We start from the raw sequence: 72,089 nt of genomic DNA on the forward strand, positions 1-72,089 counted from the left end.
TATATGAAGAAGTTTTCACACAACCCTTTGTGTTCCTCAAGAGTTATGAAAGGAGCAAGCTTGACCCCTCTCACTCTCCCTGCTGCTGTCCCAGATACAATCACACATTTGCTCTTCAAAATGTTCTCATCATTTCTGCTCACACAATAATATGAAGCAACAAAGAGGTAACCCTTCATGTAGTCTTAGAGCTCTGCCCTTTGGACTTGAGATCCTCCCAAAATGTGAGCTCAATACAACTTTTTAGCTTCAAGAGCATCTTTGGCCAGGTATTTCCCTATAGTGACCCTGGGCAGATTAACAAAATCATCCCCAGAAACGGAACCCAGGGAGGAATGTCAATAATTCAGTGAGAATCACAAAGTATGATCATTCAAAACAAACAGAACCCACATATACAGGAAAACAAACAACAAAAACGCAGCAGCAATTACTGGAGCAAGAATTAGAGGCAAAGGAGACAGTAAAAACAGATTCACCCAGATATTTTTGTTTCCTAGAAAATACCTCTAAATTGTGGTGGCTATGACTATAATGAAAGGAAGAGGGGATGGGGGAGGGGAACATGAGGGATCAAGATAGCCGAGTTGGGGGAGGGGCGGAGAGGGAGAGCAATGAAATAGATATCTTGATAGAGGGAACCATTATGGAGGAAAAGAGAAACGTACGTAAATTCCCAGGAATCCACAAGGATGACCCCAGCTAATACTCCTAGCAACAGTGGAGAATGAGCCTGAACTGCTCTTCCCCTGTAATCAGATTGGTGACTACCCTAATTGTCATTATAGAACCTATACCCAGTAACTAATGGAAGCAGATGACGCAGTGATCCACAGCCAAGCACTGGGCTGAGTTCCTGGAGATCAGTTGAAGAGAGGGAGGAGAGATCTTATGAGCAAGGGAGGTCAAGATCATGGTGGGGAAAACCACAGAGACAGCTGACTGGAGCTAGTGGGAGCTCACGGACTCAAGTTGACAGCTGGGGAACCTACATGGGACCAAACAAATGGGGGTGACAGTTGTGTGGCCTGATCTGTTTGCAGAGTCCCTGGCAGTGGGACCAGGACTTATCTCAGGTGCATGAACTAGCTGTTTGGAGCCCATTCACTATGGTGGAATACCTTGCCCAGCCTTGATGCAGGGGGGAGGAGCTAGGCCCTGCCTCAATTTGGTATGCCAGACTTTGTTGACTACCCAAGGGAGGCCTTACCCCCTCTGAGGAGTAGATGGGGAGAGAAGATGGGGGGGAGCTGGAGAAGGGGAAGGAGGGGGAGCTTGGGTTGGTATGTAAAATGAATAAAAGAAAAAAGAAAAGAATGAGGAGCAAAAGTTTCACAATGGAGGCCCCTGCAAGCATACCTCCTTGTGTATTTACTTGGCTGTGGAGTTTCCACTTGCCAGTCCCTACATACTCAAAGTCTAGCCCCTTGTTCCTGAAGATAGAACCTTCATGATGAAATTTAATAGTGTTCAAGTCTTTAGTATTAGAGAATAGAGTGTTCTAGAAATTCCAGTTTAGAACAGAATTGAAGGTTCTCATTTGTCTGTATTCTCTTTGGTTATATATGTGAATACTATCTAGAAGAAAATAGATTCCAGTATCTGCTGTGATCAGGACAATGACAGACAGGTACAAATACAGATAAAGATGGTATAAGATCAAATTGCCCTTCACAGAAAGTTCTGCACTCAAATATTACAGAATTCAATAATATATATTCAAAGAGGCACTAAAACATGGCCAGAGAAATCAGGAAGAGAGCATAAAGATTTTATAAAGTAGAATAAATCATTTTTATCAATTGAGAAGCTGATGCCCAAGACTTGAGCCTGTTGAGTTTATTAAAGGCAGGACAGGGAAAAAAAAGACCTTTGAATTATTAGAAATGTTGAAATCCCCATCTCTAGCAAGAGTTGGCCAGGATCCAATCAGAAAGGATCTTTCTGTGCCTCAGTTACACTTTTATGTCCTTAGGGAACTATAACAGTGAGTGCATCATATAATCATCATATAATTTAAGTAGATGTATAGACATTTCAGTTGTGCTTGCTACTTAATTGTGGAAAGTACTAGATATAATGTTGCTATTGTAATTTTGAGAAAATTCAAAAGTAAGGATTTACCAGGTTGTGAGATAGAAAACAAGTTCAAGGAAGAATGGTCTCACTATGATTGAAATGCTTGTAAGAAAGCAGTCATTTCCTCCCGCCCCCAACACACACACCATCAGAAAAGTCAGACTTACTTGGAAAAGTTAGATTCCCACATCTCTCTTCTTTCACGTAACACATAGCTACTTAAAAATAGCCATTCTGTTGTTATTGATGGGAATGTGGGAGTGTTAATGCATTCTCCGCATGTACTGGAGAACAATAAAGAGTAAAGGAAATTCACACATTGGGAAAATAGTAAGCACAGAGGGTGGTCCTGGCATTGTATGCTGTCATTGGCATAAAGGAAAATTACACTCCCAGGGAGACACAAATTTCATGTGAGAGTTGCAATTATCTAATCAGTGAAAGAATATGTTTCAGTTTTACAATTTATCCCAAGCCAGCACAGAGATGGCTATAAAGCAAATAAGCCCCTACCACCACACAAGAAATAATGTTAGCTGCTTCCCTTGACTCATCATCCCCTTCATTTGAATTTCATGCACTTATGAAGATTAAGTAGATATTTCTAATTTTGCTGAGGTAGTTGATGATTATGTCAGACTTGATGACCAAGTGCTTAACTGGATGTGAGAATTTTTGTTCACTTCAAGCTTCTAAGGTGCACCTATTAGCACATTAGGGATATTTGGGGAGATTTCCTGTGGTTCTTGTCACACTGATTACTACACAAATTGTACAACACGGAACTTCCTAGATTGCTAGACTCTCTGCATGCTTGTGTGACACAGAATCTGTATATACTAGCAATGGATGTAGCATGGGTTGACATGGGTTGCTTGAATGATTCATCAAATGAACCTGAGTATTTGAAGTAGGGATGTCCTTCGTTTACAAAGATTTTCTCTGATTTAGTTACTAATCAGCTCATCATTAACCTACACATTTGTTCTTCCGGGATGGCAGTGACAATTGCCTCTATTACATGGCTTTACAATTTTGACACTACTGGATATTTTAAGTAGATATTACTGCTGTGTGAGTTGTGCATGATAGGATGTCCTTGAATAGCCATAATCTCTGTCTCTACTTACTAGACTCAAGAGCACTCACTCTTTATAACACTTCAAACTATCTTCTGGAATAATCCAGTCAAGTCTCCTAGGATCCAGTATTGATCCTTATCCCCTGCTGAGAACCACTTCTCTAGGCTAAAGAATCTCACACATACGTATTTTAGTAACCAGGCCAAAAGCAGCTGCCTCTGAAGGGAAATTGGAGGAGAATCTAGCAATGACAGTGAGTGCCATTAACAGTGCATTTCAAGTGTGTGCAGAAGGGCAACATAAAGTACACATGTCTAGATATAGACTAGGACTGATGTAAGATGGATTGGACTCGTTCCAAGTATAGAAGTGGACTATGCTCATATGTTCTTCTCAGTGAAGTTAGAACCCAAGACCTTTGAGAAACTCGGGGCAGACTTTGAGATGGGAACCACCGGGGAATTTGATTCAGGAAGCTAGTGGTGTTAGAACAAGACAGTTCTCCACCGGGCTCCACATTTATCTCCCCACTAGCATTCTTGGCTTTGTGTGACTCTGTTTGCTTCATGCTCAGGGAGCAGTTAATGCTCACCAGCAGTCTGTGAAAATATGAGCTGAGTTCATCGGATTTCCTCTGTACAGAGAACAAAGCAGAAGAGCAAACTGATTTTGACAAACTGAAAACGAACAATGTGGAGCAGACAAACAGTTGAATCATCGTAATGGCAAAGCTCTGTGTTTGGAGTTTGTGTAGGTCCTGAGCTTTGTGGTTTCCTGAAACCAAACTGCCCAGCTCTCTTTGCTATTGTGTGGTTGATTCCTTATGATGTTCTCTTATTTGCTGTGAAATAAATGTGTGGAGGACCTTGCTTTCAGCACTAGATTTTTATCACTTAGGGAAATTCTGTCTAGTTTATTGGTACACAAATCTCACAATATTTTCTTTTCTATTTTTTACTAATGTTAGTAGGAGTGTGAAAGTGTTCTTCACTGTTTTGTTGCCTTCATCATTTTGAAACTGCCGGTGTTGATGTTTCTAAATAGCTAGACACATTTGTCAAAGGATTTACTTAGTGATGACTATAAAATATATGTATAGCATTAATTTTTGTATGTGTTTTTCCTAAGGAAATTTAGTTTAAAATAAATCCTACATTATGGGAGTATACTGAAGTTAAATGTTACTGCAAAGACATGTTTTTGTTTCACCTGATATAGATGTCTATTGTGACCTAATAAATAATACTAATCATGACTGTGTGAAATAGAAATTTCATTGTGCTAGACTTTTAATGCCTAAAGCTGGTGGCTAAGGGATATGTGTGTCTAGTTTATTTGTTATACCACATACCACATTGTGTTTTCTACACTGGTTCCTCTCAACTGCTCCATTAGATGCAACTTAAAAATATCTATTTTGTGAGTGTGTAAATGGGAGCATAGTCCTCCAGTGAAGCTCAAATTAGAAATGTTCTCAAAGGCCTGGGAAAGGGTGGTTTTAAGGAGGGTTTCTGCTTGTGCCAAATGGGCTCTGTTTCCCTTTCAAAGGGAAAAACGTGCTGCAGTTGCAGACTGATTTATCTGAAGTGCTGAGGTATTCAAAGTTGACTCATCAGTGGGGACAACACAACCCATCTACATATAATACATGCAGTCATCCCCCACATGTGAGAAACAACCACAGCATACAACATGAAAAAAAATCATAATCATAACACCAAAAATTAAATTAAAAAAGTAAGGTGAAGTATCTACAGGGTACCTCACTTGATAATAGGTTAAAAAGTTGCTGTCTGGCTTACTCCTCTCCTTTAAAAATATTAATAAATTAAGATAACTAGGCATAGTTATTAAATTAATCTCTTTTATTGCTGTGATAAAATATTTCAACAAGAACAACTTAGGGACAGTTCCAATGGAATAGAGCCCATCATGGCAAGGAAAACATGGTAACAACAGGAAGTCAGTTCCGCATATTGCATCCATACTCAGGAAACAGGAAGTGCAAAGGATGGGACCAGGTTGTAAAAACTTAAAAGCTGTCCCAGTGATATGCTCCCTTCAGAAAGGTTACACTTTCTCTAGGGTAAGGTAGTAAGAAAAGGCCGGCCCCCAGAAAGGTTATACTTTCTAAAGGGTGATTTTTAGAAATAATCTTCCTAAACAGCACTATTAGATGGGGACCAAACGTTTAAACTCATGAGCCTATGGGGAACATTTTACATTCAATTCACCGTAATTACTTACCTTGGAAATGGGTATTCATGTGGCATTCATCTTGAGATAGAGTTAATCAATGCTTTTGTAAAGACATCTGACGCAAATTGTAATTCTAATTAAGAATTATTAGAAGATGTATCATTGTGGATTTCTGGGGACCTCTCCAGCACTCTGCCTATTCCTGTTCTCATGTGGTCATCATTTATCATGGTCTGTTATTCCCTGTTCTCCCTTTCTGTTCTTGATACAGCTGGGATCTGAACTGTTTGGGAGGCATCCAAGCTGTGGGACCGGGACCTGTCCTTAGTGCATGAGCTGGTTGTTTGGAACCTTGGGCTTACACAGGGACACTTGCTTAGCCTGGAAAGAGGGGACTGGACCTGCCTGTACTGAATCCATCAGGTTTAAATGAATCCCCAGGGGAGTTGTGGCCCTGGAGGAGATGGGAATGGAGGGGAGGGGGGAGGACAGGGGAACCCATGGCTGATGTGTAAAATTAAAACACAAATATAATAAAAAAAAGAATTATTAGAAAACAGTTGAGCCAAGGTTCTCTTATAATTTTATTAAAACATATCTAGTTAGGTTAAAAAAATAAATGTGATTAAGAGAGATTCAATATGACATTTATAACATACATTGACTTATATTTTAGCGGTACAGGTATATTAAGCTCTGATTGGTACAAAGATGAGCAATATTAAAGAAATTGTACCAACCATGTGTAAACTCCTTCCTTAGTATTTCTGTGTATTATTACCATTAGAGAGAAGAAATCACTTTTTTTTTTTTTTTTTTTTTTTGGTTTTTCGAGACAGGGTTTCTTTGTGTAGCTGTAGCCCAGGCTGGCCTGGAACTCACAAAGATCCATCTGTCTCTGCCTTCTGAGTGCTGGGAATAAAGGAGTGCGCCACCACTACCCCAAGAAAATACTTTTAAGCACTAATTCTGTGCAGGACAAGAACCCCATGAGTATGTATGGGTGGTGCATATCCCAGGGACCATGTTGTTGACTAAATATTTTGAGGAATTAAGCATTAGAAGTCCATTTGCATTCACTATAGTATGTTCTTAATTTATTGGGTGGTTTGTTTGTTTGTTTGTTTGTTTATTCCATTACACAGCAGTATCTCCTTATCCTTGGGTTCACATCAGTGGTTTTAGTAAACCATGTTGTAGAAAATAGTAAACATATTTTTTCTGAAATAATGTCATTTTTCAACTCTGTCTTTTGCACAGCATAATGGCATCTGACATTGCTCTGCTCTGATTCCGGGTAGGTAATGAGTCACTGTTTTATCCACCTCACTCATGCCTTATATACCACTTACCTTTTAGTCACTTAGAGCCTCTAGGGTATGACCTAGCCTGTGATAGTATCATAGTGTACATGTTGAAGTGACCTTTATTTTATATAGTAATGACTCCAAAGAGCAAATGATTTCCAAGAGGCAGGAAATACTGAAGGACAAATTAACTCTGGAAGAATGAAGCAATACTGTAGGGTACGTTACTCATCACAGTATTCAAGGAGTTCTTGACAAGCCATGGTCTTGCACCCACTGGAGCTGCTGCTGCTTCTACTTCTACTTCTTCTTCTTCTTCTTCTTCTTCTTCTTCTTCTTCTTCTTCTTCTTCTTCTTCTTCTTCTTTGGTTTTTTTTTTTTTTTTTTTTTAGTTAAGAAAGTTTTTTCATGAATTTTACACACCAATCAAAGAAACCCTTCTTCCCTCCTCCCAACCCATCCCCCACTTCCTCCCACAAGAAGGCAGCACCTCTCATGTGGGGCACATTCAGTAGAGGCAAGTCCAGCCAGTCCCCCTGCCTCCAGGCTGCACGAGGTGTCCCATCATAGGAAGTGGGCTCCACAGAGCCCGCTCATGCACCAGAGATGGATTCTGATCCTACTGCCAGGGGGCCTTCCAAGCAGATCAAGCTACCCAACTGTCTAACCATGCAAAGGGCCTATTGGAGCTTCTAAGAAGACAAAACATATACCTTCTAGTTTCATTTAGATGCACTAATAAGACATTCTGAATAAAACCAACTTGGGAGCATAGGGGGAATTTGGCTTACACTTTCACCTCCCAAGCCATCACTGAGGTTAAGACAGGGCAAGACCTTGGAGGCAAGAACCATGGACAAGTATTACTTTCTGGCTCACTTCCTATCTCATTCACATTCTCTTATTTAACTAGGTTTCTTTCCAACTCAGGGCTACCTGCCTTGGGATAGTACTGCTGAAATTGGCTAGGCTCTCCTACATCACTTCGTAACACAATCTCCCACAGATACACTGATTAGCCAATCTGATTGAGGCAATTCCTCCATTGTGGCTCTGTAACCTTGAAAATTGACAATTAAAGCTAACTAAGAGAGTGAAAATAATTCAGGCTTATTTTTTTTTACTTTTGCTTCTGTTTAACTTCCTAACATTTTAATCTAGGGAAATTCAACAAGACTGAAGAAGAATTGTGTCATTGAAAAGATGTTCTGAATCCCTTAAACATGTGGATTACACCTCTTGTTAACCCTTAACCAGCTGAGACAATGGAAGTGAGTTGTTTCAGGCTCTCTCACAGAGCTTGCTGTTCAGATGACATCATGCCACCCTCCTAATGACATCTGATTAGATTCTTAGAATTCTGTTGTAAAAGCTATTTCACTCATATTTTTGTCAACATTCAAATGGTAGAAACTAAATGAGATTTTCATTTTCTTTTTTTTTTCCACATGTAAAAGCAACCAGCCTTTATTTCAAGCTCCAGAGCTTGGTCCCTCTGTCTGTCCGGCACAGCAGTGAGAGCAGAGGGCCCTGAGCTCAGGTGGGGCAGAGTTTTTATCATAGCAGAGGTTGCCCTGAGGGTTTTCCAGGGTCCAGGACCCTGATTGGCTGAAAATTGTCTAGGGGTACCCGTAAAACAAACAAACAAACAAAATAGGTATGTGCTAGACTCAAGGACATCTGGCCACCTTATCTAATGGTCAGAATGTTTGGGATGTCAAGTATTTCCTCACCCCTGGGTAGATCCCTGGTTGGTATCAGCTCAAGGCTTTTCCTGGATCTGGGTGTTGCCTGCTAGTAAGCCTGTCACAGAAGCTGTGTCTAGGCACCTAAGCTTTTTATTTTATTTTATTTTATTTTATTTTATTTTATTTTATTTTATTGAGAAAGAATGGTGGAATAAAGGAAAAACTGAAATTTTACTCAGAATATTTTTGAAATATATCTACTTTAGTATATTTAAATGCATAGGTATGTGAAGTTCTTTGATTTTAAGAGAGCACTCAGCAACAAGTCCCTATGTTTTTATTGACCCCCACAAGCTAGTTGTTGACAATCTAGTTAATACTTTTGTCATTGAATTGGTGAGGATTTAGAAGGAATAACAACATATTCCATAGAAACTATAGTAGGAAATAAAAAAATCAGTAGGTATAAATTGCTAAACAATTTATTACAATAAACACAGAAATCTTAATTGAACTGAGAAACTAAATGCACTCACATGGTTATGGAATTAACAGTACTGAAATCAGCTCAACTCTCTCTGAAGAGCTCAAGTGAAATTTGTCTTTTATGTAATTGCTAATTGCATTTAAGTCTATACTTGAAAAGAGAACTGTGATTAGAAATGTGGGATGAAGATCTAGTATTCAAATAATTAAAGTAAAAGCTGTAAAATATTTATTTGCATTGCTCAGAGAAAGGAATTAGTCAGCATGGTTCTACATTTACATTGTGAATTTCAACAAACTCTTAATAGTAAACACAGGACCAGAGAAGGAAATGACTGAGAACGCGAATGAGAACATTACAGACAAGAGATAAACTGCATAAGAAAACAACATGGGTTGGAAAGACGAGGGAGAAACACAAGCTGAAATGAAGGCTGAAACTTACTAAGCAAGAGGCCACATTTCAGGGAGACTGTGGTCCAGGTCCATTTGATTGTCATACCAGCATCCAGGAAACTTAACCCCACCCCCACAATTGTCTATTCTATTGTTCCAGCTTGGCTTTACACGTCATATGATTAGCGTCCTAATGCAGAGCATACAACTGGCACAGCACATGCCTGCCTGCAGTCCAGGAGCAGGAAACACCTGGAAAAGAGTCCCAGGCACAGTTATTGACTGGAGAGTGAAGAGCTCTCTGGCTCATCGCTGCATCAAGGCATTGGACAAAAAGAGACAAAATCATTCTCCATTAAGAAGAATAATGGATATCCAGGTCAAAAAACAATAAATCCCACCTAAAAAGTGAATTTTCAGTATTAAAAATTACCCCAAAGTAGAAGGATCTGCCAAAATTGTTCCCAAAAAAGTAATTCAATCTTCCATCAAAGGCATGACTATCAGTCATGGTTTCTTGCAAGTGAAAGGTAAATGCAATCACTGAATGACTTTTAGAATCAGTTCTGAATTGAGCTTTTGTGATTTATAGTGGGTAGCAAGTAACATCTAATTTGCATATTAGTCAGAATCTTTTCTTGTTGTTTTGTTTTTTTGAGACAGCGTTTCCCTGTGTGGCTTTGCACCTTCCCTGGAACTCACTTGGTAGACCAGGCTGGCCTCGAACTCACAGAGATCAGCCTGGCTCTGCCTCCCAAGTGCTGGGATTAAAGGCATGCGCCACCACCGCCCGGCTCTTTTCTTGATAAAATTGGAAATTCATTCATCCTTTGTGGCTGAGCGTGTGTTTTTACAACAGAGCATTACAGAGGACACCAGAGATGTTGAATGAAGAATAAAGAATTCCAGTAACCATTCTGAGAGCACTTAAAGACTTTCTCTGTGCATTTATGAAGTTTTAAAGGTTGTCTAGTCATTTCATTGTGTCTAAAAGCTATATTTAAGGGAAAAAAGCAAGACGTGATCACTCCTCTTTGTGATATTGTTATTTGTACATACTGTCTTGTGTCTTTTTGCACAGTCAAATCAAGGAGATATTGGCATACCAAGTAAATTATATTATTTTTATATTGTTATTTTGTATTATTAATATTTTAATATTACTAAGTTAAATCAATTTTCTGTGGACATAATTTGCTTGCAAATATATTAGCATAGTTCCATCTCAAGAAAACGTAACATTGGTTGTTCCTAAATTCAAATAGAAAGGTATAGCTTATTGTTTGTTAAGATTTAATAAGCAACTAACTATTTTTGCTGTTTTTTTGTTTTTGTTTTTGTTTTTGTTTTTTGGTGGGGAAATTTAAGTCAATTATTTCAGTTTGGATAATGCATCACAAACATTTTCTAATTGATTCTAAAACAGGAGCCACAGGACACGTATAATGGAAATTCTTTAATACTACATACAGATGGTCAGACAGCCTGTGGGAACAAGTCTAGTAGGCATTTTGTGAGAGTCATTTCTGTAAAACTTAATCCAGTAGGACATTCTGCAGCATGGAGAGTTTGAGTGAAAACTTCCCCCATTTATGTCTGACTTTCACTTCTTTTACTGATAATTTTGCAGACTGAGAGGAGGATGTGTCTGTCTTGCTCAAGGGGAATTTATGCTCCAGGTTACCCTGCATCTACAATGAAGTTCAATTATGATGTAAAGGGTTCAGAGGTTCAATGATCACCTCACTGAATCTACCTAATTTATAGAGAAATATATATTTTTAAAACATTGGTACTAAATATATAAATATACCCTGCTTTATTAAATCTGTGTATATTTAACTCCTGAAGCTATTTGACAAATAGCATAAATTAGGTTAACTCAATGGAGTCAAGAAGTATAGCAGTGATACTCGTTTTTCTTAAATCTAGATGTTTCTTTTTAGATATGGCTAATATCATTCACTCTTTTTATCTCATAACAACCAACATCACAATATATGTTAAAATAATCAATGCTGAAGTGTAGTATAAATTCCAATTGGCCTAATAATAAAAACCCAGAGTCAGATATCAGGGTAAAAGCTAAAAGATCAGAGAAACAGACCAGCCAGACACTAGAAAAGACTTCTTACCTCTGGTAATCCTCAGCCTGAAAGAGGGCAGTATCCTGTCTCTATGAGTCCTCAAACTAAATGCAATAGATCCTGTCTCCTACTGCCTTATATTCCTCTCTGCCCAGCCATATTCCTTCCTGTCTCTACCTTCCTAGTAATAGGATAAAAGGCATGTGACTCCCAAGTACTGGGATTGAAGGTGTGAGCCATCACCACCTGGCTCTATTTCTCTTTTAAACTGGAATTGTCTCGTGTAGCCCAGGGTGGCCTTGAACTCATAGAGATCCCACTGCCTCTGCCTCCCAAGTGCTGGGGTTAAAGGTGTGTGTCACCACTGCCTGGCCTCTATGGGTAACTAGTGTCTAGCTTCCCACTGTGATATTCAGGCAAGCTTTATTTGTTGAAGCACAAACAAAATATCACCACACTCAAGAAATAGAGTTCTGTTTAACAAACTATGGATCAGTTCAATCTTGTTATATGTTTCAAGAGGACCCATGATTTAATGGCATAAATTCAAATAACATTTGAAATCACCTGGATCTACAATGGATGAAGCCTACTACAGGAGTGTCATGTGTGACTGTGTGACTCTGTGTGTGAGTGAGTGAGTGTGTGAGTGAGTGAGTGAGTGTGTGTGTGTGTGTGTGTGTGTGTGTGAGAGAGAGAGAGAGAGAGACAGAGAGAGACAGAGAGACAGAGAGACAGAGAGACAGAGAGAGAGAGAGACAGAGAGAGAGAGAGAGCACTAGAGCACAGGTGTGGGCATCCATGGCTTCCATATTGAGTCAGAGGAAATCTTTCAGGAGTAGATCCTTATTGTATACCTTGTTTGGTGCAATAACTCTTGTTTTCAGACATACCCTCCAGCTTAGCTGACCAGAAACTTTCTATTATATTCTCTGGTCTACCACCTACAACCCCATCTTACTATAGGAGAGCTGAGATTAAAGATGTTCATCACTATATCTGTCTTTTGTGGAGAGCTGAGAATCTGAACTTAAGTTACCAGATATACTCACCAAGTGATTTTACCAGCTAAGCCATTATCCTGACCCCAGAAACACTTCATAAAAACTCATGTGAGAATGTGATCAGTGTCTCATTCATCTCTCTATCTAGAGATGTTTTTATCTTGACTTGCACAAGCAACCCTTGCTCATAGATGTACTGGATCTTAGATCCAAGGACTGAAATTATACTCAATTAAAGACCTGAATTTCAACTTTAAAAAGAACCAGTTCAAAGGAGCTCAGAAAACTCGGTGGTATTTTCTTGCTGTCATTGTGTGATTATAAATGGAAAATAGTTTAAAAATAAGGATGACAGCCAGACTTAAAAGTACTAGTGATTCTGCCCAAATAAACAACCAGCAAGACCACACATGTTTTTCTTCGTGTTATAGGACTTGACTTTTGTGTCTAAACTCAACTGTGAATCAGGTGTGGTAAAATTTCCCTAAGCCAATGACTGTTTATTCTAAAATAGTAATTAGGAAGACATCTTATCTTTTAATCGAATTGAAACTCCAATAAAATATTAGATGATGTAAACTTGCTTAACCTGTAATACTTCTTTTTAGCTTTCTTGCTTTGACCGAGTATATTTTATAAAAACTGACAAAATATTTTATGACATATTTCCTGGGACCTGGTATTGTGATTATGGAAGCTATTACTAAGTTGTAAGTTAATATTAGAATGCCTGTTTTCTCCATTTGGCATGAAGAGGTTACTGGAATAAGTAAGCACATTAATACTATTTTTACTCTACCATGGGGTTTTCATGAGGCTCCTAAAAGATAACAACATAGGCATATGATTTTTATATAGAGAATTGCAGTCATTATATTTAATTATAGCATTTTATAGGATAAGTGTTTTCCCTGAATTAAAATCCAGAAAATTCTTTGAGATTTGTCTAATTCCTAGAACCACTGCCACATATAGCTTCAGGATACGAATGTACATTTGCCTAATTATTCTCCCCAGGAGCAATGTAGGAAAAGTTGTTAATCCTCACCTAACTTCTTTCAGCAATAAAACAATTATTGTACTTACAAGACAAGCATGCATGAAGAAGAAGCTAACTCTATAAAAGTAAATAAACGAAGATGGATATGGTGATGCGCACCTGTAATTCCAGAATTTGGAAGGCCAGACAAAAGGTATTTAGGCTATCTTGGTCTAACAGTGAGATCTTGTCTAAAACAAAATTATATTTTTGTTTTAAATCCAAATGTCTTAGTTACTTATCTATTTCTGTGATAAGGCATTATGACCAGGGCAACTTATGGAAGAAAGAGTTTATTGTAGGCTTATAGTTTCAGAGAAGTTGAATCCATGTCCATCATGAAATGAAGCCTGGCAGCAGGCAAGCAATGATGGAGCAGTAGCTGAAAGTTTACATCTTCATCCACAAGCACAAGGCAGAGAAAGCTAACCAGTAATGAATGATCTGGGCATTTGAAATCTCAAAGCAAATCACCAAGAACACACCTGCTCCAACAAGGCCATACCTCCCAATTCTTTCCAAACAGTTACAGCAACTGGGTACCAAATATTCAAATACGTGCACCTATGGGGGCAAATCTGATCAAACCAATGCACCAGGTAAATAAACAATTCTAATTTGAAGTTTTTCTAGCCTGGTTTAGAGAAAGTAAAGGGCAGGTACATGCCTCCACACAGCTGAGTAGGAAAATGACATATTTGCACTGATCTGAACATTAAAATGTCCTGGAAGTTTTTACAAATAAATCTTAGAAATATTGATTACAATGTTTCATATTATTTAAACATCATTAGAGACTCCTGATGACCAGCTGAGAAGGAGAGCAGAATGTTAGTCCTAGAAAGCCCATATGGGCACTGAAACATGAGTTATAGTTGCCAAGACTTTCATTCCTATTTCAACATAGTTTCAGCTCTAAAACATCACTTAATAGAAAACTGCTAATCTCTCCATTAGGATAGATGGACAAATGAACATTACTTGCTTCAAGAGCACACTAGTTGTTTTAACTGCTTTCAATTTTTGAAAATGTTTGAAGAATTAAGGAGGAGTAAACTTGTTATATCAAAGGCATTCAAAGTGAACCATTGTGCTAAACACAATGCAACTTATTTACTGTAAGAAGAATTCCTCATAAAATCTTAGTTAGAACAGGCTGAGTTGAGAAACAGTATTCTCTAACATGGTCATTGTTTAGGTGTATTGCTTCTTGGATGTCATGTAGAAGATTCAATGCTAGAATATGGACCCGTTTCCAGATCCTTGAGGTCTGAGATGGTTATTATCAATTAGATGGTGTGTGATGGGTAGGCATGCATGTGGGGATTATCTGATGGTGTTAACTGATGTGGAAAGACATATGACAATTTAATTGTGGGTAAGACTGTTTCCTGGGCCAGGGGAAAGAAGCCTGTCTAAACTGGAAGAAGGGAGGTGACTAGCAGCGTGCGTGTATTGATTGCTCTTTTCAGGGCAATCATTATGTGACTACATGGTTCAGGTTCCTGCTACCTTAATGGATTTCCTCATGACAATGGATTGAACCTTGAACTTTTAGCTAAAAAAAACCCTTTCTCCATTAAGTTGCTTTGGTCATGGTATTTTCAAAAAGATCTATTTATTTATTTATTTATATGATAGTTTTGTCTGCAGATACGTCTGCACACCAGAAGAGGGGGCCAGATCCCATTATAAATGGTTGCAAGCCTCCATGTGTATGCTGGGAATTGAAGTTGGGATCTCTGGAAGTATGCCTAGTGCTTTAGCCAGTGAGCCATCTTTCTAGCCTCCAGTCAGGGCATTTTTATCAAAGCAGCTGGAATCAAAATAAAATAAAGAGGTCCTCACTAAGTCATTGATTCTCATCCTGATGATGGATCACAGAACATGTTTGTGTTTTTCTTTCTTAACATTCATTGACCAAAAATTCTCAATAACAGCACTTTCAGGGGCCATGTCTATGAGTTGAAAATCCTTAATATTTGATGAGGAACTGGAGGCATAGAATGGAATCCTTGAAGCCAGGTATATGTCTAACATTAACTTAGATAAAAGCATATTCTACCAGGTAGCATAAAGGTCCAGGTGAACATTAGGTGCTGAGATTCATGAGGCCGTTTTTCAAGGGCTAAACTTAAGGGATTCCAAAACTAACTAACCAAAATAAAAAAAATTTAAGTCAATATTGTAATAATCAATAGTAATGTGAATGAAGCTTCACAAAAAGCATATTAACATTTTAAAGAAAATCAAGATCATAGCTACTGTTTTGTTTTTCTATTTCTTTTTTCATTCAGATTTCCCTTGGACTTGAGAAGCAATCTTACTAGCCATCTTTGTAATTGATGATGGTTTTGTTTTTGGTGCTCCCTTAAATGTTGTATGCAAACCAAGTGTCTTCTTCATCTTGCATCGGTGTTTGATCCAGGCCAGAGATAAACAAAAAGGCAAACAGTTCACTTCTGTGAGTACACACTGCTGAATATGTTTGTGAAACATTCCATGTATGCTAGGCTTAAAGATTCAGTGCTTGAAGTCATTTTCTTTCTAACTGGGGTGAACTGAGGTTATTTAACATATAGCATATGGCTTTAACTTTTAAAAAAATTCATCTTAAAAAAAAAAGACTCCATTAGAGTCATTTGCTTGGAAATAAATTATTACCTAACCATGGTGGGAGAGAAAGAAGTCCAAGATTGCTAAACAGTGTGAATTGAGCCAATATACTCAGAGCCAGTGAAGTAGCTATGGGGGTGGGAGGGTCACCCTTTGTTTAAAGCCTGAAAGTGAACACAATTACACAGAGAATACTTCCATGTCTCACCCTTTGCTGTTGGTCTGGCTTCATCTTGAAAAACAAAAGTTACAGTACTGTTTTCTACTCTGTACTTGTTAGATAGGAATGCAAATGTTCATGCGTGTTAGGGATTAGAGGACATAATTGCCACATTTATTTCCCTTAAAATCGATTATTTAAATCTTATTGAACCTAAGGACTTAGAAGCAGAATTTCCCAAGAACCTGAATTACCTAACACGCTGCCCTAGCAAGGCACACGAAGTACTGGAGGACAGAGGTGCATTCAGATAGGTGCTAGCAGACGTAGCAGGCTGTGTTTGGGTTTTTACCTGTGTTCTTCCATGTATATCATTTTATCAGTCATCACAACACTTTCCTCTCCTCTTACTTCTGGAAGACAGTTCCTCTGCACTTTATTGACCTCCTTGTTGTCTGCCTTTAGAAACCTCCATGGTGATTTTTTTCAATCATTAAATGTACATATAATATTTTTTTAAAAAAAGTGTGTGTGTGTGTGTGTGTGTGCAACTGGTTGTCTATATGTGTACCACACACATGCTCATGAACACTAGAAGATATTCTGGCACTGAAGTTACAGGCAGACAAGAGCCTCCCTATGTGGATATTGGGATTTATCCCGAGTCTTCAGCAAAACCAAAAAGTGCTCTTAACTGTTAGGGAATCTCTTCAGCCCATAAAGGAATTTTCAGATTGTTTTCACCCTGACAGAAGCTGACTGTCACTGACACAGTGCTGCTCTGGTTTCAATTTTATCCCTGTGACTTTTTCTATGGTAAATATCAAGGTTAAGCTGATTTTCAAAACTGAGAAGTCTGGTCTAGAGACTAGTGACTCAGCCAGTAAAGCATTTGCTACACATTTATAAACTGAGTTTGGGTTTCCAGAAGCCATGAAAATCCCAGATATGGTAGCGCAGGCTTCTAAGCAAACCACATTTTTGGCAAGATGTGTCACAGAGACAGGAGCAGCTCCAAAAGCTTGCATGCCAGATAGTCTAGTACATGCAGAGATAAACAAAAGACCTGATCTCCAACCACGTGAAAGGGAGGGATCAACACCAGAGGTTGTACAGTGGCTTCCATGCATGTGCCCCTGCAAACAAGCAGGCATGCTTTACATGTGTGTGCATGCACAGGCACACACACACACACACACACACACACACACACACACACGAGAGAGAGAGAGAGAGAGAGACAGAGACAGAGACAGAGACAGACAGACAGACAGACAGAGACAGAGAAGAGACAGACAGATACAGAGAAAGAGACAGACAAACAGAGATTAAAAACACAAAGGAGCAAAATCAAGAAATTACTCAGTGCAAATGTAGCAAGCATCTTATACATCCCCACATATTATATAGCATTAAGGATGATTAAGACAGCATTTTCCTCTCGTGCTAAGGAAGTACAAATCCTGAGCATTGAGGAAAATGGTATCTTAATCATCTTCCATTCTACACACCCTCATGGTACCTATCCTTGGGGAATGTCAATAGAAGCAATTTATTTTCTATGACTTAGCCCAAGAACTCCTGTAATGAATTTAGAAAAGCCCTGTTCTTATATTACCATGAGACAAATGAAAAGTGATTCAAAGTTCTCCATGTTTCAAACCTAACCCTGAGTCTAACTTGCCCTCTGACAGTAAATAAATAATTTCACTTTCATTCTCACTGTATATTTCATGTATCTGCTAAATAGTGGGAGTCATGAAAAATGGTTACTTTATCTTCGTCATTTTTCCCTGGTCTGGAGTACAAAGATTTTTATGTTATTCCACTTGAAATTTATTGATTTCATATGTTAGAAGAAAAAAATCACTGAAAGTTTTGAGAATAATTCATTAGCCATTGGTTTACAGTAGAAATTCAGATGTTTGTAGAATTATCATTTTGAAAGAGTCTAGTGTTTCCCGTGAGTATTTGTTTTGACCATGATGGAGACTGTAAAGTGATACCCTGAATTCCTCCCGACCTCAAGACTTTATGCTATGATGATCATTCCATTGGCCTTTGTATTTGTTTGTGTTGGATAGACACAATACTGATACCCAGTATAATTTTGCCTTGACATTTAAATATATTCCTATAAAGAGCTAGTTGAAAAGCTTAGAAAGAAGTTCACTTTATTTAACAACTATAGGCTTTGATCACGTTTTCTGCAACTTTTGTCTGATGGCCAGAAGACTTTGCCAAGCCTTCCTTTGATGATCAGTCAGACAGCATGTTTTTAAGAACACACTCATAAACTTTCCCAGTAGCCTTTGCTTTTTGAACTCCTTATACTTTTGAACCCTTTTCCATGAAGTCAGTGAGTAGGTCTTCAAGGTTATTTTTTATTTCAATAAAGTTCTTTTTTTTTTTTTTCAGATAATCAGGCTTCTATAATTTCCAATGTCTTCAAACTCAAGTTGCTAATTATTAGCATTAGAGTTTCCATACATAATGGATGTTTCAGTAAGATTGTATACATTAACACCCCTTATCTAGAATTTCTGTCTGGATTTCTCAGGAAAGTCGCCACCTTTGTCTTTATAGAGGATTTTGATATGTTATTTAGAAAAATAGTAAAATATCTTGAGGAAAGAAATTGAAACATTGTGAAATATGGACCCTTTGTTAACACAACTCTGAGACAACCTCCACTGGTTCTTCCCTTGAGATATTCATACTATGTGGGGCAACCTGTAATAGGATGCTGCAGGCCGCAGGAATATATCATAAGAACTCAGCTGGTTATGGAAAAGGCACTACCTCGAGGAATCAGGGAATTCCTCCAGGGGAAGGCAAATTCCAAGGAGTTTTTGGTGTTACTTGGCTTGTTACATATCAGCTGTATTCTGTTATGAGAATCATGTGTGCCTTCATAGTTTTCCCAATTGACTTTTCCCTAAGAAGGGCTATTAAGTGTGGACTGATCACTCTCTGGACATACACATTCCAGATATTTGGAGAACAGCCTCAGGAAAGGCTTTCTCTGGAATCAGATATCTTCCTTAGCCACTTTCAAGGACTACAGGAAACAACGCCCAGGTGGGCTCCCAACTTCCGAAGATAACAGTGATAACAGCCTGCATGCGAGTCTCCTGAATTAAAGTAAATACCACAAGGAGATACCGCCAGGTGGGTGCCCAACTTCTGAGGACTAACAATGATAACAGCCCACGTGCAAGTCTCCTGACTTAAATTCCACAAGGAGACACCACCCAGGTGGGCACCCAACTTTCAAGGACTAACAGTGATAGCAGCCCAAATACAAGTCTCCTGACTTAAGGTAAATTCCAAAAGGGGACACCGCCTAGGTCAGGTGGACATTAAGTAATAGCTTTACACAATTTAGCTTGGACCCTCCCTTTTTATACCGGGACTTCCAGGGCAGAGAACAGAGAAGAGAAAAGAGAATGGAAGAACTACATGAGTAAGGACTGGAGAGGAACAAACTAAGATGGGGAAGAACTAGATTGAAGGGCTAGAAGAGAGTACTAGAGGAACAAGATGGAAGATGAGGAAGAGCCAGATGAGAGAGAAGGAGATGGGAGAGGAGCTGATAAGGAACAGAACTAGATGAAGGAATTAAGATAGAACCTAGAGGGGATAGTAGATAAATATAGAGAGAAATCAGGCAAGAAAGGAGCTAGGCATGAGAGCAGAATAGAAGCTGTAAAGAGAGAAAACTATCACAGAATAATAGTGTATGAACAGAGGAGTTTTGTGCACATAGATTCATTTCTTTTCATCAAAGATTAATTATCAGCTGGTTGTAGATTCTTCCCAGACCCTGGGAGAGGACTATCAAGGGGCTGGATCCCCACCCCCCAACATAGTCCCTGATAATAGGATACTGCAGGAATGGTGGCACATGGGGTCACAGGTGTTAGGTTAGTTCAGGAAAGATGGTACAGTTTCTGCCTTGATATCACTGGGGGAAATCATTCTCACAACATGAGCACATTCAGGAATACCTATGTAAAACCCATGTGGTGAGTAACTATGCCCTAATATCAATCATAGGTTAGCCTACCTAATCCCCAGCCTTCAGATGCCTGAAGCTCTCTGGTCACCATCTTTTCTATGTCTTACTGAGGTAAGCTTTCAAGAATGATGCAGCTAAGACATTTCTGAATGTTTGTCCCATGTAAACTATGAGACAAAAATTACCTATTCTTGTCTTAAGCTCTTATATTTCAGGCTATTTTTCCATATAACTACATAAAACTAACATATCCCTATCAATAAAATACATATAAATGGAAATTAATGAAGGTTAACAAGGCAGTCAAAAACGCCAAATTCTTGATATCAGTCAGCATAGGTGCAGTGTTTTCAACGCCTGACTTCTAGCTGAAAAGCATTGATAGCTTATGGCTTCTGAGAGAGAGAAAGTCTTTTTTTTTTTAAGATGTGACTCCTGGTCCCTTGGTCATGCCTCAGCAAATGACTCTAGGTTCCTTTATTTGTACATGGTCAATAATGATTGTAATAATAATAATAATGATGATGATGATTAAGAAATCGTGAAGTCTGGAGAGAAATAGCTTGATAAGTTTTGGGAAGACATGGATAGAGTAATGAATAGATAAAGATATATCATAACCACATATGAAATTTACAAAGAATAAATTAAAATATCATTTTACACAACTAATTGGGTTTTGGTATTAAGCTACATGTGTATTGAATTATAAAGGGAAGAGGTATTTTAGATCTTGTGTAAAGTACTAAAATATGTGATCAAATATTAAATTGAAAATGTGCCATATAATTTATATTTGGTCATTTTTTCCTAGCATTTGGAGAATGGAAACTACATTAGTTAGGGCCCATTTCTTGGAAAGAATGGACTGTGAATCTTACAAGTTAGAGCAAAAAGCATTTTTATTGGAAAGTTCTAGGGATAACTTATAGAATTATAGGAATATTGGTGCAATTAGTTCTCAAAAGGAAAGGGAACAGAGATGTCTCTGGGATCTCATATGAAATTTATCCATGGCTCCTTTTGGGAAGTGTCCAAGAAAAGGACATCCAAGCATTTTTCTGAAGCAGATTCACCTTGGCGTATGAGTAAACTGCTATGCTGATTCAGTGATTTCGGGGTGAAGAGTCTCTAGGTGATAGCCATACACTGTCTCATGGAACTCACATTGAACAGCACTTGCCAAGAAAAAAAGTCCTCCTGTCATAAATTGATCAACAGCTTATTTTATTCTTCCAGGGCTCCTTTGTTGTCTTCTCCTGAAGGAAGCCTTCCTTTTCCGTGCCCACTCTCCAAGCTCTCATAACCCTCCGCACCTGACCTCATCTCTGTACTATTTTCTACATATGTGGCTGCTCTTTAATTTTTATTATACTATAATCTCCATAAAGGGAGAAACATGTCTAGCTTGCTCACTGTGGATTCCTCAGCACTGAGAATAGTTCAATAGATTTACTACCAACTATTTAACATCCCCCACTCCACACCTTGTTCCTTAGACATTTAAAGCATAGTTTTCATGCCTCGCTGCACATACAAATCATCTGGAGATCCTTTTTAAAATGCTCATGATGAGCCTTCACTCCCAAACAATTAAAGCAAAAATTTTAGCAAAGTGATCCAGGCATTAGTTTAAAAGATGCTTGGGTATTTTGAAAGATAGTATTTTACATACATTTGTATTATGCTATCCTGAATCCTAGTCTTTGTGGTCTTAATGTCTTAGAAATTCCCAAATGACTTAAGTATCTGTTCTTCCTTTTGAAATCATAATAAAGCCCTACTTTTCCTGTATCTGGGCTCCTGCTAATACATCGATTCTCAGCACTGTCCACATACCTTCACATTTAGAACTGGTTGCAAGACAAACCAACCATTTTATTAAAAGATTGAAGACTTTTCATCCTCTCCCTGACCCTGTAAAGGAAACAAAAGCAAGACCCTGAAATCATTCAGTGGCCAGTGATTTAATGACTCAGATTCAGGTAATACAACTTTGACAAAACTCTTGAACAAAAGCATATGAGACACTATTAGGTGGTAAAGATGTGCTTGGAGGTGTCATGGAAAGAGAGAAGGCATAGAAACGCTCACAGTTCTATATCATGTCCTATGTATTTCTTCCATGTATCAGTTTCTGTGTTGTAACCTGTAAAATAAAGTTATAATTGTGGGTATAGTGGTCTCATAAATTCCATGAGTCAATATCATGAATTATGAAACCAAAGAAGGTCCAACAAACCTACCAATTGATTGCTAACCAGAAATTCTTGGAGACACTATGTCTCTTTGATATCCGAGGTAGGAGCAAAGAAGCAGACCTTTTAATCCTTCAGATCTGTTCCTTCTAGGCAGTTGATATCTACATAAAATAGTATGGCAGATATGATAGATAGTACTGAAATTGTGGGAAAGAAACTTACAAGTGCTATACAAAGTTGTAATAAACTGACTGGGAAATTCTTAAGAACTTCATTTTTTTTTAAGCCAGCTCTTCATGTATGGTATTAGCATATGACATAGAAACATATACCAGAGGCCACAGTGCTTTTTGTCTATGAGTTAAGAAAGTACTTCAGGAAATACAGACTCTTTATTTTTTAAACTAAAGTGTAATTACATCATTTTCCCCTTTCACTTTCTTCTCTCCAGTTCTCCCTTCCCAGTACTCCTCCTTTTTAATTCAAATTCATGGCTTCTGCCCTATATCACTTTCTCAGTCCATATAATGTTACTTGTACATATATAATTTCAGGGCTGACCTCTTCATATTGGATAACGAATGGGAGTCTCTTACCTAGGAAAGGTTATTTGCTTCTGTTTGAGGTATTCCTTAGAAGTCTGTCATTCTTTGTGTAGGGTTGGATGACCCTGTGAGATTTTTCCTCTTCCATGTCAGTATGTTACTGGTGTGGGAATTTTCCTCTTCCACGTTAGCATGTTACTGGTGTGGGGATTTTCCCCTTCCATGTCAGCACGTTACTGGTGTGGGGATTTTCCCCTTCCATGTCAGCATGTTACTGGTGTGGGGATTTTCCCCTTCCATGTTAGCACGTTACTGATGTCACCCTGTCCTTGTCTCTTTAGGCAGTCATGTTGTTAGGACTTCATGGATGCAGCTTCCCTCTCATTTCCAGGAGACACAGTCTTGCAGAAAATACTTTGTTCTTAAAATCCTTCTGCATGCTTTTCCAGGAGGGTTCCTCAGACTTATGTAGAGGAGTTGTGTTGTAGGTGGATCAGATGGGTTAGGAACCACTAGTTCTCTGCATTTTGATCAGTTATAATTTTCTGTAATTGTCTCTGTTGCAAATAGAAATTTTTGCATTTACCTGGGGATAGAAAGATAAATATTTAGGATGCAATTAAGGGTTATGCTTGTTTAGTATTGTGGGTGTTATAGATTCTTAACAAACATTCATGATTAGTCCAGGCTTATTGGCTAGGCTTCAAGTACCAAGCATGACTTTCCATTTGCTGCTGGACCTTTAAAAATTTTGTCTTACCCCAGTCAGGATGACAAAGATCAACAAAACAACCCAACAACAAATTCTGGAGAGGGGTTTGGGAAAATGGAAAGTGGATTGAAAACTGGTCCAATCACTCTGGAAATCAGTGTGGAATCCTCAAAAACCTAAAAGCAAATCTGCTTTATGACCCAGGTATACTGCTACTTGACATATGCGTAAATGACCCCTACCCCACGGATACTTGCTAAACCATGTTCACTGCTACTCTGCTCCCAGTAACCAGGAAATTAAAACAGAATAAATGTCATTCCAGTAATAAATGGACGATGAAAATTATCCATACATATTATGGAATACTATTCAGATGAAAAGGAAAAATAAAATCATGAAACTTTTTGGTAAAGAGATGAAAGCAGAAAAGACTCTATTGAGTAAATAACCTCCAGAAGGACAAGCATTGCAACTTTCTTTCATTTGTCCTTCTTAACTCCAAATCTTCAGATGTGACTATATAATCGGGAATAACCATAGAATCCAAGAAAAATAAAAATAAAAAAGGAATCCTTGTGCTGCTTGGGGTGAGGGCAATAAAGAGGGGTATAGAAGACACAAATGATGTGAAGGAGTAAATGAGAAAAAACAAGGGTCTAACTCAGGAGAAGTTAGGGAGATGAATACAAAAGAAGGGAGGGGTAAGATAACAGTGAAAACACTGAAAATGTCATAAGGAGTCATGTTAATCTATTTACCAAAAATTACACATAATACATATAAGTCTACATGTTTACATATACATAAAAATATACATATATAATACATATAAGTCTGTGTTTACATATACATAAACATATGCATATATGATATGCATCATATATGCATAAAATTTAAAAGAGATTTCCCTGCCTGAGCTGGCAATGCTCCCTCCAAGGGCCATAGACAATCTAACAGAAACCCTAGTGCTAAGCATGAGAAGCCTCTTACAAACTGTTCATCAGAGGACTCTGAAATAGGTTCCAGAACATTACAGGCTAGCATTCCTTTTCTTGTTGCCTCACAGAAGTTGAAGGTAAGCCCGTATTTCAGAGTACAGAACCTAGTACGCACACAGGACCTTGAAAATCTGAGCTACCAGAAAGCACCATGCAAACTTCACCATGTAACCAACAATCCTACCCAGTTATAAGGCCTATGAACTACAGAAACATCCAGCATGGCACAATAACCTTAAGCGTGCGATAGTGGCACTCATATTTTGTCACTAACAAACAACTCTCTAGTTAGGCTTAAGGCCCACTCAACAAGAAGGAAATAAAGCCTGGTTCTAGAAACCTAGAATGAGTTTTCGGTTCTAGAAACCCAGAATGAGATTTCTGTTAAGCCACTTGCCCCTTGAGACACATATCGCTGTTACTACATTGATAGATATCCTGTAAGAGGCCAAGGGTCTCCAAAATAACTTTGAATATTAAATTAAAATAATCAAGTAAATGATTATTTTCAATAACTACTATCTTTATCATTGCCTTCCTTCTAGGAACTTTTAATAATAATAATCATCCTGCTCATTAATAATGAATTAAATACTTGGTGGATGTCATAAGAATTCCTTACTTACTAGAAATCAGTTAACTATTCAGCAAACTCTGATTTTTAAGAATTCAGTAATTCCTCAGTTTTTGAAAATAAACAAACACTGTTATTTAGTGTATCTCTAATGATGAGAAAATCATATAACAAGAGATTTAATTTAAATAAAGGGTTTGTGTTTTAAGGATTGAGTACAGTAAAGTACTGCTAGATTTACTTTTCAGTATCTTTGATACAACTAAAGAGATAGGACGTAACTATATGACATGGTCTAACAGTAGTGGTTAATTGAAAGGACAGGAGAATTATCGCTCTTTATGGCCACTGAAGTGTGCATGGATGATCTAATGAATAGAGTGGACTTCAGAGGTAGAGATGATAAGGATATTTTTAAAATAGGATGTAAAAGCTATTTTACTCACACATTTTTTCTTTCAAATATGTATTTATATCACATATATCCACGAGACACAGTGGATGTTTTTTCATGAGTTTCAGTGTTCACATACTTTGTCATCTCTGAGGTCTTGTCATCAAGATTGCTGTCACCAGTAACAATATTTAAGAGTCCTGGTTACTTTATGGATCCTTTGAGCAAAGAAATGATCTATTCTGGGTGGTTTGCTTTTGGTATATCCTACTTCCTTTATTTATTTTTTTAAATAAAATAACTTTTATCTAATTGACTCAGTTAAAAAGGTAACACTTTGTTTAAAGAACTCATCCTAACAGTTGTCCAGTGCACAACTCTGCATGTCAGTGAACGTCTATGAAATTAGAATGGCCATTCTGAAGCAATGGGGCTTCACTTTGGGGCTTTGTACCTTCACTAGCAATTACATTCTTATTCTTGTACTCACCACAAAGAATGAAAAAAAAAAATATATGACTGAGTTGAAACTGAAAGAAAGTATTATCACTAAATATTTTACATATGGCCACCAAAACATGCAAACAAAAGAATTGTGAAAATGTGTCAGAACATACCAAGTAGATGCCCTAGGTCTGACACTGTGTACTTGGGGAACACAAAAGATTTTGTAGGTCAAAGGACCAGTCATGTAAGACTGCTCCCACTCTAGATGCCCAGAGAAAATACAGGCTGTAATCCAAGCTTCTGAATGGCTATGGGTCTGTATGCCTGTGCCCACATCAGTGATTTGGTAGAGTGGCTCACTGAACCTATAGAACGCTTGTGTTTATTGATTTAATAATAAACATCACACTAAACAGTATAGGTGAAAAGGAAAGGGAAGAGAGAGGAGGGAGTTTAATACTCACTGAGTCCACACTCATGCCAACTTCTTCAGAAACTGGCACAGATTTAGCTGTAAGGAAGGTCATTCAGACCTTGTAAATTGGGGTTGTATAGAAGCTTCACTATGCAGGCATGATTATTTATAGCACTGGCCATTGCTGATCAACTCAATCTTCAGATCCCCTCTCCCCAGAGGTTCAAGAACTAGGTGTGAAAAGCTACTCAACACATTTGGTTTGTCCTGGCAACCAATTTCCATCACCTCATCCGAAAGCTCTCCAGGAGCCCACCAAGGGTTATTGAAATTCTGCGTCTTTAGAAGATGTATCAGGATGTAAGCTCCAATAGCAAATAGTAGGGTGAAACATTTTCCTTACACTGCTGTATTCAAATATACCAAGAGCTAACTCAATCTCTGATACAAGGAAAAAGACCAAATACTGAAAAAGAATCTTCTTCTAGCATGCCTACCATCAGGAAATTAGAAGAGCTTCAGGAAGTGTGTTCCAGAGACAATGGAAAAAAAAATAATGTGCACACGTTTTATTATTTCACTGTGTCCATAAGACTCTGCAGATGAATGTACAAAATATGTTTAGGACATTATGAATAGGTTGGCCTGAATTCGAGAGAAAAATCAGGTAGATGAAAAGTTGAGACTTTACTAATGACTAGAGACCAGTTCTAAGCAGAGAGTGTGAGTTTATCCTGATGTGATGGACTGAGAAGAATAGTGGAGTGATTTGATTAACGTGTTGAAAAAGAAATCTCAATCTTGTAAGTCAGGAAAATTTTCATCTAAGAGAAAAATGAAAAATCAACTTCTGGGAGGAGGGAATTTATAATATACATACATACATACATACATACATATACATATATATACACACATATATATATGTATGTATGTATATGAAATGAGAAGCCAATTCCTAACTGGTGGAATTCATTATCTGCTTCAGGAAATTAAGGTTGACAGAATCTGACTTTTGAGACAGGGCTGGGATCTCCTAGCTCCTTTGATGATGATTTACAGGTCTGAGTTTTATAGAAAACACCAGAAATGTGTTTATATTATGTAATATGTTATATTACTGTATAATTACATCTTACATTTTCATGACAAAGAATGTTCTTCTAGTCTTTGTACATGTGTTCTGGTTTTGACAAAAAAAAAAAAAAACCAAGAAAGAAAAAAGCTAAAGAATTGGATCTTCAATGAAGCTTTGATGTAGAATAGACATGTCACTGATTTTTAATTGATTGGTCAAATGAAAGTGTTTATTTTAGTTACATTAAGATAGGAAGTCAAGAGAAAAATGAGACTTAAGCCTGATTTCTCTAGATTATGCTAAAACTAAGGAGTTGTTCAGACACACATCAGGAGTGTTCTATATATCAATGACTTTTTTTCATAATATTCCTGGAAATTTCATTTGCAGTCTGAGACTGAGAAAAATGATAAATACCAGATTTGATATGATAAAAATCACCCTTTGCTTAAATAATGTTAAAATCTTAGGGCAAGAGCTATAATCTCAATGCATATATATATATATATATATGGAAAATGAGTCTTTTCCTCAGGGCAACATGATAGTTATTTTTGTCTGTGAGCAATCCCATTAGGGTAAAATGAAATTGAACATGAATTGAAATTGATCTGAATGAAGGAATGTGTCAAGTTGTCTTTCCTCCATATGTTCTGACTTCTTAGGACACATCCTTACATAGACCAGAAAAGAAGTTTAAATTCTAAAACATATAGGAAATATTATTATCACAGAAATATTATCATGAAAATTTTACATTGAAAGACAAATCAATTTTAAAAGATTCATATGCAGCAGCATATGGATATAGACACTCAGAGTAAGTTATAGACAGAAGTGGTGATAAGCTGGCATGGAAAAAGATTTCAACAATCCATCTTGCTACTGGTGAGATGGAAATATGATTTTTCTTAACTTTTGAAAGCAACAACTTTCATTTTTTCAGTTAAATATTACAACTGAACAATTGTGTATTTGCAAACAGAGCCTTAACATCGTTCTCACATAACTTTATGTAGTAATAATTTTAAAATTATTGTACAGACTGAGTAGGTAGCTCAATAAAACAATACTTGATGCACAAGCATGTAGAATTCAAATCGCCAGCACCCATGGACAAAGTCAGGTATGCCTCTGGCAAACCTGTAACCAAAGCAGGTAGAAAAAGGAGAGTTGCTGTAATTGCTGGCTGGCAGCAAAGCTCCAATTCATCAAGAGACACTCACTCAAGGCAATAAGGCAGAAAGTGATATATCAGAACACCAATTTCACACACACACACACACACACACACACACACACACACACGTATGCATGCACACACATATGCACACATGCACACAGCTGTCAATAATAATTAGGCACATATACTATGCGATGTTTCCAAAACCATTACATTAAGAGAGAAAAATGTATTATTTTCAACATTAATAACATACATGAAGAAACTGAAACTTGGGAAAATTTATTGTCTAAAGACAGTCACCTAGTAAGCTTTACAGATCCGCTCTAAAACTCATAAAATTCAGTTTTTATGTCATCTGTATCTTTTATGTGATGCCCATTCCATGAAGGATGGTATGTTAGTTTGTTTGTTTGTTTGTTTATTTATTTGTTTATTTATTTGTTGCTAGAACAGAATGTCTGACAAAAGAACTTTGGGGAAGAAAACATTTATTTCAGGTCACAGTTTGAGGATCCAGTCCATCAAGGTGGGGAATTTGTAACCGAGGTGCACAAGGTCCATTGCTTCTGGAGCCAGGAAGCAGAGAACACTGAATGCCAGTACTCAACCTGCTTTCCTTCTTATTCGGTCCATGCTGACATACAGGTTAGCTCTTTCCACTTTAATTAACACAATGTAGAAGTTGCCTCACAGACATGTCCAGTGGTTTGTCTCCTAAGTGATTCCCAGATACACCAAAGTGGATCAATATTATTCATCAATAGTACATCAAGACAGAATCAGTAGTATCTTTTACTTCAAATAAAAACAAACACAAAAGAACCTCATTATAGTGCCATGAAAGACACATTGCATCAAAATTTCTGGTCCTAAGCAGGCAGGACTATGCTGATTTCTTGAAGTTCTGAAAATGGTGATAACATGCAATCTTATGTCCCTGTTCTCCATTATGTTTGCAGAATACTAGGGCATCTGGTATCATTATGCCTATTTTTCTGACAAGAAAAGTCAAGATTACAGTTTTGTCTAAAGTCGTATAGCCAGGGAAAAGGCCAGGTTTTAAACTTAGTTTGTTGACTTCCACAGCCAAGCCTTATTTTATAGCCACTAAGTTGCTTCACTTCAAATGAAACAAGTACACATTTCTGGATATTAATAACTCCTCAAATTCTTTAAATAAAAAGGATTAATATTGTCAGTTTTCTGAATTTCAAAAAAAGATATGTGTTCCAAGCATTATCACAGATAATCCAATTATTCAATTGAGTTATGGCACACTGAATTATTTTATCCCTAAATAGACTACTTCCAAAGCCTATGCTACAATTTTCTTGCTCTACTGGAAAAACGATAAAGGACCCAGATCAAACATTGTCCTGCCAAATAGGGGAATATGATTCTGTGTTATTTTAAAGGCTATTGATTGTTTACCAGCAAAATGTTATCTCATTTATTTTACCTTATAAGGTACAAAGTCTGGGCACTTAATTTTTTATGGCTTGGAGGATAGGGAAATAGTGGAAAGCTAACTTTGTGCTTAGGTCAAATAAAGCCTCTTTTCAATCAGGCAATATAAATTTCAGTTGTCCTGTTAGAGCCATTAAGTGAAAGGATGTGATTCAAGGTTATGAAGTTAAGTATTGTTTCTCATCATTCTCAAAAATGCACATTGCATCATTTTGCCAAATGAAGAAAGGCCACAGTCTAGGAAAGTACAATGTTACACCATTATCCACATGGTTCCCCCAATTTGTGGTCAGGAATCACTTAGCTACTTACCATACACACAGTGGTGCATTTACCAGTGGTAGTTGGTAAGACTCTTCGAATGGGAAGTGTAGACTAAACCAAGATTGTGTAGCTCATCCCCACAAAAACATTAGGGATTGGCTTTGATTTTCCATGTAGGTCTTGGAATTTCAAACTCCTTTAGGACTGAAAGTTTTGGTGCCTACAATTCTGCTCTATATTCATGTAAGGACTATAATTCCAAACTCTAGAAGTATGGGTGTCTATTGACTTAACTTGAAGAAAATGTAATATGAGCGATTAATGATTTGTTGGAGTACTAGATGCGTCATCTACATCAGTAAGAGAGGTGACTATTTTTGTGTTTAGGACCTCTCTCAATCTTGACATATAGTAGCTCTGGAAAGTTCTAAAGATGCATCCTATTTATCTATAATGGTTAGCACTAGTTGTCAAGTGGTTAGGATCCTAGACAACCTAGGAAACAAGCCTCATGTTACCTCAGTAGGGAATGAAGTAGATTAAATTGGTTTATGTGCAAGCCTGTGGGAGATTATCCTGATTGTGTTCCTTGATGTGGAAAGATTTATCTTAATTGAGGACAGTACTGACACTTATGTAAGAGGTCCTGGACTGTATAAACAGAGATAGCAAACTGAGAAGCAGCATGTATTCATCTCCAAGTGCTTTCTTTCTTTCTGTTTTTTTTTTTTTGTTTTGTTTTGTTTTTTCGAGACAGGGTTTCTCTGTGTAGCTTTGTGCCTTTCCTGCAACTCACTTGGTAGCCCAGGCTGGCTTCGAACTCAAAGAGATCTGCCTGCCTCTGCCTCCCGAGTGCTGGGATTAAAGGCGTGTGTCACCATCACCCAGCTCTAAGTGCTTTCTAATTATGGATAAGGTATGGAAAGTTGCTTCATGATACTGCTGCTTTGATTTCTCTGCTATGATGGAATTAGTAACCAAAATCAATCTTTTTCCCTTAAGTTGCTTTTGTTAGAATGTTTTATCTCAATGACAGGAAAATAAAGCAAGATACTGCCCAGAGAAAAATATCTTCTCTGTCTTCTTATTCACCTTGTATCCCCATGGAGACAATCTAGATGGTTAAATGACAGTGCATTGTAGCAGAATATTATTATTTTTTAATACATATTTTTTCTTTATTATTATGTGTTTTAAATTTTATACATCAGCCATGGGTTCCCCTGTCCTCCTCCTCCCGCCCTCACCACCACCTTCACCCCAGCCCCTCCCCTCCATTCCCATGTCCTCCAGGATCAAGGCACCCCTGGGGATTCATTTAAACTTGGTGGATTCAGTACAGGCAGGTCCTGTCACCTCCTTCCAGACTGAGTAAAGTGTCCCTGTGTAAGCCCAAGCTTTCAAACAGCCAGCTCATGCACTAAGGACAGATTCTGGTCCCACAGACTGGGTGCCACCCAAACAGATCAAGCTATTCAATGGTCTCACTTATCCAGAGGGCCTGATCCAGCTGGGAGCTCCACAGCCCTTGGTTCATAATTCATGTGCTTCCATTCATTTGGCTATTTGTCCCTGTGCTTTTTGCAATCTTGGATTCAACAATTCACTCTCTTGCAGACCCTACTCTTTCTCGACAATTGGACACCTGGAGCTCCACCTTGGGCCTGGCTGAGGATCTCTGTGTCCACTTCCATCAGTTATTGGATGAGAGTTCCAAGACAACTGTTAGGGTGTTTGGCCATCAATATTATTTTAAGATGTGTTACATTCATTTATGCTGTGGAATATGTGGCTAATGATGCAAAGATGTGTTATATTCTTTTGTGTTGTATTTGTTTAACCCCGAGAAGCTGTGCTACTTTGCCAACCTAAAACACCTGATTGGTATAATAAAGAACTCAACAGCTATTAGCTAGGTAGGAGAGGGATAGACAGGAATTCCAGGCAGTGAGAATAAACTGAAGGAGAAGAAAAGAGGGGAGTCAGAAAAGGAGTAGGATAGGAGCATGTCAAGAATCAGCCACCTAGCCACACTGCCAGCTATGGAGTAAGAAGTAAAGAAAAGCATATAGAATAGAGAAAGGCAAAAGCCCAGAGGCCAAAGTTAGATAGGATAATTAAGTTAAGGAAAGTTTGTTAGAAATAAGCCAAGCTAAGGCTGGACATTCATAAGAAAAAGTAAGTCTCTGTGTATTTATTTGTGAGCTGGGTGGCAGGCCCCCAAAGAGCAAAGAGTGAAAAAAAAAAAAATCCAACAATATAAACCATGTATTTCATCTAACTGTTGTAACAATCATTTATCCCGTCTACTCTGTGTGTGTGTGTGTGTGTGTGTGCATGCTTGTGTGTGCACACACTTGTGCACTTGTGTGCTTGCATGCCATAGCATTCATGTGATATTGGGAGTACAACCTGTGGGGTTCTGTTCTCTCCTTCCATCATGTGGTCCCAGAGATCAAACTCAGATCTCCCAAATTTGGCAAGCACCTTTACCTACTAAGCCATCTCCCAGGGCCTCATCCAGTTATTATAGATCATTCCCTAAGAAATGTAAATATGTCTCACAAAAGTGATATTAGGAAGCTGAGACTGCCGAATTGTTTGTGTTTAATATTTAAAGTGTACTCCTCCTTAACTCATCAGCTGAAAGTAGTTCAGCAAGTAACACAGAACTGATGTAAGTGTAATTCTTCCTGCTGAAAAGTCTGACGCTATGCAGAAACACTTATTTTCCTATCACAACAGTGTCAACATCTGGTAATATCTAAAGACAATTAAGCTCATCTTGTCATGTCTGGAGTCCAGACATCTATGGGCTGGTCAAGAAACTCTTCAATCCATCATTCTCCATCAGTGACATGAAAGGAACAAAACTGTATTGTGGAAGACTTTCCATGTGCACAATGAAGGAAGAGGTGGATATCCCCAGCCTACGGAAAGGAATCTGAGGAGCTGCTGAGCACATTTGTCCAACACTGAAACAAATTCTCCTCTTATCTGTCCATGTCTTGAACAAAAAGATGTCTTAACATCAAAACAGAGACCACAAAGCTAGTACCTGGTTCCAGGGTTTGGATGTATGCCATCTAACACTTTAATCCATGCACAGTGCTGGATGTGTGCACTGGAGCATTAATTACTTGTCATTGCCAGGTGCCGTACTAATGATTAGAAGCCCCCAAATTAATAAACATGACCCCAGCTTTTGAAAAATCTCACCATCTAAGGAGAAAAGAGAACTGTAAACATATCAGTAAAATAGAAATGCCACCATAGATTATGTCCAAAGCACAAAGGGAGCACAGAGGAAATGTGGATAAAAGAGAGGCCAGAGGCACCTTCAGATAATGAGCAAGAATGACATTTTCAGTTCTTTTATTAAAAATTCTAGAAGAACATACTCATGAGACACAGTGACTATGTAATTACTAAGAAGATGCAAAAGCTCTTCTTCATAAAAGGATATGGCAAAGCCCATTGTTAGAAAACTGCTCAAGTTGCCCATTCATACAAATGTATAGCATATGCATTTCTAGCAATTTAATATCAGGAAAAATATTTCTTCAATAGATTTTAAATGTAAATCATGTAGCAAATGTGATTTTAAAAGTTGAAATTATATTCTTCCAAGTGTAGCTAAAATTTATTTTAAAAAAAAGTCTCTTTAAGACCTCAAATTTCAGCATGACCACAGTTGTGTGGATCTCCCTTACACATATGAAACTTGACACTGCCTTCTGAGCTATTAAGGGAACTGTTTTGGATGTCCTGAGCCTGAGCGTTAGCTGCTCAGGTGTTCTTGCAGTGGAAAACAAAATACAGTGGGGTTAAAAAAAAAAAAAAAAAAAAGGATTCATGTGACCAGCACAGAAATCTAAGTCAGTATGTCATCAAAGATGTTGTGATGATAGGGTGTGGGAGAGGGAGAGAACTCGCAGCAGGAGAGAGGAGGCTGCAAGAAGACACAGTGGCACTGTGGCATCCAAGTGAAAACTAGACACTCACATGGGTCAATCAGAATAGATTAAGGCCTTCCATACACTGTTTGCATTGTTTACATGAAAGCAGTGGAACAAGAGGAAATGGTCCCAGTGGAGGTCCAGGATTTAACAAAAAGTCAAAGGGGTGGGAAAATGTGTCTAACCAGTTATCTGAGCATGGGAAACAGAAAGGTCCCCAGTGCTTCCAGATTGGAGAGCATTGTGGAGACACAACCCATTATCCCTCGCAAACAAGGCCACTTCTCTGATCTCCTGTGCTCTCCTAGGAAGCTCTGGGAAAAACTACATAGATTGCTTTCACACCCAACCTTCCAAGTTCTTAATTCCCAGACAGTTCTGTTTTATTCCCTCGTTGTGCTTCTGCAACAATTTTTAAAAGACACGAAGTTGTAAAATCGTGAGCTGAAGGAAAAATGCAAATCCAGGGCATCTAGAGAGGGGAGAGTGAGGTTTTACTAGAAAGTGTTTCCTCAGTTTGCTGCAAGGAATGGTGATATAGGAAAAAAGAAAAAAGAAAAAAAACATAGCAAGGGTTTAAAACTCCCAACTGCCATCCAAGAGTAGCTATTTTCTTCTAACTAAATGCATATTTAAAATTGTGCTATAAAATCGGTCAGTTGTACCATGTATCCCTTTACATATTGATGAAATATTAACTTCAAAGACATTAAAAGATTTGAACCAAAGGGTACACAAATAAATCTGGTATATATAACAACTATTTAGCTTGAATCACAGCCCTGCAATGTTAGGCCATTTCCTTGCCTTGGCATACAGAGGGCATACAGGTTCTACTCTTTAGTACGTCATCCAAGGGTAGCAAACTAATGGCCTGTTAGTGGCTGCTTCTTGTTTTGTAAGTTTCATTTACTACACTGAGGTGCTCATGACACACACACACACACACACACACACACACACACACACACACACACAATGTATATCTGTAGCTGCTTTTGTATTTGTCTTTTTGTCTTCATTTATTGGAAATAGGGTCTTCTCTCATACAACACATCCTGACTACAGTTCTCTTCCCTCCACTCCTCCTATAGCTCTCCCCTACTTCCCTGTTCCCACAGAGCTATTCCCCTTCCTTTTTCTCTTTAGAAAAGAGCATCCCTCTAAGAGACAACAGCTGAACAGAACAAATCAAGATACATTAAAACAAGGTTTAAAAAAAAACAAAACAAAAAACTCATGTCCAGGCTGGGCAATACAACTCATTAGGAGGAAAAGAGTCAAAGAAAGCAGGCAAAAGAGTCAGAATCACACCCACTCCCACAGTTAGGAAGCCAGACATTATGCAGAGAGAGAGTCTAAATTGGAGGTCTCCCTTTGGTCCCTCGTCTAGGTGATGGGAGAACCCCTTGGAAGAGGAGCTGGAAAGACAGTGGAGTCAGAGAGTATGGAGGACACCAGGAGAACAGAGCCCAATGCATCCACTAAGCAGGGCTCCTATGGGCTCCCAGAGACTGAAGCAACAAGTACCGGAGCTATGTGGATATGCATCAGGTCCTCTGCATTATGCTAAGGTTATTTTCTTATTTTTATAGCAGAGCAGTAACACAGACTCACAAGCATGAAAAACGTAATGACCATCTGGAATCTTTGATGACCCCTATCTTAGATGGCTGTCATTGCTAACCAGAGCATGGGGACGTGTCAGCACTTTGTGTTCTGTGTGACCACTGAGGTGCTTGACGCCTCTTCTACTCACTTCCTCTAGTCTAGCCTACATACCAGTGCTATTATTTTTTCCTAGACACAAAGCATCCCCTGCTCTGTCCACATTTCCTTTTGTCTTCTTCTCTGATTTGTCAATAATTTTTCCTTTCACTTCCCCAAATCTTCTTTTATAACCATTGACTGTTTCATGAAGGCTTAAATGATAATCCTCTCAGGTAGAATTCACCACTACCTTGTAGAGACTGCCACAACACTGCCAGAATGTTAAATCTGCTTCTATCACGTAAGGTTGCTTTCAGCTTTGATGGCTGTGCATTCTCTCCTTTGAGACAGAAATTCCATCTTCCTTATCTCCCCCATGTCATGTATGGTAACTAACATTTAGTAGATACTCACATTGTAGCATTGTGCTAATGCCTACTGAAAAATCAAGGCAATTGGTATGCCTCCTTTGAAAGATGCTTACAATTTCTTAGAACCTGTTTGTGATTGCATTATTTTAGCAGAAAACTAAGATCCTGACTGAATGAGACTACAAGAAAATAAACAATGAGACAGAAGGGAGAGGTTACCAAACATCTGGATCATGGGACTTCACCAAAGGGCAGAGTCCTTGGAAAGAGGAAAAAACAAAAAACAAAAAAAAAAACAAAAAAACATTCCCACTTGGGTTGGAGAGGCCAATGCTGTGACTTCAGTGCCCCACCCTTGTCTCAGCTCACTCCAGTCTAAGTTGCTTTTTAGCCATATTCATATTCTGCATCCTCAATATTCCAACTGGGCTTAGGGCCTTCCTTTCTGCCCTGTCCAAATCCTAAACACCATCCTTGACACACTTTAATGGTGGTTTATTCTTTTCTCTTCCACTTTTTCTCATGCTGTCTATCTGTGAATACGAGCTCAATGTAGGACTCCTCCTGCACACTTGGATCTTACTTGGGCACCTACTTGATTTTATCTGATTTTACTTTCTTTTATTTTTTGACCATTTCATAGCTGTGTTTTAGAGTTTTGTACAAGTTCTCTCTGAACTGTCCCCTCTCATCTTTTCCTCAGTCTTGTTGAAACCACCCTGCCCACTAATCCCCCAATGATAGTGATCTCTCCTTTTCCACCCGGGACACCTCAGGAAGGATGGGCCGTACGAGCCCCTTCACTGTGTCCTTTCCAGCTGCTGTGAGCTCACTGAATAGCCATTTCACATCCCGAAGATGTTGTTTTGCAGGACTTCTCTTCATAGTCTGGTGCTTAAAATATTTCTGTTCCTTCTTCCAGCATGTTCCCTAAGTCATGGATGGGAGGATCTAGACATCCCATTTAGAATCCAGCACCTCATCGTCAGTTATTTCTTACATTTTGACCATCTGTGAGTCTCTGTATTAATAACTACCCCCTAAAAAAGAAGTTTCTCTGATGAAGGCTGAGAGCAGCAGTAATTTATAGTATGAAGCTTAGCATTTAAATTAACCTGATTATTATTATCTCTGTGTGTGCGTGTGTGCACACAATTGTGGGAAAAAGTCTGGTATGCTACTGAACACATGTGAAGGTCAGAGGACAACCTTTTAGGGTTGCTTCTCTTTTTGCCATTCAATAACCTGCAGATCTGCAGAGAACAGGCTATTCCATTTCACTTTCCTTTCCTACACTCCCAGCAATTTTTGAAGTGCAAAGTATATTTATATTTATGTTTTTTCAGTTCTCATTTTGTAGTTCTTTTTAGGTTTCTGTTAAAATATGTTTCATTTTCTAAGTGGCATTCCTTGAATTCCTGTGTGAGGATCTATCTTTTCTGTATTTAAGTATTCACTCCCAGGGAAGTATGGAGCTGAACCCTTAACACCCCTTCTGTCTTCTGGTTTTATTATTTATATTGGAGTTTGGTCCTAATTCTTCTTAGTAATGGTTAAATGTTTCAGTCAGTGTTCCTGAGGAACAGAGAGCTGAAAGGACATATGCACATGGAGTGAGTCTTCACTTTTATTTTTTCCAAGCCTTTTGTTTTCTCAAAATGACTGTCATATAAAATCAGCAGTTAGGTGATGATGATCTACTTAATGTTTATCTCCTAAGCCTGACTGCTGTGGACTCCTTTATGCCTCTTCAGGGGCCACTGAGCCTGCAGTTCCCTCCCGAAAGAGTCTGCCAATTAAGCAGTATTCTGCTAAGTAGCACTTGGGGCCTGAAAACCCCAGCAAGTCCTCTCTCAGTGTGGCTTTAACAGGTGCATGCTCCCCAGTCTAATCTGACTGGATTTTTATCTTCATGGATGCCTGATTCTATAACACAGTAGTAAAAGCAGACAGTTCTTCTTAAATATTTATTTAAGAAAATGTTACTGGAATTAACTCCCTTTTTGGCTAACAGGTCTTATGATGATCCTGTCTAGAAAAACACTCTCTCTGCTCTTACTCAATTGCCAATAGAGGAGGTTTTTTACTGATATTATTTCCCTCTTTTCCAAGTAGTCACTTCTGTGTGTGTGTGCTAAGGGAGAAGCACACACACAGGTATTTTTTGGCCTCTAGGTCATGTCTCAAAGCATGCAGCAATAGGTAACTTAAATAAACATGCACGTGCATATTCGTTTAGCTCTTGCCATACCCTGGCCAGAGCAATTATTTGATGGAGCTAGTTCTAAAGAGTTTTTATCTTCCTTTTTAATTTTTTTAACTCTTCTTCTTCTTCTTTTTTTTTTCATTTATTTTACATCCAATCACAGTTCCCCCTCACACCTCTCCTCCTAGCATGGGAAATAGGTTCCCAAAAGACAGCTCAAGTGCCTGGGACAGGTCCTGTTCTCATTCCTAGGAGTCCCACAAACAGACCGATCTTAATAAGAAGGTGAACACCTGAAGACTAGGTTTTGTGAACATTTAATAGCTGGTGACTATGTCTTCTACCACTGTTGAAAACATAAACTGCCTAAGAATAGAGGTATTTATTTATTTTTTTTAACCAAAAAAACTGAGGAGGGATGGAGGGAGGAAAAGAGGAAGATAGAGGAGGGGAGAGAGAAAGAATGGAAGGGAGGGGAAAGGAGGAGGAGGAAAGATAGGGAAGGAGGTAGGGAGGGAAGAAAGGAGAGAGGAAGAGAGAGATCAGTCGTGATGATCCTGCCCTTAGGATATGGGAGGGTTTGGAGTTGGCAGTGTGCTCCCCTGAGATAGAATGCAGCCAGCCGTAGACATCTGAAAAAAAGTCAAACAATTCTCCTGTTGTTATTGGGTGGGTATCTTTTTAGGGTCATTAAAGTGATATTTAAAATTGTTTAAATAGTTTATATTAACAAAAATGAATATGAGATAATGAAAAGGAAACCATCTTGACACAGACATCCAGTTGTTGACCAAGCCAGCTATGAAAGTGGCTGTGTTCTGATTAATGGGAAATGCTTGCTGTGCTAGTTTTCTTAACATTTTAAGATATCAAATATTTTCTTGCAAATGTGCCAGAAATTCTAACAAATGTTCATGATCAAATTTGATGATTTTGTCAGTTATGGCCACAAAACCAATTATTGGATAACTAATTAGGCATATATTACTTGATTTGTTTTAATAACTGCTGTTGTTTATTTTTCTATATCCATATGTTCATGTATTTTGGGTTAAAGCAAAAACATAAAAAAGTGATAAAGTAATTTTCCAATAAAGCCATTTTATCTGTGTATATATGTGTCTTATTTAACTGTAAAGAGAATTTTTAATCTTCTATCAGACTTTAGGCTTGCTGCAATTAGGAAATCATAAGTGAAGGTAGTTTTTGAATAGTCATTTCTACTAAATACAAAATATCAATTGCCTTAGTCAGAACTCAAATAAGAGTTTGGTTCTGAAACTTCATTGTCAATAAACAATACAATTGGATTACTACTATCTGTACAAATAGTTCTCATTATAGTATTTGTATGAGAGAAAATCAGAAACAGCTTTGACTGGTTTAGAAAGGTGTTTAAATATTAAGATCTGCCATAATTTAAACGTTTTATCACTTGTAGAAGTTTAAAGATTAATTTCAAAACCATTAATCTGGTAGAAACAAATTTGAGAACACTGCTAAATGTTAAAAAAAAAAAAAAGTACATTTATAGCATAATGCTTGTAGTTTTCCTGTGTCCTGCCTGGTCCTGCAGCCACTCAGACCAAGTAAATGCAGAGAGGCTTATACTATTTTTAAACTATGACCATGGAAGACTTCTTGCTAGCTAGCTTTTATATCTTATACTAGCCCATAATTATTAATCTATGTATCACCATATTCCATGGTTTTACCTGAATCCCATTACATGTTGCTCCTTGGGTGGCTGGCTGGCATCACTCTCTGCCTTCTTTCTAGCTCTCTCTGAATTTCCCGCCTACCTCTAAGCTGCCTTACAGTAGGCCAAACAGCTTTATTTATCAACCAATCAAAGCAACACATATTCACAGCGTACAGAAAGACATTCCCCCATAAAAGCAAAATTTGTAAAAATTATAAGAACAGAAGGCTTACAGTAGCAATATTAAAGGTGGTTTTATTTAGTGCTTTATGTTTTTTCATACTTTTGACATAAGGATAAATGTATTGTCTAACACTAAGAAAATATATTAAAAATACCAACCAGAGCTGAAATACTATGTGTAGCACTGTTTATCAATTGACCACAATTAAAATACCTAGCACATTAACTCTCAATAATTGTGTGACACATGAAGCAAACATTTCTGAGATTTCCTTGACAAATTTAAATCAAAGGGATTCTTACACAGTGTTACTGTTTAAATATAGTAGCCTAAGTGTGAAACTTCAAGTCCACTAATTAAGTGATATGTTCACTAAATTTTTAAATTGTCACCAAGGTCACAAAGTAAAAAATTCTTAATCTAAGTAAAAAATTTTTTACCAGAGACCAAATCAGCTTAACTATAGTCTGAGAGTTCTTAGCCTCTGGGTTGTGGGAAACAACCTAAATGTCCTTCAAGTATTGATGGATAATGAAAATGTGGTACTTATGAACTATGGATTACTATTCAACTGTAAAGAAAAATGGAATCATGAACATTGCAGGCAAAATGATGGAACTAAAAAAGATCATATTGAGTGAGGTAACCCAGACCCAGAAACTCAAATGTCACATGTTCTCACTCATGGGAGGCACCTGGCTCCAAATCTTCATGTGAGAATATAGATCCTGGAATAAATACAGAAACCAGGAAAATAAGAAAGGACCATTGCTCAGGGCAGGGAGCAAAAGTGAGGGAAATATCAGGGTACAAGTGATCTGATGTGGAACATTGAAAAATGGGGACGGAGCTAACTATGTAGGGGGAGAGAAAGAAATACAGGAGGAGGGCGAAATAGCAGAAGGGATGTCTGAAAGAGTCATAAGGAATCATATTATTATCTGTTTACCTAAAAACCTATAATATGTGCAGGTATGTTTATCAACATACATATGTAGTTTAAATGAAATTTCATTATCTGGACTGGCAATGCTCCTTCAAAAGTCAAAGACCAACTAACAAAGATCTAAAGACCCACCATGAGAAATCACTTTGAGTTGTTAGTCTGGGTTATCCAAGACTTTTGGTTTTTCTGCAGAGGTAGAAGATAAGTCCCATTGCTAATGCACCATTCACTTGAGAAACAGAAACCAAAGGCCCCTAAACTGGAGCTGACAGGAATGTTTTGTTCCCGAGGACTAGCTTTCATGGTACCAGAAGGAACCATGCAAGATTCCAAAGGAGGGAAGTGACCAATAATCCTAACTGTCTATGAAGGTTATAAACCACAACAATAGCCAGCACTGCACCATAAATCTAAGGATGCAGTAGTGGCATGCATAACTTGTAAGTAACCAACAGCTCTCTAATTGTAATTAACTCATGTTCAACAAGAGGGAAACTATACCTCTACCCAGGGATAGTGAAGTCATAGATCTTGGAGGAGAATCTACAACCATCACTTTGCTAAACCAGAACAATCCCTATCTACAATCTAAATATTTGTCTTTATACACACAGATTAAGTGCAGTCCTCACCCCTCATCAAGGAAACTTCTTTTTGCAATAAATGGAGACCATTACAGAAAACCATAACCAAACAAAATGCAGAGTTGTGGAGTCCAAGCCCAGTGGATACATTGACAATACAACTCCCACACTGATGGCTCAAAGACCATTGCTGAAGATAGGGATGAGATTGTGAAAACCAAAGAACTGGGGAGTTTGTTGTAAGACTGTATCTCCTAGGAATTTCAGAAGCTATACCCATAAAGTTTTACCAACTTGGCTACCTAAACAGGAGGACAACAGGCAAGTGAAACTGGATGAAAAAAAGCTCAAGAGGCCTCAATCATATACAAAAAAAAGTTCAGTCAACTAATGGATGCTCAAAGTAGGAAAAAGGATCTTCTGGATGGAAGAAGATGCAGAATTGCTTATCTAATATTAATTGCTTATCTAGTATCAAATGGTCATACCTAATAACATACATACAAATAACTTTATACAGATTGAGCAGTTATATGTAACAACAATTAATGAAAAAAGAGGCCATGAATTTGAAAGAGAGCAATGGTGGGGGGGCATATGGGAAGTTTTGGAGAAATAAAAGGAAGGGGAAAATAATGTAATTATATAATAATATTTAAAATAAATAAAGAATAAAAATAAGTAAATAAATAAAATAACTGTCATCTTTATTTTCCTGTTATAATGGACCCTACCCTGGGATTGTAAGTTAAAAGGAACCATTTCTCCCCTAATCTGCTTTTTTGTCAGAATATTTCATTTCAGCAACAAAAATGAAATTAGAGCAATCTTTAGAACCCGTGGTATTTCCATAATGGATGAGGGGAAACCTCCTTGACTGGTAAAGGGCAGGGGCTGTATACTAAAGACTCCTAACCTCATGGACATAGTACCTGCCCTAGAGAGTCTGAAGTTACTCAGTCCTTTTGTTTACTTTCCAGTTACTGGTTCTCTTTAACCTAGAAAACATTTATTCACAAAAGAAAACAGAGTGCATTAAAAATAAGACGTTCTGCTCCTTTAAACACTGTTGTCTAGAGGCAGTTGACATATGATAAAAATAAATTAATTGTTTGACTTAAATCATAAGCAATGGCCCCATGATGTTCCCATAAAAAAAATGAAACAATTTTCTTCTTCAGAGTGGCTTGATAAAACAGTGACCAAGTGCAATGCAGAATTTGGTTTTTGAGTTCTCAATCTAGAGCTCTGATGTTGAACTAGCATACAAGGTGACCTTCATTGAAGAGTGTGGATTTAAGTACTATATTAGTTACTTTCCTTCAGCTGTGCTAAAACATTATGACCAAAGGCAACTTAAGACAGAAAAAGTTTGTTTTAGCCTTTACTTCCAGAGAGATAAGAGGCTGTTAAGGCAGGAAGGCATAGCTGCAATTGGCAGGCATGGTAGCAGAAGCAGGAAGATTACAGATCACAACTTCAACTTCAAACATGAAACAGGGCAAACTGGACATGTGGCCACAGAGCTGTGCCCCTGTGACAGACTTCACTGGGAGGTTGTACCTCCAAAACACTACCACCCACTAGGGAGCAAATTGTTGAAATATGTGTGTCTCTGGGGGACACTTCTCTTTCAAACCACTGCAGGTACATTTACAGCAGCATAAGAATGCCTCCCTACAGATCTTAGAGGAAATTTCTAGATGGTCAGATGACCTGGACTGAAACAGAGACATACTTTGCTGAAATGATTCCAGTGTGAAGCAGTGATACCAGGCACTGAAACAGCCGGCTACAAGGGTGGAAAAAAAAAAAAAAAGAAAAAGAAAGAGAGGCCTTTTCAAAGGTTTGCTGAGAAGACCCAAATCATCCATCACACTTTGCTTTATTCCACTTGAGTATTCAAACAGGGAATGCCATTCCTACACTTAATGCGTTTCCTGACAGAGAGCCCATAGAAACAACACCACAACATTCCTGGTGATTAAGAACAGCACAAACAATTTCCAAAGAGGTTGATAACAATGTGACTGAAATTCTTAAATTCCGCTAGACAAATCTGTTTCTTGCAGTACCAAAGTTTGTTGAGCCTCTTATGACATTTATCTTATGTGCCCTTTGTTTGGATGTGCAATGATGGCCTGTTAATGCGTGTAGCATCTTGCTGCCTGTTCACAATATGGAACGTTTAATTTGATGTTGGTTTTTTTAAGAGTCTAGCAGTGCACAGGTGAGTGTGCATATGAGTCTAATCTCTTTTTATAAGCCACAACTGAATTAGTATTTCACATTGGTTTATCTTTTTTTTTTCAGTTTATTCTTTTTCAATCACGTTCCTTTTCACCTTGTTAGTTCTGACAGAGGCAAAGTGGAAATGCTGAAAGCCATTGAATAAATGTCGCATCAAGTCATATATATTTCCAGCTGCAGACAACAAAATTCAATTGCTTTTGTGGATAATGTGGCTGTTCATTTTATAGACCTTAATTAGAACCAATGTTGCTGTTTTTTAAATCTGCGATGTTTTAGTATGAAGATAATGCTCATTTTTAGAAAAGGGGGGAGACATTTACATTTAATCAGTCTAAACAAGCCCTTTAGACAATTTGTTTAGAAATTTCTCTAATTAAAGACTGCCCTCCAGGTAATATGATGATCAGATCTACCAGCAGGCATAAATTAAGGACATTATGCAATTAGTACTAAGACCAGAAGTGAAAGGAACAGCTGGGTGGCTGGAAGTGAAGGAAATAAACAGTTCCTAGGTGGTACCTTAATATTAAAGAGAAGGTCTCCTGTTAGAATACATTGTGCTGACAATTCCTTTAGCTCAGCTACAGGGATATTTTCTGTTTTCCTCTGAGTGTGTGTCAGAAAATTAAACTTTAATATATTCAAAAATTTTGTTACAGATGAGATTGTTCTTCTTTAATTTGGAAATGACTCTTGGTTACTATTCACTTGAAGCTTTTTGAGTGACATCCAAACTCATTTTACTCTGATACCAGAAAAGCCAGAAGATCAACAGCTATTCAAATTGGAACCAAAAGGATGATAGATACATAGTTCTCTACCTGAATCTAAGTTTGAAAATTAGTTGATGCAAAAAGAAAAAAAAAACAAAATACAAAAAAAAACCTCTTGGATGTTTTTACATGTTTACCTTGTAGGATTTCCCTGGATGATAGGTTATATCCAATTTTACCCTCTTTCCTTTCATCTTGTTCTGCCTTATTAATTAAGCTTACCAATTTCAACTCAACTAACTACTTTGAGAAATTTAAAAACATGCTTTCTGAATTATATCATGGCCTTCTGTGATTCCAATGTTCAGTCTAACCTGACACACCACAACACTTATTCATGCTCTGTATGCAGAAAAGACAAGTGAATGTTCCAGAGGTCTCTTTGAGACCACATAACACAGGGGGTCCTGGGTATAAATTGCTTTCCCAACAATATCAGTGTTTTGTTGGGCAGCTCAGACATGAAGGAGAATATAGAAACAGGGCCAAGTAGATGTCCTCGTCTTACCAAAATGGAATGCTCTTTCCACCTAATAAAATTGGCCATTATTTACAAGGAATTATAAGAAACACAATATGTTTGAAAGAAACTCAGAGGACAGTTTAAAAAAATAACTGCTTGAGGGGCCGTGTAGAGCACTCTGTCAGTAAAGTATTTGCTGCAGAAGCATGAGGGCCCAATCTTGCTCCCCAGAATTCTAGTAAAAGTCAGGTGTGGTGGCCATGCTTGCACTCCCAGCAATGCAGAGGGGAGACAGTTAGATCACTTGCATTTATTTGTTGAATAGCAAGCCTAATATTATCCATGAGCTCTAGATCCCCATGAGAAACCTTGTCTCAAAAAAGGTAAGGTAGACAATTCCTCAGTGACAACATTAAATGTTGACCTCTGGCCTCCATGAACATGCAAATGTACAAAGGCATGAATGTGCACCTACATGTAATATATATCCATACAGATACAGACACATACACATTGAACATACGCACACATATACAAAAGAATGCTCATAACTAATTTTTCTGAAAGTAGAATGTAGTACCTTACTGATGCCTTATTTCTTAAATATTTTGTTAAGTAATATTACTGTTAAAATGGACAGGAATCTAAATTTATTTTTTGTTGATAGGGACTCATTTAAGGAGCATTTTATCATGGTGTCATCTGCTCTTGCCTTGTGCTCATGGAACATCCATTCATATAAGTAGGAGCTCCAGCTAACTGCCACAAGGAAGAATAGCTTTTGAGAGACATTAAGATAAAACTGCTCAAGCAAAGTGCACAAGTCAAATGCTTGGTAGAACTTCTGTCAAAGGAGCTGAATGCAGGAACCCTCATTTTCAGGTCTTCTCAGCCTCCTTGCAATTGAGTGGGACAATGATGCCATTGACATCTGGGGCCAGAGGACATTTGTTATGGAGACTGTCCTATGTATGGTAGGCACTTGAACAGAAGTCCTGGCCAAAGCATCTATTGGTTAGAAGACAGACATAAACCTCTATCTATAACCAGCTATCCTATATGTGGTGGTTTAAATGAAAATGTCCCTCATAGACTCAAATGTTTGAGTTCTCGGTTCATGGGACTATTTGAGGAGCCTCAAAAGGTGTGGCTTTGCTGAAAGAAGTCAACCCATGGAGGCAATCTATTAGACCTTATCTAGTGTGATTTCTTTTTTTATCCCTGTTTGTGATTAGAATGTGAGCTCTCAGTGGCTGCTCTAGCTGCTATGCCTTAACTTCATCATCATGAACTTTAACTCTCTGGAACTGTAAACTCAAATAAATCCTTTCTTCTATCAATTACCTTGGTCATGGGGTTTCATCATAGCAAAAGAAAAGTAAAGAATATACTACTGGAAGGAAAAATGACTGACTCCCAGTTGAGATACAATGTGCTGGGCATAAACGTTATAGTCCAGAATATTTTGAAACACAAGTTTCTCTGTGGCAGACCACATGTACTACAAACCTAACAACTTGTACTTGGTTCAAAGCCAGAAATAAGTCCTTCAATAGAGGGTATATATTCACCAGCATACCTGCTAGTCAGTCACATATTTGAAAGGACTTAAGTTTCACTGAGGTTCAAAGTCCCACTTTAACAGCTTGTACTAATTTGCAAATAGATTATAAGACTAAGCCTTAGTCTTTGACAGACTTAGTCTACTATGATCTCGTTTACAAAACTCCTTTTTGTATATTCCTGAAGAAAGAATACAATTAAAATAAAATGGATATAACTAAGGAAATTTGAAAATTAAAGTAAATCACAACTAGAACATATTTTGATATAAAATTTATAACATTCATGTTATCATTGTGATTTATAATACGTGTGAATTTGGGAGACATTATGACTGACCTATGTATGATACTTACCGTGAGGTCTGTAGTCCTCTGGACCTCTGACTCCTCACTGGTTAATGAAGAGAATAAAATAGAGGAAACACTCCAAATTGTTGTGCGTTGGTGGCATCATTAGCTGGAGAGGACAGATAGATACTTGCTATTTGATCAATAACTTCCTCTCTTTCATTTGATCATCTTTTGATCTTTGGCATATGACATTGTCACAAGTACACTTTTGAACATCTACTAAGGTGGCAATTGGGCCATGAGTATTTATGATAATCAGCATATGTGGAGGAAAGGAAAGAGAGACAGGCTTTTGTTTTGGTTTTACAATTTGCTTTGTTGTTAGTCTCTATGGCTTGGTACTCCTTTTGTGAGGTGGGTGCTCTCGGTTTTGGTTTCTTTTTATTTTTAGTGGAGTCTGCCATGGACTTCATCTAGTTCTTCCACTGAAAACTAGTACTGAAAAGATACTTAGTAAAGGAATTAAATGATTCAGAAAGATGACTTGCTTAATATAAGAATTTCTTTGCCCTCCACTGTAATCCCATAAATCTAAATTGTGTTCTCCATTAGATTTCCTGTCATAGTTGCCTTGTGCTGGTATAACCAAATAATAATAATAATAATAATAATAATAAATTTAAAAAAAAAACAAGACCAGGAAATTTGTATATGATAAAAGTTTATTTCTTCCAGTTCTGAAGTCTGAAAATATCAAGCAATCGTGATTGGATGGTTCGGTTGTCTGGCAATGGCTACCTTCTGCTTCTATGATGTCACTCTGTTCTCTGGAGAAGAGTCTTGTTTTTACATCACAGAGGGCAGCAATTCGTGCAAGCTAGAGATCCACATACTGGATCAAACTGCTTTGAGAAGGGATCTAATTAACTAGGAGCTCCTCATATATACCTTCCTATTTTCTAGACTTCCATATATGCCAGGGTACTATTCATTTTTTACCTTCCCTTAAGTCAGTCAAGACAATTTTCCTGTAAAAAATGGAAGCTATACAGCATGATTATATTGCCAGGGCTTTCCCAAGTTAGTTAGATCACTATGACAACATTTTAGGTTGTCACCCATCCATCATTAATTGAAGTCAGTAGCAGTAGTCAGTACATATTTAACAATAGACAGTCTTTTCTAATAACCCAAGTTATTCTGAAAATTGCAGTGATTATTATCAGGTAAAATTACAAGAATCCTTAACCAAGTTGCAATTGATTTGAGAGATTCTAAGGACCATCTTGTTGAACACAGCAATCCCTCCAGGTTGCATGGAAAGTGGGTGGAGTTGAGGTTGGTTTGATCAGTCATAAGCAGCTTTTACCAAGAAGCTGTGAGCCAGAGGCCTGAATATTCAGCACAGAATGGCTAAGCTGACCGGGTTATTTAGAAAGAGTATATTAAAGCCATCCTGAAATGGTGAACCTTATTGAACTGTCTTCTTTTAAATAAAAAAATAAGGAAAATCCATATAATTGTGCATTGCAAATATTACAGCGACAGTAGAACAAAGCATTGTGATGAAAACTTCTGGGTGTTAACTTGACTGAAATGAGGGGAACCTGGAGAATCAGTAAGCATGGCATCTAGTTGTGTCTGTGGGGGTTTCTTTAAAGATTAGCATTTTCATCATCAAAGTAAGAAAGATGCTTACAATCTTCATGTGGGAAGTATGGTCCAGTACCAAAGGGCTTAGGTGGACCTGGAAAACTCTAAATGAAGGAAACTTTCTAGCAGATCCAAAGTGGCAAAACTGTTCATGCTTCTCTTTTTGGAATCAGTTTCCAGGTCCTTTGACCCTTTAACTCTAAGATTCACACTAGTGGTTCTCTCAGATACTGGGTACTGTGGCCCAAGCAGAGACTGCTAGTCTGCTTCCTGGTTCTGCAACTTCTGCCTTCTTGGAATCATGTTATTGGCTGCTACCCCCATCTGCAGCTTCCAGTGGCTGTTTATGTTATATTTCAGCTTCAGTCATGATGTAGGCTAGGCCCCTAAGAAGCCCCCTCTTATATCTGAACATTCTATTCAATCTGTTTCTTTTATTTATTTTTTTTCTTTTTTGAAAACAGGGCTAATGTAGTAATGCAGTCAAATCAAAATACTAGGATTTAAATAGCTAATAAAATAGAATGCCCAGTGACTATTGTATATCTTCCCCACATTTTAAACATATTGCTAGGACTTCAGCTGATTTTCAGTGCCTCTTTCTCTTACTGAATAAAACATTCAGAGCTATTGCTTTTCGAAGCACGCACTATTGCATGAGGAGATTATATTTAAATAAATACAATTGGTTGTTGGGTAAGATGATTAGCACACCCTGGGAAAATAAATTGTCAAGTAACAAGGACTTACCCGTTTCCTATGGTGTGTGGGCTTTACTTTCTGACTCTGTGAGAATTCAGCAATTACAGAGTCACTTAATCAAAATCAGACTCACTTCCAAGGCTCCTGTTTCTGAAAAGGCAAACACAGTATACAGGGAAAGCGTTGCTTTTAGCATTTCAAATTAAATTTACCATGAAGTTGTAATATGATTTCCCTCAAGTTCTTTTAAATTAATACTTAGTATTCTGTGTATGGGTGTTAAAATTTGGTTGTAATAAAAGCTTATGAACAGATAATAGGAAAAATAGAACTAAAATGTTTGGTAGTTAATTTTGCTTTGCCCTCTTCTCTGAGCATGAGCTGTGCAGAGGGCTCTAGAAGCCCTGCTAATCAGCTTTCAAAAGCTCGCTGTCACCTCTGTCAGTGTATGTCTGCACATGATTTGAGAAGAACATTTCTCAGCATTTAATCAAAAGCTACAGTGGTATGAAAATAGCTTAAAAAGAATGTTTTTATTCTATTTTCTGTCATCTGGAAACCAGAATTTCTAACTCTCAACTCATATTTGGTCAATGACAAAGGATTTTAAGGAGAGCAATCTATGAATATACCACCCTTCTTACTTGAATAGCCTTAGTTAGACAATGTTTTCATCCTGTGCATATTTAATATGAATGAATTAAAATACAAAACTCTGCATACTTCCATAGTGTAATGTTAAAATTCCAGACCGAGAATAATTCTACTTAAGGTATGGGCACATGTGCTAACACATGTAACTATTTCATTATAGGTTTCCACATATAATGAGGTAGAAGTTAAATCACTCATGTGATAAAAAGAAACTGATCCTAGTTGTACAGGTAAGAGAGGGGGCATGAAAACTTTGCAATTCCATAGACCTTTTCCCCAGTTTTTTGAATGTTGAATGTGACAGGGTGAAACTATTAGAAATGTGTAGTCATGCTATTCTTCTCAGTATGGGTGACCTTTCAGGAGAATAAGATTTGTCTGAAGGGAGAACATGTGGCTCCTGTCTTGATCATGCTGTCTGTTTGTTTGTTTGTTTTGTTTTTACTGTGCCTTTTAGTTTTGGTGTCTGGGATTATTTAAATTCAGCCTCTATTTTACAGACTAGATAGTGTCTTTTTGTGCACTAGTGCTGTTAAACTTATCTTCCTGTCTCTAAAAATCAGCATGATTTTTCTATAACATAGGAAAAAAAGCATCCATGTTTCCATTGATGTTTTTGCAATAGAAATGAAACAAAATAAATATATTCACATTCCTATGCATAACAACAGATATCTCCATTTTGTTTGTTTGTTGCTATGTTTTTGAGAGTCTCCTTTATGTAGTCCATGCCAGCCTAGAACTCGCTATGAGCACAGGCTAGCTTTAAAATTATAAAAATCCTGATACCTTTGTTTCTCGAAGGTGATGCAGTGATGCATCACCATATTGAATTACTACTGTATATCACAATTACTCCATACTTAAAAGCCAAATCCTTGCTTTTCGGTATAAGTAGAGAAAAGAAAGGGAGTAGCAGAAGGGAAAGAAAGAAAGAAAATTTTATTTCCTTTTTACATTTGATAAATATATTTTAGATAAAATAATGCATCCTTATCTTTCACTTTGTTACTCTTCTTCCACTTATTTTTTTAGCATATGGATTAACTTTACTGAAACTTATTTACAAAAATGAAAATTTAGGCTGTTATATGAATACCATGAACAATGATTTGTTTCATGCACACAGGCACACATACACACACCCATCTGACAATCAGAAGTGGGTGAACATTTCCTCTAGCCCACTCTTCACAGAAGATTACTCATAGAGGGATCTGGTTGGTGCAATGGGATTTCCAGTGAAATACACTTAGGTTAAAGTGTTACATCTATTGTTTTGAACTTCTGTAATCTTAGGGGTGATATTTTAACTCAAAGTTTGCTCCTTCATCTGTAAAATTAATAAAGTAACATTAATCTACAAGGCTGTGGGCTATGGCAGTGAAATGCTTGGCCTACAAATTGTGTCACACTCCTCATAGGACGTCACTGCTCAAAAATCTTTACAATTAATTTCTTGGTAACTCACCTGTGATAATGAGGTGGCACTTTGCTTGAGGCTTCCTTGTGAGCGTGTTTTCATAGACATGCTCTAATGGGCTTAAAATTTAACAATGGATTACTGTCAGAGTCAATAAGTCGCAGCCTGTTGCACTTTGGGTTTGGCAGGTGTGTGATGATGAGAAGCAGTGCCATGACACAGGATGCAAAGCTCCACAACAGGAAAGAGTGAACTCAGTTTGAAGTCTCTTGTCTGACACTCTTTCATGGTATGAACTTGAACCTTCAACCTGATGACTCTAGGCCTAAGTGGCTTCATACTATAAAGAAGATCCAAATGATGGATCTCACCTAAGGGAGGCAGAAACTAGGCCAAACTGTTTTTTCTAACCCTTTAAAGATTTAAACTTTATAATGTGAAGAAAAGCTTATTCATACTGATGTCTTATATTCTTTTCATTTTCCCATTTTTTTGTTTGTTTGTTTGTTTGTTTGTTTGTTTTTCCTTGTTGTTCTTTGATTGGGTTGTTGGGTAATTGTAGTTAGAGAGTTTTCTCTCCTGGTCCTGCCAAGCCCCAGCAGTCTGATGTGGTAGGTATTGTGTTCCCTGAAATATTGTGTGTTCCCCGAAATAAACATATCTGGGGTCAGAGAACAGACAGCCACTAGAACAGAACCAGAAATGGTGGCTAGAAAATGGGAAGAGTAAGCCATAACAGAAGTTGGGCAGTGGTAGTACACACCTTTAATCCCAGCACTTGAGAGATAGAGCTAGCTGGATCTCTGAGTTCAAGGCCACTTTAGAAACAGCTAAGCATGGTGACCCAAGCCTTTAATCCCAGAAACATAACCTTTAACCCCAGGGAGTGGGGGCAGAAAGAGAAAGGTATATAAGGCGTGAGGGCCAGGAACTAAGGAGAAAAAAGCATGTAGTGAGTAAAGCATTCGGCTGGTTAAGCATTCAGGCTTTCAAGCACAGTTCAGCTGAGAGCCATTGGGATGAGGATTCAGAAGCTTGCAGTCTGAGAAAACAAGACCAGCTGAGGAACTGGTGAGGTGAGAAAACTGTGGCTTGTTCTGCTTCTCTGATCTTCCAGCATTCACCCCAATAATCTGCCTCAGGTTTGATTTCATTAATAAGAACTTTTAAGATTCCTACTACAGTCTGACAGCCCACTTATGAAATAAACACACAGACACTTATATTATTTAAACTGTTTGGCCTAATGGCTCAGGCTTCTTGCTAACTGTTCTTATATCTTAAATTAACCCATTTCTATTAATCTATAAGTAGCCACGTGGCTTGTGGCTTACTGGTACCTTATATCTCACATGTCAGTGAAGCAGCTGGCAGTGTCTCTCTGCCTCAGCCTTCCTGTTCCCAGAATTCTCTTCTCTCCTTATCCCACCTATACTTCTCACCTGGCTACTGGCCAATCAATGTTTTATTTATTAACCAATCAGAGCAACACATTAACACACAGAACATCTTCCATTTCTCAGGTACCATTATATTCCTTCTCAGGTCTTTGATGAGATTGAAGACTAGCAGTTATAGTTACAACTTAGTATTTATATAATATCTTAGATAGAACATATTAAGTATTAGATTCAGGTTCTTTGGGATAGGACACCTTTTGGAATGATCTTTGTAACATGCCATTTACCCATGCTCTAGACTTCTCTGGATTTTAGTATGTGTTTCTTGCTTGATATTGTTCACATTGATTGTAATCCATCTTATTTAGGTCATTATCCCTCATTAATTACTCCTGAACAATATTTGACAACCATTCCTTTGTATATAGTCTTGTATTAAGTGAGAACCTTCTTATTTAGACAAAAGGGTGAGATGTAATGGGTAGCCATTCCAGCTTTGACCTGCAAGTTCCCAACCCCATTGAGGCTTCAGTAAAATGGTCACACCTACAAGGAGGGGCTGAGAGAGGACGCTGAAGACCCGAGATGGATGCACAGGCTCTCTTGGTTCCTGGACCCTGGACTCTGGAGCTAGACTGAGTAGAGTTCTCCAGAGAACACTGCCGGAGTGTGCCACACCTTTCGCAGACCCTGTTGCCTATCCCTTCACTTGTAAGTTACCCCACAAAATAAACCTCCCTTTTAACTACATGGAGTGGCCTTAATAGTTTTATCAATAGGTAATATTGTGTGATACAATAGCCTTGAACTCTGTAGGTTGCTGAGGCTGACACTGAGCTCCTAAACTCCCTGCCCCAAGCTCCAGGGGACCAGGATCATAGGATTGGGCCACCAGTTGATGTGATTGTAGTGATGAAATCCAGAGCTTCCTGTATGCTAGGCAAGCACTCTACTGACTCAGCTGCATCCTTAGTCCTCATACATATTTATTTTTTTGTTACTTTTTTGTGTTTAAGATCAAGTTGTCTTGGACCATGTGAAGAGAAAGCCAGATAAAGGCTGTGTCATCCAACTTTATCCCAATGAGCAATATAATAGCAGTAGTCACAGATAGGTGGGTGGTAAGCATTGATATATTGTTGTTTTGACTGTAGAACTGGGTACATTTTATTTTAATTAACTTATATTGCAATACAAATACAGGTCACTGGTAGTCATAGTGTAGAGCAACACATAAGAGAAAACAAAAAAGCACCAAGCTAAGAACACTCCACAGACCTAGCTGCATCTACATAAAACTGGCATGTCATTAAGAAAGATCATTTACATTTGGAGTAAAAACATATATGACTTCTGCAGAGTAAATAGACATTGTTGAAGGGAATCAAGTCGTGTGTGATGGAGGTCTAACATGAGGAGTGATAACATCCTTTAGTACTTAACAAATATTTAATTAAATGTATATGTGTGTGTGTGTTTATCACATATGCTATCTTTAAATATGTGAATATCTAACCTAAGTTTAAGTTTGTAGATTTATGATATGCAATGAAATATTTAAATGGTAGCACTACATGCCTAAGGATATGATACTATGATCATCATGTTGTATAATAATTTACTTTTTAAAGAATTCTTTTACTACTATTTATTTATGTGCTTATGTGTATTTATGTATATGTCTGAGTATGTCTGTGTGAGTGTAGGTGCCCGTGAAGGACAGAAGAGGCTAGCAATCCTGTGTGCCCGAGGTGGCAGTTGGACAAGAGCAGCTCAACATATGCACTGGTAATTGAACTCAAGTCCTCTTTAAACACAGAAAACTCCCCTAACCACCAAGCCACCTCTCTAGTCCTTACCATTTATTTTTTCATAATTTGATTTCTTTCTGTTCCATTCAAAAGAAGTGTTCCTCAGCTCCAGAGAAACTAGCTAACAAGGAGGACCCTAAAATGTGCTCACAGATCACCCTAGGATAAGGAAATAGATGAGACCTCCATGAATAAACTGGGGGTAATGGGGGTGCAATAAAGAGTAGGTATGGTGGATGAGAACACAAGGGAATGGGATGGTTGAGGAACAATGGAGTGGCAGAGTAATGAAAGAGATACCTTCATAGAGGGAGATATCATGGGGAAAGGGAGAAACCGGGTGCTAGGGAAGTTGTCAGGAATCCACAAGGATGACCCCAGTTTAGACTACTAGAAATAGTGGAGAGGGTGCCTGAACTGGCTGACCCTAGTAATCAGATAAGTGAATAAACCTAACTATCATTATAGAGCCTTCATCCAATAACTGATAGAAGCAGATGCAGAGATCCACAGCCAAGCACCAGGCCCAGGTCCAGGAGTCCAGTTGAAAAGAGAGAAGAGGGATCCTATAAGCAAGGGGCATCAAGATCATGATGGGAAAACTTACAGAGACAACCAAACCAAATTAGTGGGAACTCATGAACTGTGGACCAACAGCTGTGGAGCCTCCATGGGACTGGACTAGACCATCTGCATAAGCGAGAGAGGTGTGTAGTTTGGTCTGCTTAAGGGCCCTGTGGCAGTAGGATCAGGATCCATTCTTGGTACATGAGCTGGGTTTTTGGAGACCATTACCATATTGAACAGCCTTGATGCAGGGGAAGGGCTTGGATCTGCCTCAACTGAATGTACCAGGTGGGTTGTGGGGGGAAGGCTGGGAAGGCGGGAGGAGGGAAGAGAGGGGAAATCTGTGATTTGTATTTAAAATGAATAAAAAAAATTCTAATAAAAAAAAGAGTGTTCTTGATGAAAATCTGGCTTGGGTTCCTATATCTACCCATTTTGAGTCCCTTTGTTGAGGGACTCTGGTACATTTAAAAAAAAAAAAAAAAGCAGTGAAAGAAAGGGAAATAGATTTCTAGGTGACTTGCCTTAAGTACCTGCTACAAAATACCTGTTATGTGCAACTTGTTAAGAGTGCATTATTAGGGGTTGGGGATTTAGCTCAGTGGTAAAGCACTTGCCTAGCAAGCGCAAGGCTCTGGGTTCAGTCCTCAGCTCCAAAAAAAAGAGGGCATTATTATGTTATACCAGCAATACACTCTGTTGTGCCATTTAAGTGAGGATGGCAGGAGGCTAAAGCGATTGCTTTCAATGCATTTGTTTGTCAAGGAGGAGGAAAAAACAAAAACCAAAACAACAACAAAATCTTACACTCAGCTTTTTTCCCCCTTCCTTTTTAAACACAGTGTAGGAAGCTAGCCTGTGAAATAATACAGTAGGATTGGGCTTTCTACCTCTTTTCAAAGTTCTCTGGAAATACCCTCGCTGACATGCCAAGATTTGTTTCAGTGATGACACTAAATCCCACTGAGCTGCCCAGGAAGATCTATCATCACAATGGGGATTACTTTAGGGGAGTGTTTAGAAACACGCAGCCTTCGTACCCAACCTCTTCAATATTCTATTTTTAAAAAATTCTTTTGCATTTTAGCAGATTGTTTAAGGAAGCATTGAATGAAATAGATAACCTTTAATAAAATAAAAGGCAATATTTGAAATCCTGTGGGAAATACGTTAGCACGTCAATTGTTAGTCTCATCTATTTATAATACTAAGTATTGAACAGTTTAATCAGGAACTAAATGCACAATCCAGATTTCCTTTTTTAAAAAATCTTCCCTTTGTTTTTCCTATAGCCATTTAAAAAAATTCAGAGCAACCATTTTTTATTTTACATTTTACAAAGTTCTTCTATAAAATATATACTGTGTGACTCTTACAATGAGATAGATCTATACCTTGGATAACTGGGTGTCTCTGGCTTGGTTTCATGTTATTTTAGAATAATAAAAGTGAAGCTGATTTAATGTGCTTCAGTGGTTGGGTGATTAAGGGTTTTAGAACCAAAAAGTCCAAAGCTTTTGTCTTTGCCTCTGCACTGCTCCCCTATCTGTCTTGAATGTGCCAGTGAGAAGCTTGTTCTTGCACTGAAGGGGCTTCAGTTGTGCAGGAACATACATGGTTTGTCAGTTTTGCAATTTTTTTTCCTTGCAGCAGGAAAGAACCCCCTTTTGAAACTTTCCAAGCGATAAAGTCAGTTCCCCACGTGATTTATGGCTCACCAAATCATTCCCCACTCCAGCCATTTCATGAATAATATTTGTTTTAATTTCACTTCTTTCTTGTGGTTTGAGTAGGTTTGCCTCCTGCATCCAACAATGATTGTTTAGTAGGGGCCTTTCCCATGCAAATCTTCTTTTAAAACTGTATCAGAAAATGTAATTTCCATTCGCGATCAAGCTGAGATGTCTTTCTTTCAACAGCAATCCTCCAATAATGTCCACTGAGCACTGCAAGGGGCAGCTTTTATTGACATTTTATTGGGAATGCAGGTTAAGCTCATCTAACTGTGCCTTACGGAGGTGTGGAGTCTGTAGCAGGATGTAATGGTCAGCACTTGATGTTTTCTTCAGAGTTTTCCTTGTAAAAGAAACAGGCCTTACTGGAAAATCATTCTAAACAGATGTTCTTAACTCATGCTCCAATACTGCTTCAGCTTGGGGTATGATAGGTCATTAGACATTCTTCACACGGTGCCAAATGGAGTCCTGACTTTATGCGCAGTGTTTATATTCACATTACAGTGAAACTATTTATGGGTAAGTTCTGACATTACTCACAGGGTCACCAAATTAGAGAAAATGTAATATGTCCAACTATCTATTAGTTATGCAATTCTTCTTAAGTTTCCCTTCCTTTTAAGCAACAGACAATATAATTTACAAGAATGAATAAATCTATAAAATGTGAAAGGTTGAAAATGAACAGAAAGTGACTGTCACTATTTCCAGACTGTGACACACAAGTACATCAGTGAACACACATGTACATTTTAAAATATGTAAGTTGAAAGACATCCAAAAATCTACTTTAATTGAAAAAAGGCACCATATGTAGAAAACTTTACCAACACAATCTCAGAAGAAAAAAAAAATTGTTCTGCAAAATGGCAGCTATTGATCCTCCACATAAGATAAAGTACTAATATTGCTATGATAAAGATAATATTCTCATTTGAATAAATGTAAAATGTAAATTGCAAGAAGAAATGACATGATCATTGATTATATTTTCAAAAGCTATATGAATACTGGCTGACATCCAAAGGTTGTAATAAAGAATATTTTACACAGAAACCCACTATAGCTAAAATTATTAGTAAAATATCATTGACTATGCACTAGAGAACAGCTGGGATTTTGAGGTAAGAAAGAAAAAAACCCAAGACAAAGACAGGGTCTGCTTGATTTCTGCAACAAACATGCACACATGGCTGTATGAATAGTAAGAATTTCTACTAAATAAAGAGTGGGAAGCAGAGAAGAAATGTGGACCACAGAAGCTGATGTTTTGTCTTTGCTGAGTAGTCAGCACCACAAATGTACAAAATCCTCACTGACCCCTTGACTCCTCTTTCCCCCTGATTTTTCTCTACAAGGAAAGCTATCCAATTTACAATCAACATTGGGGATTTCTTCAGGATTTCTAGGAAACCTTTTGCTTCCCAAAACAGCACCAGATCTTTCTCCATCTTCCTGAGTGGAGCAAAGTGTTGATAATTTGACAAATGTTCACACACATGACAACAGGAAAAAAAGGCAAAATTATATATATATATATATATTAGAATCCAAAACTCTGAGCTGGTGGGTCACAGCTGGACACCTCACTCTTTCATCCTGTATTATAAATAGCAAATCATCATTCATTATAGCTATGTCTTAAAGGTTCTGTACCTACAATCAAATATACTCACTGACATGGTCCTGAGTATAGACCCCACCTCCTCAAAAAAAAAACAAAAACTATAAACGAATACAATAAGGAAATGAAGTGGGGAAAGAAAGGAAGGGAGAGAAGGAGGGAGGGAGAGAAGGAGGGAGGGAGGGAGGGAGAGAGGGTGGGAGGGATGAGAAAGGAAGAGAGGAATGAGGAAGGAAGGAAGGGAAGAAGGGGAAGAGGGAGGGGAAAGGAACAGAAGAGGCAGAGAAGAAGGAAAAGAAGAAGAGATGGAAAGAGGGGGAAGGGAAGAACAAAGTGTGTAGGGAGAGTAAAAGGGGAAAGTAAAAAGTCAAATTTGTGCCATATAATTCACTCACACCTATGGAAGTGGACTGTTTCAAGTGATAAAGTAAATACAGCTCTGTAGGCTTAAGATCTGTGCCACTCTGACACACAGATTGTCCTCATAGCTTGTGTTTCTGAATCAAAGTATACACCGCTAACTATCAAATAACTTTTGCCTGGAAATGGGACAATCGTATGGCTTTATCGGAAAGGCAATCTCAGAACTTGCAGAGGATTTAACTTGCACATTGACGAGAGGATGATGAGAAGCAACAGAGGGCAATTTGACTTGGTCTCCCATTGTCAGTGGATAAGAACACATTCACTAGTTTCTTCAAGGGTGGCAACTGCAGTCAATGAAAAGAACATTTCAGAAAGAAGAACAGTAACCTGAGATGCTGTAAAAGATGAAAAAACAGAAGGACCTCAAGGCCAAAACTAATAAAGGGCCATGAGCACAGTAGGGAGCCAAATAGCAAAGACCATTCTCAAGTTCGAGGTCAGTAGGGTGATGACATGAGAGGCACCAGGAGCTCTCTGTGTATATTAAACACCAGAAATTTAGCTAGGAGACAGTGCAGTCTTAAGGGTCTTTCGGCATTACAGAAAGTATTTTATAGCTATACTCTCTAATTCAGAGACCATCACTACATCCATATTGGAGGTGCAATTGTACAACTGAGAAACCCACTTCTTAATGAAATTGACATTTAAATATGCATTGCCTCACTTCTGTGTTAGGTAGCACAGTTCAGAGCAGGGGAGACACAGGAAGAAGCAGTGTGTGGACTGGCCTCAAACTGACAGCAGATCCAAAGAGAGTAATAATCACAAAACATTGGACATCCGACTTTATAGGACCTTATCTAGGTTGGAATGAGCTGCGTAACCTACGGAAAGCCACTGCTCCCAAGTGCTTTTCTAAAGTTATTGAAAGCAATGGGAATTCGTGTTTCTTCTGTATGAAGTGACCTGATGTATTTATTTTAGGTATCTTTTTATGTATCTTCAAGCTTCCTGTCTTCTGGCTTTCCCAAGCATAATTGTGCATCCCTCAAAGCGGAAAGCAGCAAGTATTAATACTCCTCCCTCAATTCTTGCCTGTTTATTTCCTCCCTTTCCCACACTGTCAAGCTACTTGAAAAAAAAAAAATCATGTAAGTATTTTCACATCTTCATCTTTTTTGAGTACTCATCCCATAAACCATGGCCATTTTGCTGAAAACATATTAATTCCAGTAAAATAGCAGAACTGCCAAGTCCAAAGCTACTCCTAAATTTTCATTTAATTGAATGATGTGTTGGCATTGGCCTGGTGGACATTCTTGGAAAGGCTTCCCTCTGTTGTCTTCCAGGGAGCAATTCTCTTTGCGTCTCATTCTTCCTCTCTCCCTCTTCTCCTTCTTTACATTCTCCAATTATTTGTGCCACATTTATATGTTGGAGCTGCCTATAATGCTCTGAAAACTCCTTTTCATTCCCATTATCTGCATTTCCAAAGGCCTCTCATTCAGTATCTCTCAGTGTTAATACTTGACTCTTTCTCTTCCTGGAACAAGCTTTCTTCCCCCCCACCCCAACCCCACCCCCCAAGACAGGGTTTCTCTGTGTGGCTTTGTGCCTTTCCTGGATCTCGCTCTGTAGACCAGGGTGGCCTGGAACTCACAAGGATCCACCTGGCTCTGCCTCCTGAGTGCTGGGATTAAAGGCGTGCACCATCACCGCCCGGCTTGGAACAAGCTTTTTAAAAGTAATCATTTTGGTTGGGGATTTAGTTCAGTGATAGAGTGCTTGCCTAGCAAACGTAAGGCCCTGGGTTGGATCCTTAGCTCCACAAAAACAAACAAACAAACAAACAAACAAACAAACAAAAAGTATTCATTTCATCAACATTCACAGCAGTTTTATGAGTCAGAGTCCATGTTGCCTAGACGTACCAGATGAGGACGTGGTGCTCAGTGACGCTCAACAATTTGCTCAAAGGTAAACAGCTGCTAAGTTATACAGCAGGACTGTTCAATTCAGGCACCAGAGCTTGAGGGCCTGTGATGAGCACTATATCATGCTGCCTGCATTATGTGTTCAATAAGCAGGTGCCCATCTTTCTACAGTTGTGTTATGACCACACAAATTGATCTATGCAGATCCAGCCTCTTAACCCTATAAACAATAAAACCTTTCCTACAAGCTTCATTATATAGGCTTGAGTGACCATCTGTGTGTTTTCTCAAACTGAAGAGGGATAAAATGAAGACATTTCTTCTCACCTAGCACTTACTTCCTGAATCTGGTCATGCGCACCCCAATGCATCTGAGAACCCAGGTCAGAACCCCTTTTGGCCTTTCTTGGCACTGTTTCCCATCCCACACTCTCTTCTCATGTGCATCCTCCAATTCTTAGGAGAGTGAAGAGTTCTATTAATTCTCAATAGTCATTCACACACTGTCCTGTATGGGCAGCCTTTCTCAAGTCCCCCGAACACTTTGGCCATACCCATAACACAGCCTTGAAACTGTCACGGGACTCTTGTTTCTATAATACAAACAATTTTATTTACTTTTATTCAAAAGTCTTTAAAAGCCTCCCAATGCACTATATTTAGAATTTTGAATAGTCAAGTGAGCTCTTCACCTTTGCTGTGTTCCCTTAGAAGTATGTCACTGTGTTCTTTCTTAGCTTCACAGTAAGTATCCAGGCACGTCCCTTCTTGCATGCTTGCCTCACCCAGAAATTCCTAGAGCTTCCTCTACCATATCCCTCTCTTAATACATATTTTAAATATGTAGCTATTATATAGCAATTACACAACTCTGCCCCTACCACTACTTCCACAGAATGAGTGTTTTTCAACTCTTGTATGCTACTATGCTGCTTAGAATCTAAGTAAATGCTTGATGGCTGACTGAATGTATGCTATTATCTTTTCTCAGGACTATCACGTCAATTTGGTTAAAAGCTAGAATGTAGTGCAGTCTCCAGAGAACTTATATTAAGAGGTTAAGAATTGTTTCCTGCATCTCACACCTTCCATCAGTCCTGAAAGCTCTCTCTCTCTTTGGTCGTGTGTTTTCTCACATTTTGAAAAGGGGAATGCCACCCTGGAGACATATTTCCCTTTTGTAAAAGGCCCTTGGCAAGTCTTCTGGAGAAGGGTGGGGCCAGGGGAGAGGCAGGCCACCCACATGCAGCAGCACTCAGAGATTTTCATTCCCATTTCATCCCCTACTGCTCCCACTTCAAGAATGTCCTTATGCCTGGCAGAAGTTGTAGACCATTGTTAGTGAACATGAGGAAGCCCCAGAAAAGCGTCAATTTTTGTGGGGAAAAAAAAAAGTCACAGTGAGAGAGGAAAAATTATTGTCCCTCTTTAGGAAGAATGTCTTGGGTTCATCTCAAATAATTCCCAAATAAATTAAAAGCACATTCTATAATAATAATAATAAATGTAAAAATAAATATTTCTGTAGCTATTATGATCCAGAAAAATAAAGGGATACTTTACTTCATGAAATGGTATCCTTTTCAGTAATTGAGCCACAATGATATGTATAACATGCCTCTCCTTGTGTGAACAGCATACATATACAGCCTACTTAATACAGCTAAGAATCAGATCAGAAATCATATTACAACTAATTATTATTTATAATTAGTAATAATTATTATATTTCAATTATTTGCTTAATACATATATTTTACATATGTAATCCCAAGCTTGATAACCAAATATTAATATACAGTGGTCTTTTCAAATAAATAACCTAAATTAGATACTGTTAGCATTTGTCATTTTATGGATGTAATAAGTAATGCATGGAGCAGCCTTCCTCAGGGTTCTGCAACAAGGAAGAATAAAGATTAAAAATTTGGAGTATCCATCCTCCATCATGAAAGGCTTCATGAGGTAAGATACCCAAGCTGGGGGTACTGTTTTACCTTGAACAGATCCCATACAAGGCATCTGAATCCCAATTTCTACAACCTTGAGACACAATTGTTTTACCAAGCCATTAACATATTACTCTTAGTATATATGTGTGTCTGATTGAAATCATAAATAAAATTGGAAATAATTAACTCAGAAATGCAGAACCCATAAGCTGGCCCCAAGTAAGTCAATTATGCCTCAGTATGAAGCTATAACGTGGATAGCCAACACTCTTTCTGCCTGTTCAACTCTCTGCTTTTAGAAAGATAAAGAGTGTTCACCCAATCAGCCACCATTCAGGAAGTTGTCACCACGAGCCTGGGACTGTATTTTGGTGGGAAAACATACATATGACAGGAGCCTCTGAGTACAGGAGTGTTCTTGTTGTCATAAATGACTGTGGTTTTGTTCCTTATAGAACCAATTTTCCTGAGGTTGAGTAGATATATTCATGGAAAGCAGTCCCCATCACCCACATAAGAAGTACCTGGAGGAAGTGAAAAAGAAGTTGATAGAGATGAAACAACATAGGTGTGACAAGGAACTAAGTGTGTGACACATGTTCTGATAACTAAATGAGTCACAAGGCAATTGAGGGCTCTGAGGACTCACATGAACCAGGCAGGTCTCTCCGGGAAAAGAGTTAAACACAGATCAAGTTACACCCAATGAATGAGGAGTTTGTTTTTTCCCCCACTTTGGATAAATGAGAAATAATATCTATATCACTTAACCAGATTATGTATGGGTTATTTATTTCAGTAAGTAGATGTAACTTACTAAGAAAATGACCATGTTCTTTTGGGGAAGAATTTCAGGGTTAGTTACTCTTTGAGAAACATGGCCATGCCTCAAGTACACAAGGTGAAGGAAGTCAAAGCAACTTGGGAGCGTTTAAAAGATTACTTTCAGCATGAACACTGGAAATGGGTTAAAATAAAATAGCAATTAGTTATACCACATGTTTTTATTTTATTTTATTTTTTCTTGTTGTAAATAATGAGTGTGTGAAGGATTACCCAAGCATGGTCTGTGCTAAAGGATCAGAAAGGCTGAGGACCATAGGAGAGCTAGATGCTAGAAGAAGAGGCAAGGTTGGAGAGGAAGCTAATTCTGAGGGAAGACAGCTGCATATCAGAATGGCTCAAAATCAGTGAAATAGTTGAGTTTTATGTTCACATGAAAGCAAGAAAAATGTCAGAGTTCTGTTGCCTGATGAAGCTCAGAGGACTCCCATCTAAAGTGGGCAAGCTTTCTGTGCTCTGCCTTCAATTACTGCTTAGAACTCACTTTGACCTCACAAACAAACAGGACATTTCACAGAAATCCAGAGAGCCTAGAGGAAAGGCCTGTGTATTCCATCTGACAGTGCACTAGAGCTTCTGCTCTATGATTCCCCTTGTATAAAACAAAAGAGCCAGCTGTGTGAATACACTCTGAAAGCTGGAGTTCATTCCAGTTAGAAGCCTCAGGAAGATTATACCAAAATATAAATCTAGCTTATTTTCAAAGTAAATAGAATTCAGACTAAAATAAAATGTCCTTTCCCTTTCCTTTGTGTAGAGACCTCAATAAGGTATAGTTTCCTAGGGGAATTATCAGCACAGGGAGCAAAGGAATGCATTTCAATTGTTGAAAAAGAGAACAGTGGACAAAGGGAGGAAGTTAAGGAAAGAATTGAAGAGGATGGAAAAAGAAGGGTGAGCAGTGGAAAAAGAGAAAAGGCAGTGAGGGAATGACCTCAGGTACTAGGATATTTTACATACATTAATTATCAAATTGGACTTCACAGGTCAAGTCTGTTGGGAGCTCAGTTCTATAATTATACTCACTTTGGCAAATACAACTAGGCTTTGAGACGTTATGTTACCTAAATCTCATCATTAGAAAAAATTGGAGTCAGACCTCCTGCTCAAGTCTACATGGCATCAAATCTCATACGTCCACGCAAGTTTAAGTATAGGAGATCTAAATTATTTCCATCCACATCTTAGCTACCTACAATAGACATACTGTTGCTGAGTATCAAGCCCACCAGAGCACCCAAAGAACTTGCTTTCTTAGGAGGGAATAATTTAGAAACATAAACTTTGGCTTAGTAATTTATATATTGTACATGAATAGAATAAAAAAGTGACTTTGAGAAGACACTCTCTCTTTTCTTAACCCCACTTCAATATCTACAGAAAAATTGATACAGTTGTAGTTCTAATAGGATGAGATGAGAAATATTCAAGCTCTTGAAGAAGCAGTTAGAGAAAGGAATTTTTATGAAGAAAAAACATCAACTTCTAGCTCATAACTGAAAAAAAGAAAGGCCCTCATTTCCAGAGGCTTCCCAGACAGAACTCTGTTTCCCAGTGATTAAAGTGACCCCCAAAACCCTATGTGCCACTTTGAAAACATACTAAGTGTGCTTTGTTTGGCTCACCAACAGAGCAAGAACTGCTCACACAGAACAAAAAAGGCTGCTGTTTGCCAGTAGCTATTAACTCCTGGCTGTATCAACACGTGCACTGTCAACAATAATCTTCTCCAAGATGCTATTCTCGTGGAACCTTGGGGGTTGAAGAAATATCTTATTGGCAGCATCCCTAAGCCTATAAGAAGCAATGTATTTTGACAGATTGAATCTACACAATTCTCACTTTTGCTTTACTTTCTTAGAAGATCTAAGGCTAGAAACAAAAAGCATGTCCTAACTAGCTAGCCTTCTTACCCAAGAGTTTAGTACTTCAATTTCCTTTAAGATTTTTCAGTTTTCTGTTTCTTTAAATGAGTAGCTCCTAGGCTTCAGAACTGAATCTCTTAAACGCATATATTTTTTAAACCTATGGCTAAAGAAGTACTTTGTGCCACAAGATAACAACTATTATGTCACTGACCACCTACTCTGGTGATCAGACACAGGCTCTTAGTTTGGAGGAGCGTGGAAAACATAAACCTCTACTTAAATCGAAATTGTCCTGGTCTTGAAAAAAAAAAATGCCCATGGCAAAAAACAAGGAAGTTGAAATATAGTGGGAAATTAAATATATAATAGATAGTAGAAACAGCAGCCTACAGCACAGATAGAAACATTTGACTGGGAATAAAGCATTTCAGTCAGTTCAGTGCAGGAGGAAGTGTGAGGATGAAATACGGGAACAAGTAATTGTGGTCCTTGGCAATTAGTTGCCTCTGTATTGTGATCTTGTGATTCCCAGTTCTACTTCAAGGAGAAATGTACCCTCTGCTCTCCTCATTTATTAAACAAATATCAACATGTGTTTTTATTTGCCATAAACTGTGCTGCTAGAATATGTAACAACCAAGTAGAGACAATAAGTACTTTGTTTCCCCAAAAGCATGTGTCCCATGGAAAGAGATGAGAGCTAAACATAAGCAGTTTTCTGAGAAGAGGATGCCAGTGGTATTGTGGGAACAAATATATATGCCATGTCACCCAGATGTGGCTTTAAGAGAGGATGAGGTGCCACAGCTGTGTTTTAAAAGATGATATGTCAAAGCAAATATATATAGAGATATGAAGGAAACACATATGAGTTAAAAATTCCAAAATACATTTAGTAAAATACATGTTTCTTAGCAGACTAGAATCAAGCCTATGTGGATCAGCTATATGGATGCATCAAATCGTGGGCTGTACTGAAATGAAATTATCCTGGGAAGTGGAAGCTAAGGTCTTAGAATCAGTTGTTTCACTGTTTTCCTGGATGTGTGTGGTTCCAGGGCACATTACTCGCTCTTTATTCTTTCTACGAATAGCTACTGCAAGCATCTTATGTCACAATACTGACTCTAATGACATAGTTATATGAAGAGAAATGTATTACTGCAATAAGAAAGATGACTTGCAAGGTCCCCCACATAAACGCTGTGCTGGTGGCTGTAGTTCAGTGCCTTGTAAATTATAGCCTTCAACACTGTAGTGCTTGCCACTGTCTTCACCCTGACATGACATCTGGTAGTGGTAGCTACATGACCCAGTATAACACTGGCAGATAATTGGCTGCTACAAGCCCTGACTGTGTGACCTCATTGTCATCTGAATGGAGCTTCCTTTGTTGCTAGAACAAAAAGGAAAGAGGGGTGCAAGCTCATGGTGACAGTGGTGGGAGTTAGGTGCTTATTTTGTCATATTAATTGTTCTTGCAAAAATTATTTGATTTTCACATGTGTTTGTGTTTCTACTTCTCCAATAAGCAGATTGAACATGATGCTGTTTAAGATTAACTCAGCTTGTAATTGCTTAGCGCATCAAAGGCAAATACATGGCTCTACTTTGGTTCAAGCGATAAGCTTTTGCTGAGCACTGGATATTTGCACACCATGAAGCTAGATACTGTGAAGACAAAGCAACCTGTGAAGATTTTATCCTTTCCCTGGATTAGCTGAAAACTCCAGTAAAAGCAGTGATTAGTCCATAAAATAAGTATATCTAGTAAGTCCATCACATTCATATACACAAAAGGAGGAATGAATTCCAGTGGAGAAAGCAGGAAATAAGGTGGCATTTAAATTGGATATTAAAGAAAACCTGGAGATATACCAGAACACAAAATATATGATAAAAGGATAGGCTCAGCCATGAAACTTTGGGAATAAGATGTTGGTTGGGAAATCAGCAATAGTTGAATTTTGCTGAGCATTGAGAAAAATGTGAGAAGCTTCTTGTCTTTGTTTTCTAACACCTTTAGCATAACCACTGGTCAGGCACTGTATTTTTTCCAGTTTTTAAATGCAAAACCAAAAGCACACTTAGAACCGGTCAGTGTTCAAGTGATTAGACCCAATGAGTTCAATATTAAACATGAACTCAAACAGTTTAATTCTATAAAACTACCTCCAGCTCATACTTGATCTGGTGGTAGAAAACAGTGAGGGATTGCTGAGACATAAAGTAGGAAGGAGAGGCATAGAAGAAGAGAATGAAAGCAGCTCATGAGAGCCTTGATTGCTGGGATACAGGATGCTGTTCACAGATGAGGAAGCACGTTGGACGTAGAAGGAGCTACAGCAAAAATGTACAAGGTACTGCTTCATGCTGCTGCCATTGTTATGGCATGGGGACAAGAGAGAGAAGTGGGAACTGCAGAGACAGAGGAAGAACTTGTTTAGCAGACTACAAGAGGCCAGAAAATTGGTCAGGGAGGAAAATACAGTCCATGGATTTTTCTCATTTTAGGAAAAGTGATTAAAAATTACAATTAATCCTCTAAATTATTAAATTTTGATAAATCAAAGCAAACAGGCAAACAAATCACAGTGGGCCAAACGAAACATGTCTACCAATGTCCAAATTTCAAATAAGAGAGGTATGTCTTTTAAAAACACTTGATTGTTGTTTTTGTTTAACATGAAAACTAGTATTGGAGTAATACTGTGGTAATGATAGTCAACCTTGCACAATTAGAGAAAATATTCCAGGTGTAATTGAGAAGCTGTAGTCAGACATTCTTTGGACCACTAGCTCCCAAATAATGACATGGAAACTTCTTACTATTTATGAAAGCTTAACCTTAGCTTAGGCTTGTTCCCCATTAGCTCCTAAACCTTAAATTAACCTGTTTATATTCATCAATGTTCTGCTACATGGCTCATTACCTTTCCTCAATGTAGTGTACATCTGATTTCCTTCACATCTCTTTGCAAATTCTACCTCTCAGATTGATTCTTCCCCTGAGTTCCTCTCTCTCCCCACAAGTCCTGCCTATCCTCTCCTGTATAGCTATTGGCTGTTCAGCTCTTTATTAAAGGAACCAAGTGCCTTAGCAGAGACAGATCTTCACAATGTACAAAAAGAAAAGATATTTTTCCCACAACATTTCTCCCTTTTTCTTTAAATCACAACAAAATGTCTTAACTCTTACTCAGTAGAACTATATACAATAAAAATGTTATCAGGTAAGAATTATATTCACAATGTCCAGTCCATTTGTATTTGGCAACTTTGAAGAAAGTAATCAATTATCTATGACATCTTGTGGAGTTCAAATTTTTATACCTAAATCACTTTCTATCATAACTTGTATTACCAACCTAAAAATAATTTTAGATCTTAAAATATTTTCTTAGATAAACAACTTATGCTTTTATGTCTCCTGACCTTATAAACTTTAGATCTATTTTGTAAGTTATGTTTCTGAACTGAATAACAAGGAAAACTGTAAAACTATAACTATCTAGTCTCCAACTCCATCAGAGATCCAAGAAGGATAAAATATTAGCTGAGTAAACAGGAAATGCAGAGCAAGCAACTTCCAAAACTATAAAAATGAAAGAGACAACTGGCTGTTTAGACAGTCACTCAAGATTCCTCTGCAGTGTTGAGGCATCCATCTTCAGCTATCCATACTCAGGCCTAGAATACCTGACAGACTTTTCTGTGAAACAGGAATTCTGAAGGACTGCTCTACCTTGTTTTGGCAAAGTTCAGCAGTCAATTTTCTTTGTGTCCTGCTTGTTACCTTTCCTCAATATGGTGTCTGTCTAACTTCCCTTACATCTTGCTGGTGAATTCTACCCCTCTCAGATTCCTACCCCAAGTTCCTCTCTCCCCAGAAATCCTACATATTTTTTTCCTGTTTAGCTATTGGCTATTCAATTCCTTACTAAACAATCAGAAGTTGTTTTAGCAGAGACTTATCTGCACAGTATACAAAAAGATTATCCTACAAGAAAAAGCAAGCTTGTACTTTGAAGATAACTGTGGTATGTCTAACAAATGACAGAAGCCTGAGTTAGTGGCAATGAGAAGAGGAGGATTTTCAGAGACTAAGTGATCATTAATGTCAGCTGGTAACAAGAGAGAAAGCAATATGGCTAACCCAGGGCTGCCTGGCTTTGGTGATGAGCAGGAATGTGGCCTATGGATAGAAACAATGAGAATTAAAAAAAATATATCACATTTCTTGGGAGGAAGGAACAATACATTCAGTCTGTAAAGTTTTGAAATTGGGTTCAGGAAGGAATCCCATGTCACTCAGCTCTTCACAGCTTTTCTGTTATAAATGAAGAATCATTCATAATCATTCATTCCATTAATTTACACAGAATCATAATGACTTCCATGAATATACTAAGAATTTCAAGGGTTCTAAATACCTGTCTATTCTTAGGAGATTTAAGCTATAAAAGAAAAAGAAAATTGCCAAGAAAAATTAGTCACAACAATATAATTGCAAAACAGGATTCATCTGGAACAACAAATTTGTCTCAGGAACTAGTGAGATCAAGATATGTAATGACTGTGTTTGAAAAACAAAGCAAAATAAAAACTCTGAAACTTCTTTTTATATCTGCTATTATCCTATAGATATGCAAGCACTTTGGGGGAGGGGATTATAGTTTATAAGGAGCATACTTTAGATGTAGATTGGTAACTACAAAGTGTTTGGTTGGTTGATACATTTTTAATGGACTCTGAGTACAGCAGTAGATATATGGATATGACTTAGAAACTGACATTAAATCAGTTATAGTCTATGATTTTGGTGTGTGTGTGTGTGTGCATGCAAACATGTACGTACATATGAAATGCACTCACTTATACAAGCATGTGTATGTATTACCTGTGTCTCTTTCTTTTAAATAGGACTGAGAGTATCCTAAAAGCAAAATTAGATCATATGAACTGAGATATATAAAGAGGCTGGTGAATAGTAAGTAGACAATGTCTTGGGGTAAACATACATGTATCCTTGATCTAACACACATCTTTATCCATTCCACAAGCATAATTGTTCTACATGAAATATGTTGTGCTATTTGGTACAGAGAAACTCTGGAGAAAAGATAGTGTCTGTTCATATGTAATGTACAACCTGATGATAGATACGTAAATAATTTTAAGATGAGACAACTACCAAGCAATAAGCATACGTCAAGTGTTATTAGAGGACTATAATAGTGATAAATTTGATGAATGAGCAATGAAGTATTACTCACAAACATGATCTCTTACTATTTTACCCTGGTGAGATATTAACTGTTGATTTATGCAATAAACCAATCAGATTTCTGAACCTCCAACCTCTCATATACAGTCAAACTAGAATATATTCTAGAATAATGTGTGTGGTGCACCTGTGTGTGTGTTGAGGCATACATGCATGTGTGTGGAGGTCACAGATTGACACTGAGTGTCTTTATCTGTAACTAGTTGAGTCGCTAGACTGGACAGTGAGCTTCTTAGCTCTGTCTCTTACCATACCACTAAGATGACAGACATGTGCCACCATATGTCTTTTTATGTGGATGCTGGGAGTCAGTTCCCCATGCTTGCGGAGTGGGCACTTTACTGACTGAATGATCTTTCCAGCCTCTAGAATGACTTTTTAGCAATATCAAATACTATGCCACAGAATACTATTGCCACCCTTGAAAGTAAGTGTGTTGGAAAATAAATCTCAGATGTTTCAAGATCACTTTTTAGTTCATAGAAGTTTTATTTAAGCCTGTTTGTTGGCTGTTCCTGATTGGAGCAGGAGTCCTAAAACTGTTACTTGTTCATTGGAAGTCTTTGTGCTTTATACTTTACATAGCTGCACTTAAATAAACATCTAGTCAGGACCACTTAGATGTCCATTTATAGCCACATAATTTTGAGAACTCTGTGTTCCTGAGACTTCTTCAGAAGCTGATTTCAGTGACATTTAACTCTTTTCCAAAGACAAGATAGGCATATTCATGATTACAGTACTGGAGCAATACTCCATGGCATCCAGAAAAGGACCTGAGACATTATCCTGCCCCATATACATGTGTAGG

This window comes from Onychomys torridus, chromosome 14, assembly GCF_903995425.1.
Source record: "Onychomys torridus chromosome 14, mOncTor1.1, whole genome shotgun sequence".
Taxonomy (NCBI): Eukaryota; Metazoa; Chordata; class Mammalia; order Rodentia; family Cricetidae; genus Onychomys; species Onychomys torridus.